General features: G+C 44.1%; 1 protein-coding gene across 2 annotated transcripts; it reads left to right on the top strand.

The window, feature by feature from the left end:
- The first annotated feature begins 44,985 nt into the window (after positions 1–44,985).
- Positions 44,986–50,002, top strand: LOC125543761 (RWD domain-containing protein 1). 2 transcript variants are annotated; one of them, XM_048707233.1, is made up of 11 exons: positions 44,986–45,213; positions 45,351–45,416; positions 45,517–45,584; positions 45,768–45,801; positions 45,911–45,980; positions 46,122–46,179; positions 48,345–48,473; positions 48,927–49,018; positions 49,187–49,271; positions 49,417–49,492; positions 49,573–50,002. In XM_048707233.1, the coding sequence occupies exons 1-11, from the start codon at positions 45,195–45,197 to the stop codon at positions 49,632–49,634; spliced, it is 759 nt and encodes a 252-aa protein (XP_048563190.1). In that variant the 5' UTR covers positions 44,986–45,194; the 3' UTR covers positions 49,635–50,002. The 2 variants fall into 2 exon arrangements, with proteins under 2 accessions (XP_048563190.1, XP_048563191.1); XM_048707234.1 differs by lacking the exon at positions 44,986–45,213 and having other exon boundaries at positions 45,344–45,416.
- Positions 50,003–72,089: the final 22,087 nt, after the last annotated feature.

Below are 72,089 nucleotides of genomic sequence, written 5' to 3'. Positions count from 1 at the left end.
TTTCCCCTAGAACCAACTCAACTGTCCCACGTCTATCCTTAAAAAAATAATACCCCACATACTATTAACTCATCAAATTAAAATGATATTTTATTTCGTAAGTTGAAACTTCTTACAAAATAATAATAATAATTGTTTATTTATAATTTGGCAAGTTAACTCCTAGTGATTGTGTACATAAGCTTGCAAAGATTTTACTGACGTGTAATCATGTGTTTATGTTTTTATAACATTTCTCCGTCTAGCCCAACATGATATTTTCACCCAGCCCAGCAAGTCCGCGGCTTTCAAGAAAAATGCAAATGGGATTTAAATGGGCTGCATAGATGCTAAATCATTGTTTCACCTAGCCCACCAAATGGACTAAAAAACAAATGGACCGACAGCTGGGTCCACGGCCACAGCCCAGTTTTTTGTGATTTGTCAAGTAAGTCGCTTTGTCAGGCCTGTTGGGCTGCAAATCTTTCAAGACGAGGAGAGCTTTCATTCGGCTGGCCGAGAAAATGGCCCGTCAGTAATGAGAAATGGGCTGTACATTTTTAAAACACATCAAACCGACAATTAGTTTCAAATATCTTTTTTTTCATTTTGAGATTCTAAATTACATTAATTTTTATGCGTGAAGAATTTGTTGGATTTTATATTCGTATACATTTATTTTTTAAATCAGTTTGAATGTGAGTCAAAATTTCGGGATTAAAAACAGTTTGGACCGCACCGAAATATGCAAAATTTCGTATAATTTTTTAACCATGGCCACAATATGGGCTGTAATGCTAACAAAAAGAATATGGGCTCCAAAAAAACCTTAATAATTAGCAAATGGGTTGTATGCTGTTTTCCACGGATTTGAGGCTTTCCTAAAAAAAGGTTGACGCACAAACAATGACTGTTGGATGGCCATCCAACGGCCGTCGTGCTTCTTCAATCTCTGCTCTTCCTGCTCCAGCCGCTCAAACAGGCGCCGGCGGGACTGCCTGCTCCCTCCTCCCCGCGGCCGGCTCTGCTGCCACGCAGGCCTCACCGCCCCACCGTACTCCCATCGCTGGCCTAGCCATCCCTCTACTCACCCACACCTGCTGTTATTCTCCGGCGACGGCAGACGAACTAGTAAACCCTCGTACAGTCGTACTCCCCTCCGCGTGGGAAACAACTGCTGAGTCTTCCCTGCCTCTGTGTTGTTCCCCTCCTAGGCCTCGCCATCGTCCACCGCCCTGGTGCTCTCGTCGCAGCCTGGTCAACATGGTCAACGACCGACATGCATCTGAAGTGGACTTTACGTGAAGAGGCCGACAGCTGGGTCCACGGCCGCACGCAAGGAAATGCCTCCTTATTACGCGCAAAATAATGATTCCTGCACCTGACATCAGGGACCCACCGAAAGGGCCTCTGTATTTCGCGAAAAAAACGTTACCGCCGCTGACAGCTCGGACCCACCAGCTATATCTTTGCATGCAAGGAAGTGCCTCCTCATTACGCATAGAAAAATGAATACTCCCCCTGTTAGCTGGGACCCAGTATAGTGGTAGGCTGACTTGTGGGCCTACTAAGTTGACGGGGACGGAGGGCTTTGTCAACGTAGTCAATATGCATGATTCTAGCTCCAGTGACCGTACGATGTCCATCCAACGGCCGTAGTGCTTCTTCAACCTCTGGTCTTCTTGCTCCAGCTGCCCAAACCAGCGACGGTCGTGCCTCGTGCTCCTACCTCCCGTGGCCGGTTGCGATGCGACGGAGGCCTCACCGCCCCCTACCACTCCCACCGCTGGCCAGGCCATCCCTCTACTCACCCACACCCCCTGTTATTCTGCAGCGACGGCAGCCTCACACCGCAGCGAACCAGTGAACCCTCGTACTCCTCTACGCGTGGGCATCCACTGTCGCGTCTTCCCCGGCTTCGCGTTGTCCCCTTCCTAGGCCTCGCCGTCGTCCACCGCCCTGGTGCTCTCGGCACGGCGTGGTCAACGTGGTCAAGGAACGGCTTCCATCGGACGTGGACTGTACATGGAGAGGCTGACAGCTGGGTCCACGGCCGCAGCAAGGAAGTGCCTCCTTATTACGTGCAAAATAATTATTCCTCCACCTGACAGCGGGGACCCACCAGATGGGCCACCATATTTCGCCCCCCTGACTGCTGGGACCCACCAGCTACATCTTCGCACGCAAGGAAGTGCCTGATAGTCGGGACCCACCTGGTCGAAGCGTACTTAGCGTTGTCATTCTGGTCACGAACGTGTACGTACATATATACTAGTCGATGTAGAGGCGCGCACGTGTCGTAGTAGAGGCGCGCACGTAGCATGTACACGTACGTACATCGGCCAGGGTGCAAGAAAGAAAATACGGCCACGTATGTGTACATACGGGCGGGGTCTCGAATGCCTACTCGCGCATATGTACGGCCAGGGCTCGTGTACATGGCTGGGTCGGAACGGAGAAATAGCGTCATTGTCGTGTTCATGGGGAGGCAACGGAATGCATCGTGTTCATGGGGAGGCAACGGAATGCATCATGTTCATCAGGAGGGCTTGGACGGAACAGGCAATGGAAACGAGGCCTGGCGTACCGCAGAACGGAGGAAACGGCCTTGTGTTCGATCGGCCATGTTCAAAACGGGATCCTGATCATCGGGAGGGGTCTGGCATACCGTGAAACGGAGGAAACGGACGTCCTACGGTCGAAACGGGGGTCCTGTTGATCGGGAGGGGTGTGGCGTACCGCAAAACGGACGAAACGGACTTGTGTTGGAGCGCTACAATTGAAACGGGGGTCCTGTTCATCGAGAGGGGTGTGGCGTACCGCAAAACGGGACTCCATGGGATATTGTTCATCTCCACCGTCGACCTCCTCCAGCCTCCACGGGCTCCTGTTCATCCAGCCTCCACGGGCTCCTGTTCATCTAGCCTCCACCGTGCGCTACTCCACCAGCTACTATTCAACCACCCCTCTACCGTCTACTATTCATCCAGCCCTCCACACCACGGGGTCCTGTTCAACCACCCCTCCACGGGCACCCCTCCACCGTCTACTGTTAATCCAGCCCTCCACACCACGGGGTCCTGTTCAACCACCCCTCCACCGTCTACTGTTCATCCAGCCCTCCACACCACGGGGTCCTGTTCATCCACCCCTCCACGGGCACCCCTCCACCGTCTACTGTTTATCCAGCCCTCCACCACACCACGGGGTCCTGTTCATCCAGAGGAAACGCCACCGCTCACTGTTCATCCACCCCCCCCCCTGCAGCGCTCACTGTTCATCCCATCGATCGGCTTCAGTTAGCAGCAGTAGCGAAGGAATCGCTCGATCGGGTTCAGTTAACAGCCATCGATCGATCGCTCGGGTTCAGTAACGCGTAGCCTGCAGTGCAATCGCTCGGGTTCAGTTAGAGCCCAACGCCTCGCTCGGGTTCAGTTAGAGCCAACGCCTCGCACACACGCGTGTACGTGTACGAGAGAAACGCGCATCGCTCGGCCCCCGACCTCCCACCGTAACCGGGAACTCCCCGAAATTTTCCTCGCCCTCGCTTCTACCACGGTTTTTTCCGTCATGGACGGCCCAAAGAATGTCATGCAGCTGCGTCTCCGGCCCGCCCAGGACGAAAAGCCCATTTTCTGTCATGATTTTTTGTCATAGAAGTAGGAACCCACCACATCTATGATGATACCGGGTTTTGTCACAATTATCGTCATAGAAGTGTCATATGTATGACAGGAAAAAAATTCGTTCGGCCCAAAATGTCATGGATGTGTCTTTTTTTGTAGTGTAGACGTCCTCTAATTGTTGTTGCAAGTTTTTACGTCGCTGCTATAGGTTTCTAGCAAGAACGTTTCTTACCTACGCCAAAACCACAACATGATATGCCAATTTCTATTTACCCTTCATAAGGACCCTTTTCATCGAATCCAATCCGACTAAAGTGGGAGAGACAGACACCCGCTAGCCACCTTATGCAACTAGTGCATGTCAGTCGGTGGAACCTGTCTCACGTAAGCATACGTGTAAGGTAGGTCCGGGCCGCTTCATTCCATGATGCCGCCGAATCAAGATAAGACTAGTAACGGCAAGTAAATTGAAAAAATCGACGCCCACAACAACTTGTGTTCTACTCATGCATAGAAACTACGCATAGACCTAGCTCATGATGCCACTGTTGGGGATCGTTGCAGAAATTAACAAATTTCTACGCATCACCAAGATCAATCTATGGAGAGACTAGCAACGAGAGAGAGGGGAGTGTATCTTCATACCCTTGAAGATCGCGATGCGGAAGTGTTACAAGAACGCGGTTGGAGGAGTCGTACACGCAGCGATTCAGATCGCGGTCGATTCCGATCTAATCGCCGAACAACGGCGCCTCCGCGTTCAACACACGTGCAGCCCGGTGACGTCTCCCGCGCCTTGATCCAGCAAGGAGGAGGGAGAGGTTGGGGAAGACAACTCCAGCAGCATCACGACGGCGTGGTGGTGGTAGAGCAGTGTGGTTTGCAGCAGGGCTTCGCCAAGCACTACGAAGGATGAGGATGTGGAGAGGTAGCGCTGCGCCGAGGGAGAGAGAAACTCGTGTCCTTGGCAGCCCCAAAAACCCCACTATGTATAGGAGGAGGGGAGGTGGCTGTGACCCCTCTAGGGTTCCCACCCTAGGGGGTGCGGCAGCCCTAGATGGTATTGGAGGGGGCGGCCAAGAGGGCGAGAGGGGGGCGCACCCTAGGGTGGGCCTTTAGGCCCATCTGCGCCTAGGGTTTCCCCCCTCTCCTCCTAGCTGTGCCTTGGGCCTTGGTGGGAGGCGCACCAGCCCAATCAGGGGCTGGTCCCTTCCCACTCTTGGCCCATGCAAGCCTCTGGGGCTGGTGGCCCCTCCTGGTGGACCCCCGGAACCCTTCTGATGGTCCCGGTACATTACCGGTGACACCCGAAATACTTCCGGTGGCCAAAACCTCACTTCCTATATATTATTATTTACCTCCGGACCATTCTGGAACTCCCCGTGATGTCCGAGATCTTATACGGGACTCCTAACAACATTCGGTAACCACGTACAAACTTTCCCTATAACCCTAGCGTCATCGAACCTTAAGTGTGTAGACCCTACGGGTTCGGGAGGCATGTAGACATGACCGAGACATCTCTCCGATCAATAACCAACAGCGGGATCGCGATACCCATGTTGGCTCCCACATGTTCCACGATGATCTCATCGGATGAACCACGATGTCGGGATTTAATCAATCCCGTATACAATTCCCTTTGTCCATCGGTATGTTACTTGCCCGAGATTCGATCGTCGGTATCCAATACCTCGTTCAATCTCATTACCAGCAAGTCACTTTACTCGTTCCGTAATGCATGATCCTGTGACCAACTCCTTAGTCACATTGATCTCATTATGATGATGCATTACCGAGTGGGCCCAGAGATACCTCTCTGTCATACGCAGTGACAAATCCCAGTATCGATCCGTGCCAACCCAACAGACACTTTTGGAGATACCTGTAGTGCACTTTTATAGTCACCCAGTTACGTTGTGACGTTTGGTACACCCAAAGCATTCCTGTGGTATCCGGGAGTTGCACAATCTCATGGTCTAAGGAAATGATACTTGACATTAGAAAAGCTTTAGCAAACGAACTACACGATCTTGTGCTACGCTTAAGATTGGATCTTATCCATCACATCATTCTCCTAATGATGTGACCGTTATCAACGACATCCAATGTCCATGGTCAGGAAACCATAACCATCTATTGATCAACGAGCTAGTCAACTAGAGGCTCACTAGGGACATGTTGTGATCTATGTATTCACACATGTATTACGGTCTCCGGTTAATACAATTATAGCATGAACAATAGACAATTATCATGAACAAGGAAATATAATAATAACCATTTTATTATTGCCTCTAGGGAATATTTCCAACAAGTTCTTGATCCTATTTTGCAAGTCAATAGTCACCTACTATGTGTTATGATCCGGTAACCCCGAAGTGACAATAATCGGGACCACTCCCTGTGATGACCATAGTTTGAGGAGTTCATGTATTCACTAAGTGTTAATGCTTTGTTCCGGTACTCTATTAAAAGGAGGCTTTAATATCCCTTAGTTTCCAATAGGACCCCGCTGCCACGGGATGGTAGGACAAAAGATGTCATGCAAGTTCTTTTCCATAAGCACGTATGACTATATTCGGAATACATGCCTACATTACATTGATGAACTGGAGCTAGTTCTGTCTCACCCTATGTTATAACTGTTGCATGAGGAATTGCATCCGACATAATTGTCCATCACTGATCCAATGCCTACAAGCTTTTCACATATTGATCTTTGCTTAGTTACTTTTCCGTTGCCACTGTTACAATCACTACAAAAACTACTACTGTTACGTTTACCACCGTTACCGTTACTTCCATATTACTTTGCTACTAAATACTTTGTCACAGATATTAAGTCTTTCAGGTGCGGTTGAATTGACAACTCAACTGTTAATACTTGAGAATATTCTTTGGCTCCCCTTGTGTCGAAACAATAAATATGGGTTGAATACTCTACCCTCGAAAACTGTTGTGATCCCCTATACTTGTGGGTTATCAAGACTATTTTCTGGCGCCGTTGCCGGAGAGCATAGCTTTATTCTTTGAGTCACTTGGGATTTATATCTGCTGATCACTATGAGGAACTTGAAAGATGAAAGAACCAATATTTTCCCTCAACTACGAGGGGAGGTAAGGAACTTCCATCTAGCTCTGCACTTGATTCACCTTCTGTTTTGAGTAAACTTGTGACACCTACTCCTGCTATTTATTCTGATATGTCGCATGTTATTGATGATGCCACTTCTGCTTTGCATGATACTTATGATGAAACTACTTCTATGTTTGATAATACTGTGCCATTAGGTGAATTTCTTGATGAACAACTTGCTAGGGTTAGAGAGAATGAAATTATTGAAACTGATAATATTGATGAAAGTGATGATGAAGATTCTCCCCCTAGATATGAATTGTCTATTGTGCCTGAGGGTTATGTTATGGATGAAGAAACTGCTAGAGCCTTTTTAGCTTGCAATGATAGATATGATCTTAAGAAACTGTTAGCTAAGTTGAAAGAAAAGTCTTTGGATGCTAGAATAAAATATGACCCTGCTTTCACTACTTCACCTATATGTATTGCTGATAAGGATTACGATTTCTCTATTGATCCTGAGATAATTACTTAGGTTGAATCAGATCATTTTTATGGCTATGAATCTGAAGCTGTTGTGGCACATCTTACTAAATTGAATGATATAGCCACCCTATTCACTAATGAGGAAAAAATCGTTACTACTATATCCTTAATTTATTTCCGTTCTCATTAAAGGGTGATGCTAAAACATGGTTTAATTCCCTTGATCCTGGTTGTGTGCGTAGTCCCCAGGATATGATTTATTACTTCTCTGCAAAATATTTCCCCGCTCATAAGAAACAAGCTGCCTTAAGGGAAATATATAATTTTGTGCAAATTGAAGAAGAGAGTCTCCCACAAGCTTGGGGGAGGCTTCTCCGATTACTTAATGCTTTGCCTGATCATCCTCTCAAGAAAAATGAAATACTTGGTATTTTTTATAATGGACTAACCGATACTTCCAGAGACCACCTGGATAGTTGTGTTGGTTGTGTTTTCAGGGGAAAACTGTTGATCAAGCTAAATTGCTATTGAATAATATGTTGAGTAATGATAATGATTGGACACTTCCTGAACCAACTCCTAAGCCAACTCCGAAGAAAAGGGGTATTCTATTTCTCAGTCCTGAAGACATGCAAGAGGCAAAGAAATCTATGAAAGAAAAAGGTATTAAAGCGGAAGATGTTAAGAATTTACCACCTATTGAAGAAATACATGGTCTTGATAACCCGACACAGGTAGTAAAGGTAAATTCTCTCTATAGATTTGATGAAGGTGATATTCCTCGTAATAAGTCTGCTAGCCAATGCTTGGATGAGTTTGATAATTTTATTGTTAAACAAGAAAACTTCAATGCTTATGTTGGTACACAATTGAAATGTAATGCTTATATGATTGAACACTTGAGTGACTATATGTCTAGAGTTAAAGGTGAGCTTAAACTTATTAGTAAACATGCTTCTATGGTTACTACTCAAGTAGAACAAGTGCTTAAAGCTCAGAATGATTTGCTCAATGAATTAAATAATAAGAAAAATGATAGTGTTGTTAGAGTATTGACTAGAGGGGGTAAAATGACTCACGAACCTTTGTATCCTGAGGGCCACCCTAAGAGAAATGAGCAAGATTCTCAGAGAACTAATGTTGATGCACCTAGTTCTTCTAAGAAGAAGAAAAAGAAAAATGATAGGAGTTTGCATGCTTCTAGTGAACCTGTTGTTGACACACTTGAGAATCCCAATAATATTTCTATTTCTGATGCTGAAACACAATCTGGTAATGAACATGAACCTAGTGATAATGTTAATGATGATGTTCATGTTGATGTTCAACCTAGCAATAACAATGATGTAGAGATTGAACCTGTTGTTGATCTTGATAACCCACAATCAAAGAATCAATGTTACGATAAGAGAGACTTCGTTGCTAGGAAGCACGGTAAAGAAAGAGAACCTTGGGTTCAGAAACCCATGCCTTTTCCTCCTAAACCATCCAAGAAAAAGGATGATGAGGATTTTGAGCGCTTTGCTGAAATGATTAGACCTATCTTTTTGCATATGCGTTTAACTGATATGCTTAAAATGAATCCTTATGCTAAGTATATAAAAGATATTGTTACAAATAAAAGAAAGATACCGGAAGCTGAAATTTCCACCATGCTTGCTAATTATACTTTTAAGGGTGGAATACCAAAGAAACTGGGAGATCCGGGAGTACCAACTATACCATGCTCCATTAAAAGAAACTATGTTAAACCTGCTTTATGTGATCTTGGAGCCGGTGTTAGTGTTATGCCTCTCTCTTTATATCGTAGACTTGATTTGAATAAGTTGACACCTACTGAAATATCTTTGCAAATGGCTGATAAATCAATTGCTATACCTGTCGCTATTTGTGAGGATGTGCCTGTTGTGGTTGCAAACATTACTATTTTAATGGACTTTGTTATTCTTGATATTCCCGAGGATGATAGTATGTCTATTATTCTTGGTAGACCCTTTTTGAATACTGCAGGGGCTGTTATTGATTGCAACAAAGGCAATGTCACTTTTCATGTTAATGGTAATGAGCATACGGTACATTTTCCGAGGAAACAACCTCAAGTCCACAGTATAAATTCTATTGGAAAATTTCCAACGATTATTATTGGAGGTTTTGAATTCCCTCTTCCTACTATCAAGAAGAAATGTGATATTCTTATTTTTGGGGATGTGCATATCCCCATTGAGGTAACTTAGTGTCATTCGAAAATTCTCTGGTTTCATGCGATTCGGAAAGAGTTTGTTAACAAGACTTGATCAACCTTGTTAGTGGATTCCTTTTTGATGAGCATGAGATGGATGAAGTTAGAAAGCACAACTCTCTGTACCCTCCTTTTACTTTCTGTTATTTAGATTAAATAAAGCAAAAATAGTATTTTCTGTCTGTTTTCTGAATTATCCTTGCAATAAAAGATACCCCGGAAATAAAAGTTCTCCAAATGTCCTGGAAATTTTAGATGATTTTTTGTAGAATATTTAAGAATTATTGGCAGTGAGAACACACCAGGGGGCCACACCACCTGGCCACGAGGGTCCAGGGCACGCCCATGCCTCATGGACCCCACGTGGGCCCCCTCCACATATTCCATCAACCACACACTTCGTCTTCCTCCAGGAAAAATCATCCCACAGCTCAAACCTAAGTTCTAGCTCATCTTGCTGCCATTTTTTATCTCCTAGCTCAAAGATCCATTCACAAAACTGCTTTGCGGGATTGTTCTTCGGTATGTGACTCCTCCAATGGTCCAATTAGTTTTTGTTCTAGTGCTTTATTTATTCCAAATTTTTGCTGCTTAGGTGACCCTATTCTTGAGCTTACATGTCAAATTTATGTGGTCAAAAGTAGTTCTAATGCATGATATGGCCTCTAGGCACTTGTAGGAGTAGTTGCTATCAATCTTGTTGAGTTTGATTCACTCTTATTTTGAATCACTAAAAATTTCAGAAATTTTTCAGAGGTAGAAAAATGTTTAAGAAAATGTACCAAGGTGGTTCCTCAAGGAAGCAAGGACCGGGGCTCGCGATACGTGTGCCGGATGATGAACCACCGATGGAAGCTCAAGTGCAGCCTTGTGAATGGCCGTCAGAGGAGTTCATGGTCCATGCAGGCATCAAGGATGAATTTGACTCGTATGTGCATAACGCTGATCTTGAGAGCTTTGTGTCAGATAAGTGCCAGCAATACCACTATCTAACTGATTCCTTTGTGAGAAGGTTTAAATTTACATCCTCGCACAATTCTCACACTGTTTTATTTGATCTTTATGATAAATCATACATCATGGACCTAGAAGATTTTAATATTTCTTGTAAACTCCCGCTATGGGGAAATGTTAGTGAACCTCGCAAATCTGAATGTAAAGACTTTCTTGCTAGTATTACCGTGGGGGAATCTAGAGAAATCACACAAGCTACCATAGGGAGCATTCGTTTCCCTTCCATACATTATTTTGCTCTCTTCATTGGTAGATGCATTAACGGTAAAGATGAGGCTTGTCAAATGTGCGTTCCAAATCTTAGTGTCCTCAAGAGTGCGGTATTAGGTGATAAACAATATAACTTGGGGGCTATTGTTACACGTAGGTTGCATCACAACAGTATAATTGGAGATTTGTTTGGTGGAATTTATGCAACTCATGTAGCAAACTATCTTGATATACCCATACATGGAAATGATATAGAATTACCTCCTGCTTACCTAGATTACAATGCCATGGTTCATCGTCAGTTTGTTGAGAGGAACGATCAGTTCCTCCAGTACTGACTAATCTTTGACAGACGATGCACCATCCATGTTGCTCTCCCTGCTCCTACTTTCTTTGACTTTCAAGAAAAAAGGAGATATATTATAACTAGGGAGGAGGCGAACGAGTACAAGAGGAGGACGGAGGCAGCTCGCCTCCAAGCTGCAGCTCGTCAGGCAGTAGCTGTTGCATCACAGTACGGCCCCAGTTACAACTTTGGATGTCCACCAGGCCAGCCGTAGCCCTAGACCAACTTAGGCCAAAAGCCTAAGCTTGGGGAGTACGTATTTCTCACCGACATTACATTCATGTTCACACACTCATGTCAGTTGTCGGTGCTCATACCTTTTCATTGTGCTATCCATGCTAGTTTATTTTCTTTTCCAGCATTCTTCTTGTGTGTTTGAAAAACCTTAAGAAAAATCAAAAAAATTAGTTGTAGCTTTTAGCTAGTTTACTTCCCATGCCTTCAGTATTAGTAACTAAAAGAAAACCCAAAAATATTTCTCGTTCTTCTTTTGCTTGTTGGGAGCTTTCCCATGTAAATAGTTTTATTTCCTTTCTTTTCTTTGGGGTCGAGAGGAGAAGACCATGATAAAAATGTTGAGTGGCTCTCATATGCATTATTGTTGATCTAACTAAGAGCCCATATTACCTTGTCTTCTCCCTTGTATTGAATGTTTGCATATTCCAGCTTAGTCCAATGCACGTGCACTATTATTAATATTATCCACACCGTTCGGTTGTGCAAGTGAAAGGCAATAATGATGATATATGATGGACTGATTGAGATGAGAGAAGCTGGTATGAACTCGACCTATCTTGTTTTTGTAAATATGATTAGTTCATCATTCCTGATTCAGCCTATTATGAATGGAACATGTTTGCAATGACAATTAGAGGTTATAGTTGATCATGCCATGCTTAATTAGCTAGGAGTTTATAATGGTTTACCTTGCGTGCCAACATGCTATTAAAATGGTTGTGATGTGGTATGATAGGGTGGTATCCTCCTTTGAACGATTCGAGTAGCTTGACTTGGCACATGTTCACGCATGCGGTTGAAACAAAATCAACATAGCCTCCACGATATTTATGTTCATGGTGAATTATATCCTACTCATGCTTGCACTCAGTGTTGATTAATTTTAATGCATGTTCATGATTGTTGTCGCTCTCTAGTTGGTCGCTTCCTAGTCTTTTTCTAGCCTTCACTTGTACTAAGCAGGAATACTGCTTGTGCATCCACTTCCATAAACCCCAAAAGTTATTCCATATGAGTCTACCATACCTTCCTATATGCGGTATCTACCTGCCGTTCCAAGTAAATTTGTATGTGCCCTCTAAACCTTCAAATGAAATTCTGCTTTGTATGCTTGAATAGCTCATGTATCAACTAGGGTTGTTTATATCTTCCATGCTAGGTGGGTTAGTCTCACGAGGAGTGGACTCCGCTCCTCATTCACGAGAAAATGGCTGGTAACCGGGATGCCCAGTCCCATGCTTAAATTAAAATAATTGCAAACAAAACTCCCCCGGGATTTTTGTTAGTTGGAGGCACCCGTTGTTTCGGACAAGCCATGGATTGATGTTTGTTGGTGGTGGGGGAGTATAAACTTTACCATTCTGTTTGGGAACCGCCTATAATGTGTGTAGCATGGAAGATATCGAGATCTCTTGGTTGTTATGTTGACAATGAAAGTATACCACTCAAAATATTATTTATCTCTATTTCAAAAATAGAGCTCTCGCACCTCTACAAATCCCTGCTTCCCTCTGCGAAGGGCCTATCTATTTACTTTTATGTTGAGTCACCATCCTCTTATTTATATTTGCAGAAAGGCTTTACTATTCATAATAATGGCATAATCAACTAGCGAGCAATAATCAACTAAAAGTATGACTGTGACTGGATCTCTTTTACCATGAATTACAATGTTTAGTCAGTCCTTGAACTTCAAAGGTGCTCTGCATTTATATTTTGAGAAAGTGTTGTCATCCGAGATTTACTATTATTGCTCGCTAGTTGATTATGCCATTGATATGAGTAAACGTGAGACCTAAATGTTATTGTGAATATGGTTAGTTCATAATCTTTGCTGAAAACTTGAATGCTGGCTTTACATATTTACAACAACAAGATCAAACAGAGTTTGTAAAAGTTTTTCTTTATTACTTTTAGTTTGTTAACTGAATTGCTTGAGGACAAGCAAAGGTTTAAGCTTCGGGGAGTTGATATGTCTCCATCGTATCTACTTTTCCAAACACTTTTGACCTTGTTTTGGACTCTAACTTGCATGATTTGAATGGAACTAACCCGAACTGACGCCATTTTCAGCAGAATTTCCATGATGTTATTTTTGTGCAGAAATAAAAGTTCTCGGAATGACCTGAAACTTCACGAAGAATATTTTTGGAATTTATAAAAAATACTGGCGAAAGAATCAGCACCAGGGGGCCCACACCCTATCCACGAGGGCGGGGGCTCGCCCACCCCCCTAGGGCACGCCCCCTATCTCGTGGGCCCCCTGAGGCTCCACCGACGTCAACTCCAACTCTATATATTCACGTTCGGGGAGAAAAAATCATAGAGAAGGATTCATCTCATTTTATGATACGGAGTCACCGCCAAGCCCTAATCTCTCTCAGGAGGGCTGATCTGGAGTCCGTTCGAGACTTCGGAGAGGGGAATCCGTCGCCATCGTCATCATCAACCTTCCTCCATCACCAATTTCATGATGCTCACCGCCGTGCGTGAGTAATTCCATCATAGGCTTGCTGGACGGTGATGGGTTGGATGAGATTTATCATGTAATCGAGTTAGTTTTGTTAGGGTTTGATCCCTGGTATCCATTATGTTCTGAGATTGATATTGCTATGACTTTGCTATGCTTAATGCTTGTTGTTGGGTTTCGTAGTAATTTCAAAAAAATTCCTACGCACACGCAAGATCATGTGATGCATCGCAACGAGAGGGAAGAGTGTTGTCTACGTACCCACGCAGACCGACTGCGGAAGCGATGACACAACGTAGAGGAAGTAGTCGTACGTCTTCACGATCCAACCGATCAAGCACCGAAACTACGGCACCTCCGAGTTCGAGCACACGTTCAGCTCGATGACGATCCCCGGACTCTGATCCAGCAAAGCATCGAGGAAGAGTTCCGTCAGCACGACGGCATGGTGACGATCTTGATGCACTACAGCAGCAGGGCTTCGCCTAAACTCCGCTACAGTATTATCGAGGACTATGGTGGCAGGGGGCACCGCACACGGCTAAGGAATAGATCACGTGGATCAACTTGTGTGTTCTAGGGTGCCTCTGCCTCAGTATATAAAGGACTAGAGGGGGGAGGCTGGCCGGCCATAGGAGGCGCGCCAGGAGAGTCCTACTCCCTCTGGGAGTAGGATTCCCCCCCCCCAATCCTAGTTGGAATAGGATTCGCGGAGGGGGAAAAGAGAGAGAGGGGGCCGGCCACCTCTCCTAGTCCTAATAGGACTAGGGGAAGGGGGAGGCGCACAGCCCATGTAGGGCTGCCTCTTCTCTTTTCCACTAAGGCCCATCATGGCCCATTTAGCTCCCGGGGGGTTCCGGTAACCTTCCCGGTACTCCGGTAAAATCCCGATTTCACCCGGAACACTTCCGATATCCAAACATAGGCTTCCAATATATCAATCTTTATGTCTCGACCATTTTGAGACTCCTCGTCATGTCCGTGATCATATCCGGGACTCCGAACAACCTTCGGTACATCAAAATGTATAAACTCATAATATAACTGTCATCGTAACCTTAAGCGTGCGGACCCTACGGGTTCGAGAACAATGTAGACATGACCGAGACACGTCTTCGGTCAATAACCAATAGCGGGACCTGGATGCCCATATTGGCTCCTACATATTCTACGAAGATCTTTATCGGTCAGACCGCATAACAACATACGTTGTTCCCTTTGTCATCGGTATGTTACTTGCCCGAGATTCGATCGTTGGTATTCTAATACCTAGTTCAATCTCGTTACCGGCAAGTCTCTTTACTCGTTCTGTAATACATCATCCCGCAACTAACTCATTTAGTTGCAATGCTTGCAAGGCTTAAGTGATGTGCATTACCGAGAGGGCCCAGAGATACCTCTCCGACAATCGGAGTGACAAATCCTAATCTCGAAATACGCCAACCCAACATCTACCTTTGGAGACACCTATAATGCTCCTTTATAATCACCCAGTTACGTTGTGATGTTTGGTAGCACCCAAAGTGTTCCTCTGGCAAACGGGAGTTGCATAATCTCATAGTCATAGGAACATGTATAAGTCATGAAGAAAGCAATAGCAACATACTAAACGATCGGGTGCTAAGCTAATGGAATGGGTCATGTCAATCAGATCATTCTCTTAATGATGTGATCCCGTTAATCAAATAACAACTCATTGTTCATGGTTAGGAAACATAACCATCTTTGATTAACGAGCTAGTCAAGTAGAGGCATACTAGTGACACTTTGTTTGTCTATGTATTCACACATGTATTATGTTTCCGGTTAATACAATTCTAGCATGAATAATAAACATTTATCATGATTATAAGGAAATAAATAATAACTTTATTATTGCCTCTAGGGCATATTTCCTTCACTTGTCACTAGGGCCCGAGTGCCATGATTTTAGATCTGAACCTATTATGTTTCCATGAATATATGTGAGTTCTTGATCCTATTGTGCAAGTCAATAGTCACCTACTATGTGTTATGATCCGGTAACCCCGAAGTGACAATAATCGGGGCCACTCCCGGTGATGACCGTAGTTTGAGGAGTTCATGTATTCACCAAGTGTTAATGCTTTGTTTTGGTACTCTATTAAAAGGAGGCCTTAGTATCCCTTAGTTTCCAATAGGACCCTGCTGCCATGGGAGGGTAGGACAAAAGATGTCATGCAAGTTCTTTTCCATAAGCACGTATGACTATATTCAGAATACATGCCTACATTACATTGATGAACTGGAGCTAGTTCTGTGTCACCCTATGTTATAACTGTTGCATGAGGAATCACATCCGACATAATTATCCATCACTGATCCAATGCCTACGAGCTTTTCACATATTGATCTTTGCTTAGTTACTTTTCTGTTGCCACTGTTACAATCACTACAAAAACTACTACTGTTACTTTTACCACCATTACCGTTACTTCCATATTACTCTGCTACTAAATACTCTGCCACATATATTAAGTCTTTCAGGTGCGGTTGAATTGAAAACTCAACTGTTAATACTTGAGGATATTCTTTGGCTCCCCTTGTGTCGAATCAATAAATATGGGTTGAATACTCTACCCTTGAAAACTGTTGCGATCCCCTATACTTGTGGGTTATCATTCATTATCGCACAAGGTTCATCTCCGTTGCTTCTGGAAACAGTGTGCACTGAGCCTATTGTGTGTTGCGTTATGACTGGCCGGAACCCCAGCCACGTGGATCGTGCGTGTGCACCGTAGGATGCGCCACAATCGAACGGCAATCCACATCCCTCACATCACACCCGTGCAGCTGTAGCTGGATTCGATTTATATGCGCTAAATGCCTAGAAGATGCACATAAACCACTAAATATGGTAAATGAGTCCGGAAAAATGCCAAATTTGAACACGGTTATTTGCAGGGTGTATGTTCGTCATAGAAAAAAATCCAGGGCAAAGAATGAAGAAAATTTGGATTCCCGCTCAATCTTGGTGATTTCCCTCTCGAAAGCATGGAACTTCCTCGGTGATGGTTCGTTTTATGAAGGCGTGCATGACGACATAAGCCAAACCTTCTCAAATTTTTACCAGGGCATTGTGAGGTCATACCATGGCACCATGCGAGGCATCATATTTTTCAAGCATTTATTTCATTTTTTCTATAGTTGAAAACCCAATAAACAAACGTTTATGGTTGATTATTGCCACACATTTCATCGAAATATCTGTCCATTCCTTGTAAAAGGCATGAGAATTTACTAAATGGCACGAGCATGGTTTTCCAAGCCGTTCTTGTTGCACCCTTTTATGCATCGATTGTTTGAACTTGAATTATGTGCATTAATGCCTAGAAAATGCACATAATCCCCTAAATATGGTAAATGAACCCAGAAAAGTGCCAAATTTGAACATGGTGATTTGCAGGTTGTATGTTCATTGTAGAAAAAACTCATGGACAAAGGACAAAGGAAATTTGGATCCCCCTTCAATCTTGGTGATTTGCCCCCTCGAAACCATGAAACTTCCTCGATGATGGTTCGATTTATGAAAGGCGTGCATGACGACATAAGGAAAACATTCTCAAATTTTTACCAGGGCACGTTGAGGCCATACCGTGGCACCACGCTAGGCGTCATGTTTTCCAAGCATGTATTTCATTTTTGTATAGTTGTTAACCCAGTAAATGATGCATGTATGGTTGACTATTGCCACACATTTCCTTGAAATATCTACCCATTCCATGTAAAAGGCATGAGAATGTACTAAATAGCACGAGCATTGTTTTCTAGACCATTCTTGTGCACCTTTTCATGCACCGATTGTTCGAATTTGAATTATGTGCATTAATTACTAGAAAATGCAAATAATCCCCTAAATATGGTAAATGAGCCCCGAAAAATGTCAAATTTGAACACGTTGCATTTGAGGCGGTATGTTGATCGTTGGAAAAAACTAAATGACAAACTAGGAAGGAAATTTGGATTCCCCTTTAAACTTGGTGATTTCCTTCTCGAAAGCATGGAACTTCCTCAGTGATGGTTCGATTTATGAAGGGCGTGCATGACGACATAAATCAAACCTTCTTAGCTTTTAACCAGGGCATGGTGAGGCCATACCATGGCACCATGCTAGGCATCATGTTTTTCAAGCACGTATTTCATTTTTCTATAGTTGATAACCCAGTAAATGACGCGTTTGTGGTTGACTATTGCCACGCATTCCCTTGAAATCTCGGCCCATTCCTTGTAAAAGGCTTGAGAATTTACTAAATACCACGAGTATGGTTTTTCCAGACCGTTCTTGTGCACCTTTTCAAGCACCGATTGTTTGAATTTGAATTATGTGTAGTAATGCCTACAAAATGCACATAATCCCCTAAATATTGTAAATGAACCCAGAAAAGTGCCAAATATGAAGATGGTGATTAGCAGGGTTTATATTCATCGTAGAAAAAAACTCATGGATGAAGGACGAAGGAAATTTGGATTCCCATTCAATCTCGGTGATTTACTATCGCACACGATTCATCTCCGCCGCCTCTATGAACCGTGTGTGTTCACTCACACATTCAAAATGAAAAAGAAAACCCTCACCCACTTTGTCCCCACCCACTCGCCACGGACTCCTCCACAACTCTGCACCTCATCAACTTCTATCGCGGCGGTTGTCGGTGTCAAAACTGGTAGATCTCGGGTAGGGGGTCTCAAACCGTGCGTCTAAGGACCGAAGGTAACAAGAGGCAGGGGACACGGTGTTTACCCAGGTTTGAGTCTTCCTGATGGAGGTAAAACCCTACGTCCTTCTTGATTGACTTCGATGAGTATAGGGGTTGCAAGAGTTGATCTACCACGAGATCGTAATGGCTAAACCCTAGATGTCTAGATTGTAATTATGATTGCCTCTAAGGACTAAACCCTCTGGTTTATATAGACACCGGAGGGGCCTAGGGTTATACAGAGTCGGTTTATAGAGAAAGGAAAGTACATTATCCGAACGCCAAGCTTGCCATCCACGCAAAGGAGAGTCCCATCTGGATACGAGGGAAGGTCTTTGATCTTGCATCTTCACGGCCCAACAGTCCAGCCCATATCACATAGGCCGGCTCTCCGAGGACCCCATAATCCATGACTCCCTCAGTAGCTCCTGAACCAGGCTTCAATGACGACATGTCTGGCGCGCAGATTATCTTCGGCATTGCAAGGCGGGTTCCTTCTCCGAATACTCTAAAGCAGTCTTCCGTACATAGGAACTATATCCGGCTCTGTTCAATAAACACAACCCTAAGCTGTGAGGGCAAAAATACTTAAAACAAAGTAAGTCACATCCACTGGCGACTTTTTCGGTGAGAAGTTATGTTCTAGCCTTGTTATTATTCTGAACCGTTTTACAACCCCAGCTTCGCGCTTCAAGGCACGACCATTGACACGTATTGTCAAAGCAGAGATCGTGTCCCCTTATCACGGGATTCTCATCAATACAGGTTTGGGTAATCCAACCGTGCCATTCGCACGACCTCTTGGGAATAGGCGAGTTTTAAGACTAGTGGGGGACGCTTGATATTCATTGCCTTTATAAGAAGATAAGGATCTGTCTTTTTACCCCACGCCTTCTTCCTCTTCAGCCCATCCGCCCTCGAGCTCCAGTGCCCAAGCTTCAATCCTTTCTACCAGAAGGCACTCCAACCATGTCCGGATCTAGAGCGCAGGGCAAGTGGATGACCTCCTCCATTACGGAGGGAAACATCAAGGAACTTCGGGAAGCAGGGTACTTGGCCGTGGACATAGCTCATCGGCTTCATGCCAAAAAGTAGATCATCCCCACCCCAGAGCCTAATGAGAGGGTAGTGTTCATTCCCCATTTCCTTCGCGGCCTAGGTTTTCCCCATCATCCTTTCATCTGCGGCCTCATGTTTTACTACGGGCTAGATTTCCATGATCTAGCTCCGAACTCCTTCCTCAATATTTCGGCGTTTATCGTCATGTGTGAAGCATTCCTCCGCGTCTCCCCCCACTTTGGCATATGGCTCAAGGTCTTCAATGTGAAGCCGAAAGTGGTCGACGGTGAACATGTAGAGTGCGGCGGCGCCATGGTGAGCAAACTCCCCAACGTCACCTGGCCCAAGGGTACCTTTGTGGAGACCATGAAGGGGTGGCAACAGGGGTGGTTCTATATCACGAAACCCCGTGACGCCACCTGGGCCGCCCCTCCCAAATTTAAGTCTGGGCCTCCACTGCGGCTAACATCCTGGCTCAACAAGGGCCTGGACTAGGCGTCATCTAATGAGGTGACAACGCTGCAGAAGCGTGTCAAGAGTATGTTAGACAAGAATATCCGTCTTGCCAGTGTGATCCAGGTAATGCTCTTTCGTCGGATTCTCCCATGCCAACGCCGGACTCAGCATATGTGGGAGTTCAACCCGGCCGGTCCCCGGACCCTGCAGCGGTTCTTCGGCATGAAGCACGAAGACATGTGGAAGCTGCTCTTCAAGACCCAAAAGATGTGGCCAAAAACGACTGATGACCTCGGCCTCGACTATACTCACTCAGCGTCTCCCATAAGTTTTCCAATGACCTTATTTTGTAAATCCAAGGAGCATACTAAGCTTTCCATTCTTCCCATAGGGCTAGACGAAGAAGGCGGAGCGGATTCACTGTCCGGCTCCGCTTCCTGAAGACCCAGCCATCCCTCTACTAGAGAGGATGCTGGTTCCGGCGCCATATCAAGCGCCAGAAAAGAAGACCAAGAAGAAGGGCAAGGAGGCCAAAAGTGGCCTCTGCCGTAAAGGTGCTTCGGACGTAGTGTCCGAAGACACCGAGACTCACTCCTCCCCCGATGAAGACGAAGGGTAGGAGGAAGAGAGTAATTCTCCCCTTAAGTGGGGAAGAAGAAAAGGGGGGCTTCCGCGGATCTGGAGGCGGAGGCATCCAAGAAAGGGAGAATCTCCCTCACGGATGACTCTGAATCGGATGTCGATGAGTGGCGCCCCAGGCCGAAGCCCCTGGCCGGATCGTAAGCACCCCAAAGGCACTTGTACTTATATATCTATCCGGTTTTCCGCCTTGTGATTTTAATATATTGAATTACTTGCTGCAGTCCGGCTCACGTCCTCCCCCCAGCAATCCTCATCTTCGGGGAATTCGCTGGATCCAAACATGATGGATAGCGGGTCGCCTCCGTCGGCCTCCTCCCCCAAAGCTACAGACAACACCGAAGTGTTGTCCCAAAGGGCCTCTCCAGGACACGGAGATGCATGGGAAGCCGTCAAGGTGGCGTCAGAGGGCAATACCTCTGTAGCCGAAAACATGGGGGAGCGAACCCCCATGGAGACTGACAACATGGGCCATGCTCAATTCGGCCCCCAACCGGACATTATTCCGGAGACCCATATGGCTCCGGAATCAAGTGAGTAGCCTCCTTCTAAACAAAGGGGTGCGCCAATACCACCGACGACCTCTGTCAATCCGGAGGCGCCAGATACTCTGGTGAAAGCGCTTCAGAGTGCCACCATTGTGGAAGAACAGTGTTCCCTTATGGGTACGGTGATTGAAAAAGTTTGGTCCGCTAAAAGTGGATTGAACGAGGCCTACACTAGCCTTCTGAGAGGCTTTGAGGTATGTAATATAATGCCTTTTAGCTATATAAGAAGAATGACCGTGTATAGATAGTAGCCCCTAAGACTCTGTTCGGTGTTCGCAAAGAAAGGCCGAACAGAGGATCTAATAACTCGTGTCGGGGATTAACATACATATCTATTCGAATCAAACAGGTTGCAATGCAAGCGTCCACTTCCCATGTTGCCGAAGCGTCTGAACTGAGGTGAAAGTTAGAGGAAAAGCAAGGTATGTTATACCGAAAATGAGTCTGAAATAATATCAGCAATAATTTGTCATCTGAATGAGTGTGATAACTTTTCTCATAGCTGACGGATATGAGGTCGGGACCCTCAAGAACGCGCTCGCCGAGGCCAAGAAAGAGGCGGAGGAGGAACGAGCCACCCGCCTAAAACACGAGTTAAGGGTGGAGGAAGTCCAGAAAGAGCTCAAGGGTGCTATAAGCAAATGTGACTCCTTAGAGCGCAAGATTACGGATCAAAAATCCAAACTTGCAAAGGCCCTCCAAAGTGCATAGGAGGCCTAGGCCGAAGCCCAAAACGCCTACCGGGAGATCCAAGAGGCGAAGCAGATTGCGGTGAGTAAGGCCTTTAACATGCAGAGAAAATTTGTGGAAAGGAAATATATCTTACTGACTCGGATTTGGAGTTCTCCAGGAGCGTTTGCGGACCTGCCCCGGAGTGTTGCCGATGCCGCACAGTTCTTCCGAGCCGAAGAGGGGAGCTCGACGGAAAAGTTGTTCTGGTCGCAGTACCTTGTGCCTAAGCATCCCGTGCCCCTCAGCGATCAGCTGAAGCAGTTGATCAAACTACATAGGGTGGCCGGATTGGCCATGAGGGATTTGATAATCCGTCTGTGGCTGCCGAACCCATACCCAGCAGCTACTTCGGGCTCGTGAAGCGGCTGGTCAGTGCCTGCCCCCGGCTTGATGTCGTGAAGGGGTCAGTCTATATCGAAGGTGCGCGGATGGCCTTCGCTCGTGTCAAAGTGCAAGTGGGCGAAGATGGACGTCGTCAAGCTCGCAACCGAGGGACCGCCCGCAGGCAAATAGCACCGCACGCCGGAGCGGTATTTCGATGATGTCCTGGAAGGATCCCGCATTGTAGAGGGGTAGTGTTCGAAGGACATCATTTTTGAATGAATGTATCTATGTTGTCCAATCATGTATTATGAAACAAGGCTTATGTATGATATGTTGCTTGTTTTACTTGAAAATATTTCCTCATGTGCGGCCGTTTACGATATCTGAGAGTTGGCAGTCGTCGACTTCAGCCCCCACGTAGGTAGTACGGGGGTGTTCGGGATAGCACCTAAACACACTTGACCCAACGACTTGGTCCATGAAGGAGGTGTTAGTGCGGCAAACCAGGCAATCGGACTATATGGCTTTATCGCTCTCACTTAGCCATAGGAGTTTTATAATGGGAGTGTAGGCGCAGCCCCTAGTGTTGTTCGATTATCCGAACTTGGGTGTTGTGGATGCCCGGCCGGGTGAAGGCCGACCTGTCGCGTAATGCGGAAAAATTGCAAGAGATTTATACTTAGTCACCGAATAGCTGACCACCTCTCGCCGCATCATGACAGTCAGTTTTTGGCTTTCTCTACTGAGGTGTTTAACCAGATGAACCCGAAATACAATCGCAGTAGTTCTCCCTTTACTACCTTAGCCGAACAAGCGGGACGTAAGGTAGTAACCACAGGAGCCGGGCAACCCAACTATTTACCAAAGACATGATTCGGAGTCGATGCATATAATGCTATATTCGGGACGCCAAATTATACTATAAAAGTGTTTATTCTTTGTTTTAAGAAATGTACGTGGCTTGAATGGAGCCCGTGGAGATTTAAGTCGTACCAAGGTGTACATGACAATCGGACAAAAAGGAGGGAATACAGATTAGGAAATAAGCCAGTACCAAATAGATTGGGCGAGAAAACTATTTCCATTATAGTCTGATTGATACGTCAAAACGTGTTTGTACAGATAGTGTTGTAAGCATCGAGGCCATTTTACATGTTGCGCACAAGGGAAAGCTGTGTACAATTCTTAAAAAAGGAAGAGGTGATCTTTAAAGATCCTTTAGATACTCTGCCGCATATCTGCACCGCTTTTCGCCTTGGTGTATGATCCTTTGAGAGGATCAATGATCGGGTTCTTATAAGGGGCCTGGAGAAGGGGCCCTTGTTACCATCGGAAGGTGGTGTGGGTTGTAAGGAACCCGAAAAAAATGAAAATAAGAAAAGAAAGGATATGAGGGTCCAGGTAGGGTCGAGCCGTATTGTGGACTTTATCTTTAATGTGCCTCCATCTTTGCCCAAGGTATCTTTAGTGTGTAATTATGTACGCACGGTACATATGCCGCATTCCGGTTGGGGCTGAGATGGAGGCCGAATTGCTAATAGAGCTCTTGACGAGATGAACTGTCATTCTGCAGGGTAGCCCAAACTCGTTTGATAGTGTCCGGGGGCGTGACTGCTGATTTAGTATTTGGCTTGAGAAGGCCACCCTGTACTTCCGATGCGAGGGTCGCGGTGTGCTCCTCAGTACGGAGGGAGCGCTCCATGTTTCGATTGACTGTTATAACACCGCGTGGTCCTGGCATCTTGAGTTTTAGATAGGCATAGTGCGGGACCGCATTGAAGTGAGCGAACGCGGTTCGTCCGAGTAGTGCATGATAGCCACTGTGAAAAGGGACGATGTTGAAGATCAAGTCTTCGCTACGGAAGTTGTCCGGTGAGCCGAAGACGACTTCCAATGTGATTGAGCCCATGCAATGGGCCTCTACACCAGATATGACCCCTTTAAAGGTAGTTTTGGTGGGTTTGATTCTTGATGAGTCAATACCCATTTTGCGGACAATATCCTAATAGAGCAGGTAAAGACTGCTGCCGCCGTCCATGAGGACTCTCGTGAGCTGGAAACCGTCGATGATTGGGTCGAGGACCAATGCGGCCGAACCTCCATGACGGATACTGGTCGGGTGGTCTCTGCGATCAAAAGTGATCGGACATGCAGACCATGGGTTGAATTTTGGAGCAACTGGCTCTATTGCATAGACGTCCCTTAACGCACACTTGCGCTCCCTCTTGGGGATGTGGGTAACGTATATCATGTTTACCCTTTTGACCTCGGGGGGAAATTTCTTCTGTCCCCCTATGTTCTGTGGGCGAGGTTCTTCATCGTCGTCCTCGCTGGGCGACCCTTTCCCCTTATGTTCGGTGTTTAACTTACCGGCCTATTTAAAGACCCAACAGCTTATGTTGGTATGGTTGGCAGGCTTGCCGAGGGTGCCATGAATTTGGCAAGGTCGATCGAGTATTCGATCCAAGTTGGATGAACCGTCCTTATTTCTCTTAAATGGCTTCTTCCTCTGACCGGATTTGGAGCCACTGAATCCGGTGTTGACCGTCGTGTCTTCGGTATTGTCATTGTTGCTTCGACGCTTGTTTTTGTTGCGTTGGGGTCTGCCGGTGCCGTTGCTGGCTTTGGAAGTGCCAGGGTCATTGGTATTGTTGCTTCTATGGGCTAGCCAGCTATCTTCGCCCGCGCAAAAGCGGGTCATGAGTGTTGTAAGGGCTGCCATGGACTTTGGCTTCTCTTGGCCGAGGTGTCGGGCGAGCCATTCATCGCGGATGCTGTGTTTAAAGTCTGCTAAGGCTTCTGCGTCCGGACAGTCGACAATTTGGTTCTTTTTAATTAGGAACCTGGTCCAGAATTTTCTGGCGGACTCTCCGGGTTGCTGGACTATGTGACTGAGGTCATCTGCGTCCGGAGGCCGGATATAAGTGCCTTGGAAGTTGTCTCTAAAGGCGTCCTCCAAGTCTTCCCAGCTTCTAATAGAGTTTTCTGGGAGGCTGTTTAACCAGTGCCGAGCTGGTCCCTTAAGTTTTAGGGGGAGGTATTTGATGGCATGTAGATCATCACCGCAAGCCATGTGAATGTGGAGAAGAAAATCTTCAATCCATACTATGGGATCTGTTGCGCCATCGTATGATTCGATGTTCACGGGTTTAAACCCTTCTGGGAACTGGTGCTCCATTACCTCATCGGTGAAGCATAGGGGGTGTGCGGCGCCTCTGTATCGGGCGACGTCTTGACGCAGTTCGGATGAAGTTCGAATGCGGTTTTTGGCCCGGGTGAGGTTGTGCTTGTCGCGCCAGACCTAATGGCCATCTTCTCGCACTGGGGCACGCCCCCTTGATCCGTAGATTGATCTGGTCTGACAGGCTCTATCGTCCAGGTCTTGTCGTAGGTCGTAAGTGTATCCTGTGGCCGCTGTCTCTCTGCCTCTATGGCGAGGTGGTGGAGGCTGGTGTTCGGCTTGAGTTGCCGCTCTATCCCGACCACTTGGTGGTCGGTCAGGTTTGTTAGCGGCGTTATGCGCTGGCGGTATAGGCTCCAGGGCCACATCATCGAATTGGGGTAGCAGCTTGCGCTTCGGGTAACTCTTAGTTGGGCGTACGAGGCCGTATTCCTCGGCTGCCAGGACATTAGTCCATCTGTCATTGAGTAAATTATGATCAGCTTGAAGCTGTTGCTGCTTCTTTTTCAAGCTTCTTGCAGTGGCTATTAGCCAGCGCTTAAAGCGCTCTTGTTCGAGGGGTTCCTCCGTGAAAGTGCGTTATATCGACTAGAGGGGGGGTGAATAGGCGATTTTTATGAAAGTCTTCAAAACGTGAGAGTTATGAAGACAAAAAGTGAAGATTATGCCTATTACTATGCAGCGGAAGTTAGATTACACTAGGCCAGCCATGGTCATGTATTCAATAGAGTGAAAGCGCAATGACAAACAGCTTCAGTGTAATAAGGATCAGGTAGGAAGAAGTTATGAAGCCAAACAGATCATACATTCATGTTGTGAAGACAAAAGATAAAGCAAGCACGCAATGGCTTCACAATGAATAACTGTAAGTAAAAAGGAAGTGTAGATGAAACCAGTGACACGTCGAAGACAATGATTTGTTGGACCAGTTCCAGTTGCTGTGACAACTTTACGTCTGGTTGGAGCGACTAGGTATTTAAACCGAAGGACACGCAGTCCCGGACACCCAGTCAAGGACACTTAGTCCAAGACACCCAGTCCTCACCGTTTTCTCCTTGAGCTAAGGTCACACAGACCTTGCCCAATCACTCTGGTAAGTCTTCAAGGTAGACTCCCAAACCTTCACAGACTTCGTTCACCGGCAATCCATAATTTCTCTTGGATGCTCAGAACGCGACGCCTAACCGTCTGGAGGATGCACAGTCCTCAAGTGTAATAAGTCTTCAGATCACACAGACACGAAGACTTAAGTGATGCCCAATTTACTCTGGCTCTGGGTGGTTAGGGCTTTTCTCCTCACTAGGAATTTTTCTCTCAAAGGCTTCGAGGTGGGTTGCTCTCAAACGACAAAAGCCGTGCACTGAAATCTGAGCAGCCAACCGTTTATGGTTGTGGGGGGTGGACTATTTATAGCCACTTGGCAACCCGACCTGATCTGTCTGAAATGACCCTGGGTCACTAAGGAACTGACACGTGTACCAACGGTCGAATTTTGAACTCACACGGCAACTTTACTTGGGCTACAAGTAAAGCTGACTTGTCTGACTCTGGACAAGATTTTCTCTCAAAGTCTTCGCTCGAAGACATAGGATTTGAATTAGGCATCACTTCAGTCATTCTGACTGGTTCTCTTGGACCCCACTTAACAGTACGGTGATTCCTATGACACAACATAAATGAAATAAAACTACGAAGGATCTAAGTCTTCGAGTTCCATAAGCTTCATAGGGAGTCTTCTCATGTCATTGTCTTCAATATGAATATCTTCATAAACCACCATTGTCTTCAATGTCTTCGTACATTTTTAGGGGTCATCTCTGGTAATAAAACCGAATCAATGAGGGACTTCTACCTGTGTTTTCCTGCAATTCTCACAAACACGTTAGTCCCTCAACTAGGTTTGTCGTCAATACTCCAAAACCAACTAGGGGTGGCACTAGATGCACTTACACTCCGGCACGATGAAATCTTCGTCGCCGAGGCTCACACCCTCTTCGGAGGTCAGTAGGTAGTTACTATCCTTCGAGCCCTCGTTCCCGACAGGATCATCAGGGTTAACTTGCCCATCCTCCCAATCGTCCTGATCAGATATTGGCTCGATAGGGGATTCTTGGTATTCAGCGTTCTCTGGAGTATTATTGTCTTTGGTGCCGGTGTTGCTGTCTTTTTCGCGATGCAATTTTGAGCGGCGTCGCTAACGTCGACGTTTTGGAGGTGCCTCGGCAGGCTTGTCCTCAATGGATCCTTCCTACCATCTTCGTCATCTTCTTTGGGTGTGTCCACCATATACACGTCATATGTGGAAGTGGTCGTCCAGTGTTCGGTGAATGGCGGGTTCTGTCCTTGCTCATCTCTGGCATCGTCGTTAGTACCGTCGATGTCTTCGGAGGCGTAATCGAGCACGTCGGTTAAATCTTCGACATTGGCTATGAAGTGGGTGGTGGGTGGGAGGTAAATTTCCCTGCTTTCAGCCCCTAGTCTGTGCCGGGCATAATTCAGAAGCGATTCCTCTGTGATGGCGAGGGATCGCATTAAGTTCAAAGCCTCGTTTAAGAGTGAGGTTTGGACGGGGAAGCGATAATCCGTGGAGTCGGGCGGGACGGAAGTTCCCTGGCCGAGCTCTTGTACCGTGGACTTCGAGGGTTCGGAGATAGTGTCCGGAGGAGAGTCCGGCTTCATGATGATAGAGGAAGCCTGGCGTAACTCCAGGCCTCCCGGTGACGCGCTCCCCTCCGTTTCTCCAGTGACAAGCTCTATAGCTGCAGAGAGTCCGGTGGGCTCTAAACTTCTTTCCTCGGACCTGGTGATGTGCTCCGGATCTAAGGCCAGAGCGGCGGTTGGGGCCGTGAACCCTTGGAAGATCAAATCTCCTTGAATATCAGCGACATAGTTCAGATTTCCAAAACTGATCTATTGACCGGGGGCGTAGCTATCGATCTGCTCCAGGTGGCCAATCGAGTTGGCACGCAGTGTGAAGCTGCCGAATACGAAAACTTGGCCGGGGAGAAAAGTCTCCCTCAAGGCGGTATTGTTGTATATGATCGATGGAGCCATCGAGCCTTCTAGCGACAGCACAGAGGAACTCTCAATGAAAGCACCAATGTCGGTGTCAAAACCGGCAGATCTCATGTAGGGGGTCCCGAACTGTGCATCTAAGGATCGAAGGTAATAGGAGGCAGGGGACACGGTGTTTACCCAGGTTCGGGCCCTCTTGATGGAGGTAAAACCCTATGTCCTGCTTGATTGACTTTGATGAGTATAGGGGTTACGAGAGTTGATCTACCATGAGATCGTAATGGCTAAACCCTAGATGTCTAGCATGTATGATTATGATTGCCTCTAAGGACTAAACCCTCCGGTTTATATAGACACCAGAGGGGCCTAGGGTTCTACAGAGTCGGTTTACACATAAAGGAAAGTACATTATCCGAAATCCAAGCTTGCCATCCACGCAAAGGAGAGTCCCATCTAGATACGGGGGAAGGTCTTTAATCTTGCATCTTCACGGCCCATCAGTCCTACCCATGTCACATAGGCCAGTTCTCCGAGGACCCCAAATGTAACGCCCCGAGACCGGCGCTCCAGATGCCTTCCATGGATTCCGAGTTTCATCTTGTGATTTGTTTTGTTTGTTGCATTCATCGTTGCATCATTTGCATTGCACCATGATCATCATGCCTTGTTTTGCATATTTAAGTTTTGTTGTGTGTTCTTGTGTGAACCCCTCTTATTCATATCTCCACCTCATTATTTTCACCATGCACATATCAGCAACCATTCTTCAAGTTCACCCAAGTTTCTATCCCATCCAAACTTCTCCTTTCTTCTTTATTTCATTTTTTTTCTTGTGGCATTTTTCCTATTTGGAAAAATGTTCAACCTATCCCTATAAATCCTAAATGATGCCTACACCCTCTCACCAAGTTTCATCCCATTTTGGAGTTGTTTTGGTTGGGTTCGAAAATGGCTCAAGTTTGAATTCAATTCAAACTTGAATTATTTTTCTACCTTTAAAAATTGCCAAACCAATTTATTAAAATTGTGCATAATTTCAGGACACCAGATATATATATCCATGTATATTCCTTTTCCTTTCTAAAACCCCTGGCCTTTTTCTCTTAAAATCTTTTTTTGTTCATTTGAATAAACAAAATTTTTAAGAAAACGGAATGGTTTACCTGGAGCCCAGCCGCGGCCTAGTAATAGCAGCCCAGCGCCAGCTCCCAGCCACCTTCGCTCGCCCTCCCGCGGTAATCCACGATGGACACCCACACTGGGCCCGCCTGCCAGTCTCTTGTCGCCCTCCTTTTTCTTCCACCTCATGCCTCCCTCTCTCTCGCAGTAAAACTCCACGACCAGAGGCACATGGCCACAAGGGCAGCCACGGCCTTGCGCCTCCCCTCCTATAAGGACCGCAGCCTCGCGCCCTAGGGTTCCCTCTCCCCCCTATCGCTGCCGCCACCCCTTTCCTTCCCTCTGTTTCTCCTTCTTCCTCAAGAAACAGAGGACCAGAGAACCATCGAGCCCGCTCCACCCTCATTTGCGAGGCCTCCTCATCGTCTTCTTTGTCTTCCCGCAAGGCCAGGAGCCAGAAGGTCCCAAGGGCGCCACGATCTTCTTCCTCGGCGTTGTGTTCTTCCTCCTCCTCGCCGCGGAACGCCAAGTTCCTCGTCGTCTTCTTCGTCTTCCAGCAAGGCCAGGAGCCAGAAGGGCCCAAGGGCGCCACGATCTTCTTCCCCGACGTCGTCTTCTTCCTCTTCATCGTCGTGGAACGTCAAGTTCCTCGTCATCATCTACCTCCTCTGCTTCATCTTCACGGAGCCGAGCACCGCCTCGATCAGCGCAGCCCCACGCCGGCTCCTTTGCTACCCCAACGAGTCCACCGACTCCAGCAGCACCCCCATGGTGAGCCGCTGCTCCTTCCCATCTCCTTCACTGTCATACCCCATTGTCGTCGTTGCCGTTTTCCACGTGCACCCATGGGACCTCATCGCCGGTGAGGTTCCCGTTCATGTTTCGATTCACCCGTAGACCTTTAGGATCGCCTTGTAGCGCAGCATCTTTTGATGCCCTCCTCTGTGAGTTTTGGTCGCCGGATTTCCTCCGACGAGCTCGCCCGCTGTTCTGCATGCCCACCTTGTTCTTCTCTGCTTCTTGCTTGCGCACATGCCCGCCGGCTTCGTCGCACTTGACGGCCCTTGTTGCACCTTCGATGCACACCTCCATGCACATGCATCCGTGCACGCCCACGCCCAGCAGCCGCCGCATAGTCGCATGTCGTGCCTCGGCTGGGAAGAACTTCTGCTCGAGGCTTATGCTCCGGCCCCTCTCGCAGCTCTCGGCAAGTACGTGTGCACCGTCTTATGTTTCCGCATGCCCGCTGCGGGTTCATAACCCCAACGGCCGTCGCTTTTGCTTGCCCTCGCCGTCGGTTGTCGCCGTTGCAGCCATGGCCAAGCTCGACCTGTTGTTGAATGGCTCAAAAGAGCCTGGGAGCTCTTTATATGCAACTTTCATCCATGTTAAGAATGTTTAATTTGTTGTTTGCATTAATTTTGCTCTAATGCCATGTTAAAATGGTTTATTTCATAACTAAATAACCATAGCTCCAAGTTAAATAAACTTTATATGCAAATGGGGTAGAAAAATGCATAGCTTAACTTGGTGCACTTTGTTTTACAGTTTAACAACATTAAAATATGTTTTAGGGCAGAAGAGTACCAAATTCAAAATATGCATATGGGGTTTTTCCAGAATTATTATTTGTTGTTTCCGGCCTCATTTAAATTGCCTAGATAGGTAGTTTGCTCATGCTTCATCTCTTGCCATGTTTAACAACATTTCATATTATTGGGTACATAAACAAGAGCGAACTAAATAAATGTTGTGAAGTTTCGTCAATATGCAACTCGTTGCATATTGGGCTCCACTTAACTTGTAGTATTGCTTGTTGCACATTGCCATGCCATGCCATGCTATTTAAACCGGACATGCATCATACTTATTTGCGCATCATGCCATGTTTATGTGATGGTTGTTTACTATCTGTGCTTGCTTCTTTCCGGGTTGCTTCTCTCGTTAGCTTCGGTTTCGTTCTGGAGTTGTGAGGATTCGTTCGACTATGTTGGGTCGTCTACTTCTTGGACTTGTTCTTCTTCCTTGCGGGATCTCAGGCAAGATGACCATACCCTCGAAATCATTTCTATCTTTGCTTGCTAGTTGTTCGTTCTATCGCTATGCCGCGCTACCTACCACTTGTTATGTCATACCTCCCATATGTTATCGCTTTTGCTCAGCCCCTCTTATAGGGTTGCTAGTTGCAGGTGAAGTTGAAGTTTGTTCCATGTTGGAACATGGATATGTTGGGATATCACAATATCTCTTATTTAATTAATGCATCTATATGCTTGGTAAAGGGTGGAAGGTTCGGCCTTATGCCTGGTGTTTTGTTCCACTCTTGCCGCCTTAGTTTCCGTCATACTCGTGTTATGTTCCTTGATTTTGCGTTCCTTATGCGGTTGGGTGTTATGGGAACCCCTTGACAGTTTGCCTTGAATAAAACTCCTCCAGCAAAGCCCAACCTTGGTTTTACATTTGCCTAACAACCTATTACCCTTCCCTTGGGTCGGCCAACCCGAGGGTCATCTTTATTTTAACCCCCCCCCCCCCGAGCCAGTGCTTCTCTAAGTGTTGGTCCAAACCGAGCTGCCTGTGGGGCCACCTCGGGGAAACTTGAGGGCTGGTTTTACTCATAGCTAGTCTCATTCGGTGTGCCCTGAGAACGAGATACGTGCGACTCCTATCGGGATTGTCAGCACATCGGGCGGCTTTGTTGGTCTTGTTTTACCATTATCAAAATGTCTTGTAACCGGGATTCCGAGACTGATCGGGTCTTTCCGGGAGAAGGAATATCCTTCGTTGACCGTGAGAGCTTGTGATGGGCTAAGTTGGGACACCCCTGCAGGGTATAAACTTTCGAGAGCCGTGCCCGCGGTTATGTGGTAGGTGGGAATTTGTTAATGTCCGGTTGTAGAGAACTTGACACTTGACTTAATTAAAATACATCAACCGCGTGTGTAACCATGATGGTCTCTTCTCGATGGAGTCCGGGAAGTGAACAGGTCTTGTGTTATGCTTGAACGTAAGTAGTTTCAGGATCACTTATTGATCACTTCTAGCTTCTCGACCGTTGCGTTGCTTCTCTTCTCGCTCTTATTTGCGTATGTTAGCCACCATATTTTCTCAATGCTTGCTGCAGCTCCACCTCATTACCATATCCTACCCATAAGCTTAAATAGTCTTGATCTCGCGGGTGTGAGATTGTTGAGTCCTCGTGACTCACGGATACTTCCAAACAGTTGTAGGTGCCGATGATACCAGTGCAGGTGACGCAACTGAACCCAAGTGGGAGCTCGATGAAGATCTTGGTCGTTGTTATGTGTCTTTTTCGGTTGATCAGTAGTGCTGCCCAGTTGGGACGATCGGGGATCTAGCACTTGGGGTTGTCTTCTTTTATTTTGGTTCCGTAGTCAGACCTTGATTGTACTATGGATGATGTATGTTTACTTGTTATTTGTGTGATGTGGCGATTGTAAGACAACTCTTTATCCCTTTCTTATTTAGTACATGGGATTGTGTGAAGATTACCCCTCTTGCGACAAAACTACCATGCGGCTATGCCTCTAAGTCGTGCCCTGACACGTGGGAGATATAGCCGCATTGTGGGTGCTACAAGTTGGTAATCAGAGCCATCCCCGACTTAGGAGCCCCCTGCTTGATCGAATCACTGACGTTGTTGAGTCTAGAACAAAATGTTTTGAGTCCTAGGATTATGTATATCGGAGAGTAGGATTCTTTTTACTCCTTAGTCCCTTCGTCGCTCTGGTGAGGCCTCCCGACGTAGAAGTTTTGACTCTCCTCTCCTCAAATTTCATGAATATTTTTTTAGGATCACGCGGGTATCTTGGAATCGTTCCGATAGTCTTGTGACGAGAACATTGTTCTTGGTGTCTCCTGACATTTAGGGGTTGTGGCAGTGTCCCGGGGAGTTGAGCTCCGAGGTGTTGTTGTCACAATTTTATCGTTGCAGTTTTGGAATACCTGAGTTCGCCGACATCGAAAATCTCTTTTATGCAGTTGTTGGTGAGATAACCTCGACGCCACCCAGTACTGGGGCGGGAGTTCAGGAGTATTGCCATAACTCGTTTAACGGATGCTTTTCGAAGGTTGAGGTACACGATTTCCGGTTTCTTGGTTATGTGTTGACGGATGGATACAACTGGATGTAGGGATTGTTAGTTTGGGTGAGATATTATGCTTCCCCTGTATCCCCAACACTTGATTGCATAACCAGAAAGTTTCGGGAGTTTATAAGTGGGAATTCAAGTATCTCGTAGGATATCTTTCCAACAGACACATAATACGATATGGGATCTATCATATGTTTTTTTCCGTCTTATTCCGCGAGCCAATCCTTTGTTTTGTTTTGGTTTGTGGTATTCGAGTTGCTTCGAAGTCAAGTGTTAATTCCATACCTTTCCTAAGTGGTGTTCTCATGTTTCTATGTGGATACTATGCCTTCTTGATCGTCGAGATTGTCATGTTAATTCTTTTCCATCCGACGTGCTTCTCTTCAAGTGGATCCGATCATTTCAACATCCGCAAGATCAACTCAAAGTCTTCTCAACCGTGTTTGTTCCATCCGTCCCCAAGTTGCCTTTGTTTTTCCCCCCCCCCCCCCCTTTTTTTTTTCAAGGACTCATATTTCTTAATCAAGTATCCGTTTATTGATGGGAAGTCTCTCTATTCTTCTCCGTCAATGCTCTTATCCGGTGATCCTCCGGAAGATACTAACGAGCTTCAAGTTTATTATTCTTCATTCTTTTTCTTCCCCGGTGGATTCAATGCAAGCCTTTGGTGTTCATAAATCCTTCTCCTCCTTTCAAATATTTTCTCATGCCGGTGCACCTCTTAATCTCTCACCCCTCTCTATTCATATCCGAAGTGCTGAAGATATCTCAGAAGATTTGCGTCTCCATTATCAATCTGTTCAAGCTATTTCGAGGTTGTTATCTCATTAAAGCCATTTAATTCAACCAGTGCAAACTCTCTTCAAAATCATTTCAATGGTGCTTTTCTTGAGTGGGCCCTAACCCATAGGTCTTTTCCCAGGATCTTACCCGACTTTTCTATTTTTTTGAAGCTATTCTCAAATTCTCCTCCAAGTTTGACGTAAGAATGAGTTATTCTCAGTCATATGTATTTCTCCAAGATCTTTCAAATTCTTCTCATCGTTGGTTCAACCTTTCTAATTTTCATCCTGGAGTATCTCAACAATTCATGGTGGTGTTTCTCATCGTCACTCTCAACATTTGAAGACCGAAGAAGTGTTTCCTCTAAATCTTGGTCCGCTCTCTCGAAGATTCATGGTTCTAGCGTTATGCCATCCTCTCATAATTGTTTTCGATTGTGAGAATTATTTTCACCCATCCAGAACAATTCAGGAGTCTTTTCAGTTCGATTCTTCGGAGCCCATCATCTTAGAATTATTCATTCCAGCTTTTAGCTCTCGTTCTCCAAATCTTACCGGTGCATCGCTCAAATATCCTCTAATCAATTCATGATCTCTTCTTTCTCTTGTATCTAAATTCTCTCATGTATCTTCGTTCATTTTCTAATTCTTCCCGATGTTTCGCTATTTCCAAATCCCACCGGTGGTTCCATCAAGACCTTATTCAAGTCTGCGCTATATCTCTCATCAATCCTTTTCAACGGGAATAAGTAGTATGCCAAATCCGTTGCTTGTCATCAATTTAATTGATGAAGGATAAGCATAATGTAATTCTTATTCTTGTTTCATCCAAGCGAGTAATTCCTTATTCCGGAGGTTCATCAAAATTCTTGATCTCATTTGTTCATCTTTCTTTTCGGAGTTCCAAGTTTTCTCGGTTATATCATCGCGAAGCTCCATCTAAATCATCGCAAGGTTTCACCTTGTGTTATTCAACTTCTCTTTCTTTTCATCATCCTTTTATTACCAGAGTTCTTCATGGAGGCTCTACATGGTGGTTCATCAAGATTCCTTTCATTCTTCAATTGTTCTTCAAGATTTCTCTCAGAGTTAAGATCCGCCAAGCTATACTCTAAATAAACATGGTGCTCAACACATGCTTTGTTTTGAGGAGTTCAAGCCTTCTTCATCTTGCATTCCAAAGTGCAATTCTATCTATCTTATCTTTTGGGATGGTGTTATGTCATTCTTGACAATTTCCTTCATGTTTCTCGTTTCACATGTTGTCAAGAATGAGGTATTTTAAAGCCATTAATCACTTCATTGGAGTTATCTTGTGTCAGATTTCACCTAAAGCCTTCCCTAAGGAATGTTACTATTGTGGTGCTTAACAGTGATCCAAGTTGTCTCTTTATCATCTTGGTGGAAGAAGTTTTCATCCCTTCGTTTCTCTCAAGCAAGCAATTGTTTTCGTTAGTGGCAGAATTTCACCTCTAGTTTTGAGATGTTTTCATAAGCCCACGAGGAGCATATCTTGTGCCTTGTTGAGTTTTTTCAACAACTCCGTTCAATCCTTCTTTATAAGGATGCTCTCTCAAATTCAATTGTGGTAGAAGATGTTGTTTTCTTCTCCGTCCCTTTGTCCCAACAATGTAGCTTCTATTCTACCTTTCAGAGGCATTGTGGTGTTGCTCTTTTCACTCATCATCTTGGATTGTGAAGATCATGTTCTTTCTTTTGCTTATCCATTCAACCGGAGTGTCATGCCCTCTTTTCAAGTTCTTCCCATTCTGTCAAGTTTTGCCTCCCTTCTCAACCGGAGTGCTGTCTGAAATCTTTCTTACACCTTGTGCCATTCTTTCAATAGTTCCGTAGGCAGTGTGTTGTTGATTTCATCAAGTATCCTCTCGTCTTGTCAAGTTTATGTTCAATTCCTTCCATTTACAGTCGGAGTGCTGTCCAATTTATATCATTCTTATTCCTTGTCTATCTTGTTTTAACTGGAGTGTTGTGTCTATCATTCCTCTTCTAACCGGAGTCTCATCCAAGTGCTTTCATTTTGCCAAGTTCATATTATATGCCTTCCATTTTCAACCCGAGTGGTTTTAAATTCTTTCTTGCCCCTTGAGCTCTTGTTTCACGTGTCTTTCAACCTACAAGGTTCTAGTAATGTTCCTTGTTCCTCTTTTCTAACGGAGTGTTTTCAACTTTGTTCATCTTCATTGTATTCTTTCTTTCAATTTGTTCAACCTCTCAAGGTTCATGGTTTCACTCGTTTGTCCAAGAAGCAACTTAGTTTTACCTCTTCCTCTTCCGTTTTCTCTCCGGTGCCATCCTAGATCCCGGGACGAGATCTCTTGTAAGTGGAGGAGTGTTGTGACGCCCCGAGACCGGCGCTCCAGATGCCTTCCATGGATTCCAAGTTTCGTCCTGTGATTTGTTTTGTTTGTTGCATTCATCGTTGCATCATTTGCATTGCATCATGATCATCATGCCTTGTTTTGCATATTTAAGTTTTTTTGTGTGTTCTTGTGTGAACCCCTCTTATTCATATCTCCACCTCATTATTTTCACCATGCACATATCAGCAGCCATTCTTCAAGTTCACCCAAGTTTCTATCCCATCCAAACTTCTCCTTTCTTCTTTATTTCATTTATTTTTTTCTTGTGGCATTTTTCCTGTTCGGAAAAATGTTCAACATGTCCCTATAAATCCTAAATGATGCCTACACCCTCTCTGCCAAGTTTCATCCCATTTTGGAGTTGTTTTGGTTGGGTTCGAAAATGGCTCAAGTTTGAATTCAATTCAAACTTGAATTATTTTTCTACCTTTAAAAATTGCCAAACCAATTTATTAAAATTGTGCATAATTTCAGGACACCAGATATATATCGATGTATATTCCTTTTACTTTGTAAAACCCCTGGCCTTTTGTCTTAAAATTTGTTTGTTTTGTTCATTTGAATAAACAGAAGTTTTAAGAGAACGGAATGGTTTACCTGGAGCCCAGACGTGGCCAGTAATAGCAACGTAGCAGCAGCCCAGCGCCAGCTCCCAGCCTCCTTCGCTCGCCCTCCCACGGTAATCCACGATGGACACCCATGCCGGGCCCGCCTGCCAGTCTCTCGTCGCCCTCCTTTTTCTTCCACCTCACGCCTCCCTCTCTCTCGCAGTAAAACATCATGATCAGAGGCACATGTCCACGAGGGCAGCCACGGCCTCGCGCCTCCCCTCCTATAAGGACTGCAGCCTCGCGCCCTAGGGTTCCCTCTCCCCCTCTCGCCGCCGCCACCCCTTTCCTTCCCTCGGTTTCTCCTTCTTCCTCAAGAAACAGAGGACCAGAGAATCATCGAGCGCGCTCCACCCTCGTTTGCGAGGCCTCCTCATCGTCTTCTTCGTCTTCCAGCAAGGCCAGGAGCCAGAAGGGCCCAAGGGCGCCACGATCTTCTTCCCCGGCGTCGTCTTGTTCCTCCTAATCACCGCGGAATGCCCAGTTCGTCGTCATCTTCTTCATCTTCCAACAAGGCCAGGAGACAGAAGGGCCCAAGGGCGCCACGATCTTCTTCCCCGGCGTCATCTTTTTCCTCTTCATCACCGCGGAACGCCAAGTTCCTCGTCGTCTACCTCCTCTGCTTCATCTTCTTCACGGAGCCGAGCACCGCCTCGATCAGTGCAGCCCCATGCCGGCTCCTCTACTACCCCGACGAGTCCGCCGACTCCAGCAGCACCCCCATGGTGAGCCGCTGCTCCTTCCCATCTCCTTCCCTGTCATACCCCGTCGTCGTTACCATTTTCCATGCGCACCCGCGGGACCTCATCGCCCGCGAGGTTCCCGTTCATGTTTTGATTCATCCGTAGCCCTTTAGGATCGCCTTGTAGCGCAACATCTTCTGATGCCCTCCTCTGCGAGTTTTGGTCGCCGGAGTTCCTCCGACGAGCTTGCCTGCTATTCTGCGTGCCCGCCTTGTTCTTCTCTGCTTCTTGCTTGCGCACATGCCCGCTGCCTTCGTCACACTTGCCGGCCCTTGCTGCACCTTCGATGCACACCTCCATGCACACGCATCCGCGCACGCTCACGCCCAGCAGCCACCACATAGTCGCATGTCTTGCCTCAGCCGGGAAGAACTTCTACTTGAGGCTTATGCTCCGGCCCCTCTCGCAGCTCTCGGCAAGTACGCGTGCACCGTCTTATGTTTCTGCACGCCCGCCGCGGGTTCATAACCCCAACGGCCGTCGCTTTTGTTTGCCCTCGCCGTCAGTTGTCGCTGTTGTAGCCATGGCCAAGCTCGACTTGTTGTTGAATGGCTCAAAAGAGCCTGGGAGCTCTTTATATCATGGATACTGAGCTAGCCCAGTGGTTATTCGCTAGTGCAAACATCCGGGAGGTCCTGGGATGGAGCCACCAATTCTTCTGCCTTGTTTCCTTTTATTTTTGCTCCCACACACTCAGCCGCTGGACCTCAAATCCTCTTGGGCCTCATTCACTCTCGGGGCCGTTGCACTGTATTGCTTCTGGCCCGCGTATGTGTTTTTTTTTCTGCTCTGTGATTTTAGCATTTTCCAATGCATACATATTTACAGGAAATGCCATCGTTTTGATTTGTCAATAACTAAATATGCATGCATCCAAATTAAACAAACTATATATGTAAAATGCTTAGAATTTCATCTAGTTTCATAATATGCAACTTTCATCCATGTTAAGAATGTTTAATTTGTTGTTTGCATTAATTTTGCTCTAATGCCATGTTAAAATGGTTTATTTCATAACTAAATAATTGTAGCTTCAAATTAAATAAACTTTATATGCAAATGGGGTAGAAAAATGCATAGCGTAACTTGGTGCGCTTTGTTTTACTGTTTAACAACATTAAAATATGTTTTAGGGCAGAACAGTACCGAATTCAAAATATGCATATGGGGTTTTTCCGGAATTATTGTTTGTTGTTTCCGACCTCATTTAAATTGCCTAGATAGGTAGTTTGCTCATGCTTCATCTCTTGCCATGTTTAACAACATTTAATATTATTGGGTACATAAACAAGAGCGAACTAAATAAATGTTGTGAAGTTTCGCCAATATGCAACTCGTTGCATATTGGGCACCACTTAACTTGTAGTATTGCTTGTTGCACTTTGCCATGCCATGCTATTTAAACCGGACATGCATCATACTTGTTTGCGCATCATGCCATGTTTATGTGATGGTTGTTTACTATCTGTGCTTCCTTCTTTCCGAGCTGCTTCTCTCGTTAGCTTCGGTTTTGTTCCAGAGTTATGAGGATTCGTTCGACTAAATTGGGTCGTCTACTTCTTGGACTCGTTCTTCTTCCTTGCGGGATCTCAGGCAAGACGACCATACCCTCGAAATCACTTCTATCTTTGCTTGCTAGTTGTTCGTTCTATCGCTATGCCGCGCTACCTACCACTTGTTATATCATGCCTCCCATATTGCCATGTCAAGCCTCTAACCCACCTTCCTAGCATACCATTGTTTGGTTATGTTACCGCTTTTGCTCAGCCCCTCTTATAGCATTGCTAGTTGCAGGTGAAGTTCAACTTTGTTCCATGTTGGAACATGGATATGTTGGGATATCACAATATCTCTTATTTAATTAATTCATCTATATACTTGGTAAAGAGTGGAAGGCTCGGCCTTATGCCTGGTGTTTTGTTCCACTCTTGCCACCTCAGTTTCCCTCATACCGATGTTATGTTCCTTGATTTTGCGTTCTTTACGCGGTTGGGTGTTATGGCAACCCCTTGACAGTTCGCCTTGAATAAAACTCCTCCAGCAAGGCCCAACATTGGTTTTACATTTGCCTAACAACCTATTACCCTTCCCTTTGGTTGGCCAACCTGAGGGTCATCTTTATTTTAACCCCCCCGGCCAGTGCTTCTCTAAGTGTTGGTCTGAATCGAGCTGCCTGCGGGGCCACCTCGGGGAAACTTGAGGGTTGGTTTTACTCGTAGCTATTCTCATCCGGTGTGCCCTGAGAACGAGATACGTGCGACTCCTATCAGGATTGTAAGCACATCAGGCGGCTTTGCTGGTCTTGTTTTACCATTGTCTAAATGTCTTGTAACCGGGATTCCGAGACTGATCGGGTCTTTCCGGGAGAAGGAATATCCTTCATTGACCGTGAGAGCTTGTGATGGGCTAAGTTGGGACACCCCTGCAGGGTATAAACTTTTGAGAGCCGTGCCCGCAGTTATGTGGCAGATGAGAATTTGTTAATATCCAGTTGTAGAGAACTTGACACTTGACTTAATTAAAATACATCAACCGCGTGTGTAACCGTGATGGTCTCTTATTGGCGGAGTCCGGAAAGTGAACACGGTCTTGTGTTATGCTTGAACGTAAGTAGTTTCAGGATCACTTCTTGATCACTTCTAACTTCTCGACCGTTGCGTTGCTTCTCTTCTCGCTCTTATTTGCGTATGTTAGCCACCATATTTGCTTAGTGCTTGCTGCAGCTCCACCTCATTACCCTATCCTACCCATAACATTAAATAGTCTTGATCTCGCGGGTGTGAGATTGCTGAGTCCTCGTGACTCACGGATACTTCCAAACAGTTGCAGGTGCCGATGATACCAGTGTAGGTGACGCAACCGAACTCAAGTGGGAGCTCGATGAAGATCTTGGTCGTTGTTATGTGTCTTTTCCGGTTGATCAGTAGTGGTGCCTAGTTGGGACGATCAGGGATCTAACACTTGGGGTTATCTTCTTTTATTTTGGTTTCGTAGTCGGACCTTGATTGTACTCTGGATGATGTATGTTTACTTGTTATTTGTGTGAAGTGGCTATTGTAAGCCAACTCTTTATCCCTTTCTTATTTAGTACATGGGATTGTGTGAAGATTATCCCTCTTGCGACAAAACTACCATGTGGCTATGCCTCTAAATCGTGCCCCGGCACATGGGAGATATAGCCGCATTGTGGGTGTTACAAGTTGGTAATCAGAGCCATCCCCGACTTAGGAGCCCCCTGCTTGATCGAATCGCTGACGTTGTTGAGTCTAGAACAAAATGTTTTGAGTCTTAGGATTATATATATCGGAGAGTAGGATTCTTTTTACTCCTCAGTCCCTTCGTCGCTCTGGTGAGGCCTCCCGACGTAGAAGTTTTGACTCTCATCTCCTCAAATTTCACGAAAAAATTAGGATCACGCGGGTATCTTGGAATCGTTCCGATAGTATTGTGACGAGAACATTGTTCTTGGTGCCTTCTGACATTTAGGGGTTGTGGCAGTGTCCCGGGGAGTTGAGCTCCGAGGTGTTGTCGTCACAATTTTATCGTTGCAGTTCTGAAATACCTGAGTTTGCCGACACCGAAAATCTCTTTTTATGCAGTTGTTGGTGACATAACCTCGACGCTACCCAGTACTGGGGCGGGAGTTCAAGAGTATTGCCATAACTCGTATAACAGATGCTTTTCGAAGGTTGAGGTACACGATTTCCGAAGGTTTCTTGGTTATGTGTTGACGGATGGATACAACTGGATGTAGGGATTGTTAGTTTGGGTGAGATATTATGCTTCCCCTATATCCCCAACACCTGATTGCATAATCAGAAAGTTTCGGGAGTTTATAAGTGGGAATTTGTTCTGATTAATTAATCACCATGTAAGCAACCAATTGTGATTTCATTTTCTGACTCTGTTCCTAGGCAATAACAAATTTTATTTACCAATTTATGCGCACTATATATTCTTCTGCCATGTTATGAATAAATAATACCTTTCCACCTTTTAAGTAGGATATGTTGGATGCATAGTGAATGATCTGTATGTTACTAAGCGTATCAAATTTCACTGGAAGTACTTGAAGCATGTCATAAACTTTGTTGATAATCTGATAGAGATAGCACAACATATGAACGCTGGATTTTGGATGAGATTAATTATACCTATGGTGCACACATTGAACAAGACCAAATGTGTGCACAAAACGCTGGTAAAAAGTCTTATTTTAATGTTGATGCTCATAAACTATATATATTTTCAATGATATGTTACAATTGGTTTTTATTCTACATTTCAACAGAAATTGCCCGCTGTAGCAGTTCCTGGATCGATTTCCCGGCGTGGTCGAATCACACTTGTGCCTGCTAATAACGCCAAAGTGATTGCAAGGTACTGCATTCCCCACAGAAATTGAACCATTCAAATTAACAAGTTCTCGCTTGTCGTCGCAATGCATCCATATTAAAAAAATTAGAGACGCTGTTCTACTCATGCTCTACCAAGGCACGGGAGGGCTCTTCCTTTTCATTGACGAGATGTCGAATCGCCGTGATCAAGCTGCTTCCAGCGGATAGTTGTGGTTGTTGGCCCTCAGCCTCTTAAAATGTGCTAGCTGTTACTATATATGTTAAGTATGTAGATATGGACTATATGATTGTTGGCTCTTAGCCTCTTAAAATGTGATAGTTGTTACTATGTTACGTATGTAGATATGGACTATGGTTGTCAAAATCGTGTTACAAAAATTCTCCTTTTGTCGAATAGTGTAACCACTATATATATGTTACTCAAATGTTGTTACCTAAGTTCTTAAATTTTCATGGAAAGTATTAGTATCATACACATTTCATTGAGTTTAAGCGTGTGCCCCATGTCCAGAAGGCATTTGCATATTAACTGTCCATATTGCAAATTCACTCATATGTTAACATAAGGAAACATATGTGTAACTTACTGATCATCGCACACGAGTACTCCTATGCTATACTCCTAGCCACCGCAAGCAACTAGTTTGCATTTTTCAAAGTTTTTTGTACACACAGAATCGCACACGAACTAACTGTATTAACCGTCTGTGTTGTAATTTCTCATCGCGAACAGTTCATCCGAGTCGGCTGTTTGCCATGTATCACACACATCTTGTTTACACGACTCGTTTGTGTTCTTTTGGCTCATCGCAAATAGTTCATCCATGTGAACTGTATATCGCATATCACACACATCTTATTAAGTTGAACCGTTTCTGTTGTGTTCCCTAATCGAAAACAGTTTGTCTGAGTGAACCGTATGCCGTTTATCGCACACACATTGATATGGCTACTCGTTTCTATTGTCCTGCCTCATCGCAAACAGTTCGAATAGATTAACCGTGTGCCCTACATCGCATACGCGACTAAAATCTGAACCATGTTTGATGGCTCCGCCATCGTAAACGTTTTGCACCTTTTCGACAGTTTTTTTACAGCACCATTTATGATTAATGCATCACACACAGTTTCGTCAAAGGGTCTCTGATCGTAGTGTCGCGTTAGTAGCATCCTACAGTAGTGCGGGTTGGGCATTCATGACCTTGAGGTGAAGAATAGGGCCCTCCTCGGTAAATGGTTGTTTAAGTTATTGACGAAAGATGGTGTATGGCAAACCTACTAAGGAGAAAATATGTGGGCTCAAAGGTGGTTCCCAAGTATAGTGGAAGTCTGGGGACTCCTATTTTTGGGCGGGACTAATGGCAACGAAGAAATATTTCTTCCACTATGGTTCCTTCTCGATTAAGGATGGCTCCGAAATTATATTCTGGGAGGATAAGTAGCTAGGTAATGCAACACTCCGGGAACAATATCCAACTCTATACAACTGTGCATCATAAGGATGATACTAGGTTTTGGAATCATTTCGGTCAAATGTGACGTTCAGAAGAGATTTAATTGGACCTAGACTCCAATCATGGAACATACTACTCCAGCGATTAGCCACGGTATAGTTGTCACAAGGATCCGATGTATTTTGTTGGAACCTACATGGGAATGGGAAATCCTTAGTGGATTCTATGTATAGAGCTTTGATCCACTCTGACGTGTCAGTTGATCATAACAAGAAGATTGAAAGATGAAGATACCTCTTAAGAATAAAATCTTTGCATGGTATCTTCACCGCGGAGTTATTCTTACAAAAGACAACCTTATTAAGAGGAATTAGCATGAAAGTACACAATGTGTCTTTTGTCCTCATTATGAGACAATAAAACATTTATTCTTCCAATATAAATTGACTCATTCTATATGGCCAGTCATCCAAATAGCTTAGGGCTTGTATCTTCTTTAAAGTGTTGCTAATATATTTGACAACTAGCTACATGGGATTGATCACAAATTTAAAATTCTTCCCACCGCGGGAGCGCTTGTCGTGATTTGGTCGTTTTGGCTATGTAGGAATGATAAAGTTTTTAACGATAAAAATACTTCTCTTATGCATGTTATCTACATATGTACTGGGATTTTTCGTTTATGATCCTTTCTACAATGAATGAAAAATCGAGACCTATTTACGGAAGTGTATACACGATTGGAGGCTACGGCGAGGATACTTTTACCCACGTGGGTGGTAGCATGATCTTAGAATTTGGCTACCTTCAGTTTAGGCATTATACAGATCATTCATTTTTCCTTGTATATCGCCTTCTGCTTTTATTTTGGCTTGGTGTAAGGACTTTGTTGGCTGTGTGCATCTTAATTGCACAGAGGTCGGGTGTAATGCTTAAACCTTTAATAAAGCGCCCTTTCTCGGAAGAAAAAAAGAAACAACCCTAGCGTGAGGATTTTTTTTCTCTAGCCTTCGGAATTTTTATGAGAAAATCCTTGCGTGGAACGCCTCTCAATCTCAACCTCATGGGCTTAAAGGTCCATTATCTGGTCGAGCCCATCCACAGCGGAACGAGCCCCTGCCAAGCCCGTCTCTCTCCCCTTGGCACACACTTCTCCACCGGCGACGCCCGCAGCCGCACCCCTCGCCTTTCCGCCGCCGCCCCGCCGCCTCCAATTTCTCTCCGGTAGGAGAACACTGGATCCCCCACGAGTAAAGCACCAGAGTAAGAAGCAATAGAGATGCCACCCGTCATGGCAGGTAGGACGAACACAAACCCTGCTTCCTCCTCACGCCGACTTGGCTGTGCCCTTCCTCTTCCCCTCCCGCTTCCGCTGTGGTACTCACTGCACTTGTGCGTGCGCCTGCGCTTCCGTGTATGGCAATTGGCATGGAAGACTACGAGCAGGAACAGGAGATGGAGTTGGAGGCCCTGCAGGCCATCCTCATGGACGACATCAAGGGTTCTTCTTTTCCTAATTTACTTGCTTCTTTGATTTCTGTAGCTCGGCCTTGCTATTCCTCGCCAAACCTAACCACCATGGTTTACGGGATTTGATGCAGAGATCGACCCCAGCGAAAGCGGGATCGACACCAACTCCCGCTGCTTCGAGATCCTGCTATCCCCTCAGGTACTTGCAGGGAATGCTTCCGTTGTGTACACCATTTGTAGCACGCGATTGAGTTCTCCCTAGGCAACAACGATGAACATCGTGTGCTTAACCTACTTGAAATTGCGGCGCTAGTTATGTTTACAAATTTATTTCGATTGGTTTGATGCAATTAGTGATTTCTCCCTGCTTTATATTGACTAGGATGATGATTTCGACGAGGCAGCTCATGTACCAGGTAAATTGATTTTGTACACAATTCTATTGTTTTTAGGAAAACAAATAAGCTTGCATACATTCCGGAATGCTGGGCTCATGTCATTGTGTTATCTGGGACTTATTTGCAGTTCAAATGGCTCTGGTTTTTGCACACACTGAGAAGTACCCAGATGAGCCTCCACTTGTGAATATCAAAAGGTTGTGTTATTTTACTTAGAACTTGATGATCCAGCATGGCTTGAAGCAAGCATTTTGTCTATGGATACTCTTGCTTTTGGTGCAAGCCGTGTGCTTATTGTTTTCTAAAGCTTATATTTGAATTGCAAACAACATCTGCAGTGTACGGGGTATTAAACCAGACGACCTCACATCCTTGAAAGAAAAGCTTGACCAAGAGGTATGTAAGACTTGGTTTTGGCTCCAATCCCGTGTTCAGTTCACATAGCTAAAATCGTCGAAGTGTGCAACTGAAGCTGAACTTATTTCAAGTTAAATAATTGGAACGAACCAAATAACCATGGACAGTTATTTTATTATTATTATTCACGGGGTGGGGGTATCTGTTTTTTTTTCTTTTGAAAAGCTAGCAGGAGCTCTGCCATTCAATTAAGAGTGCCAATTAAATACAGGAGCTGAGATTTTAATGGAAAACACCTGGAGTAACCATGAGTCCATGACACCTTGTGTGGACTATTCCCCACCAATGTTTTTATGGCGTAATGCGTTTTATGGCGACCGACCCCCTTCATAACATTATAACGCTTATGGCGTATGGCGTGGCGACATCATAGACACAACCTTATGGCGAATGATAACAAATTAAATCACAACTTCATAGACATAACCTAACTATATAATATGTATGACAACAAACTAAAGCACCAAATGAGCTGTACATGACTACATCTACATGCATACCTCGTGGTTGCCCAAGTAGTACATGCAGTCAGGCAGTACATGTACATCACAGGTACATAGAAACATACCTCTACACTCAAAACTGAACACTACATATAGCAACAGCGCAACAAGCAGTCGACAGTACATGTACATCACATATTCAGAAATTAGAACAGAGAGGACAGATACAGAAGAAACAGAGCACTGGCATGGGGAGGAAGAGCAAGGAGAAGAAGAGGGGGAGGGGGGAGCCGGGGAGATACACTGATGGTCACCTGATGAACGTAGGAGAGGAGCAGTGGTGCTGGATTGGAGCAGAGGCGCTGCCCTACAGCTGGATCTGGAGGGGAAAGGGGCTGGCAGAGGGAGGGGAAGGGGGGGGGGGGGGGGGGGGAGGGGGGAGGGGGGGGGGGGGGGTGGAGGGAAAATGGCTCGCAGGGCTGGAGGGGAGGTGGTGCGGAGGCGGAGTTTGCTGTCGTTGGCCGTTCGCCGGAGAGGACGAGGTCGAGACTCGAGGTATGCAACGATTTCAACCTGCCATGTCCGCTCTCGCTCTCGCTCTGCCTCTGGAGTCTGGAAAGCTTTTTCCTTCCCGCCGCTGGCTGATTGTTCAAGCGCGCGCGCCAATTTCTCCCGCCGCTGGCTGCTGTTCCCGCACGCACGAGCTCACCTAGTCCATGGCGTCCAATTTCTGGTTTGGCGACCAAAAACACATCATATGAATGACCTACGGATGCCACACGTGTATGGCGGACACCAACGGCCAAACATATCGCAAGCCTGGACGCTTCAGGCTACGACCGCGCCACACTGTTATATCGTCGATATAGCGACGATATAAGGACGCGATAAGAACACTGTTCCCCACATCATAACCACTGTGGTTGGCAAACTTGCACCAACGTTGCTTACTCTTGTCTAGCTAACCACAAGAACAACACCCATAGGGTGCTTAGCGACCCACAATAACCCGAGCTGACAACAGCACCCACAGCCCATAGAGACTCCAAACAACAAAACAGCCAAGGAAACCCCCACCGCAGAAAACTGGTTCGTTCTCCCTCTTGAGCCACAATGCATGTCATTTTATAAAAATGCTAGTCAAATAATTTTATGTTTGTGAGTATAGAGAAAAATACCAACATCTAGAACACCACATTGGTATTACTAGATGTATCATTAAATATAATTTCTGAATTACTTACTTACTTACGAAGCCTTTTATCCCAAACAAGTTGGGGTAGGCTAGATATGAAACCCTTTCACGAGGACTTCCCAGGAGGTCACCCATCCTAGTACTACTCTCGCCCAAATGGGTTTCATACCCAAAAGACTGGCTAGTTTTTACGTTGGCTCGCCAAGCCTATCACAACCCTTAAATATAATTTCTGAATATTATACTTAATTAATGAGAAAGCATGTATTCATAGAAGTTCAATCACCAAAGTTTCATTTTGAAGACCTTGTCAATATTCACAACAACCCATGTTTTGACCCAGATGTAGTATTCTAGGATTCGCCAAAAGGTCATTGAAATTCAATATAGTGTGCTCAAATACCAACACAACTCATTAGAAGTGTATTATTGGTTGTGAGGTATATACATCCCCCTCATTCACCTGATATGTCTTCTCATTTATGTGCAACCTTCCAATCATTTAGGCAACTGAGAATCTTGGTATGGCTATGATTTATACTCTTCTCGACTCGGCTAAAGAATGGTTAACTGAAAAATATGGTCAAAATGCTGGAGATGAGGAACCTGACGAAACTGAAGAACCAGCAGAGGAGGTATTCTTAGCTTTAGTTTCTTCTAATTTTGTATGTTCTTTGCAATGTACTCCCTCCGTTCCGAATTACTTGTCTTGGATTTGTCTAGATACGGATGTATCTAGACTCATTTTAGTGCTAGATACCTCCGTATCTAGACAAATCTAAGACAAGTAATTTGGAACGGAGGGAGTATCTGTATAACCTGGGTTCAGCCATTGCTGTCAAACTGGCATGTGCAAGCGTTGCATATATCACCATACAGAATTCCACTGGCAGCAATTGGCTGCATGTTTTGAAGTGTTTCTTCTGCTTGTCCCACTGAGCCACTTACATGGTTACTCCAGCAAATGTGACTATTACATGTGTTATACTATTGAATTATCGACTGTAGAAACTTACTGTTCCATTCACCGTAGCATATACAATTTCAATGCATATACTTAATGCATGAAAGATTTACGTGCGTATTAGGTCATTATACCCCATGGTGAAGCTGTTACTGTAGAGAGCTTTATGGCCTGGAGGGAACGTTTTGAAGCTGAATTGGCGCTGCAGCGTGCTAAGTAAGCATCCAGTTATTTATTCTATTTTTGTTATATAGTATAACTGACTTTGCCCTTGATTATGTCATGGAAAATGAATCTTCCTCACACGTGACATGTTTTTCATAGCATTTGTTGCTTAATTGAAGTGCCCAAATGGATAGTCTTCTGAGTTTCCATTATGTGCAGGCTAATGCCAGAGTCAGCTCTTACTGCCCCAAAGGAAAAGAAACTCTCTGGAAGACAGTATTTTGAAAGTGGAAGGCATATAACGGTAGAGTTCATCATCCTATATAAGATGTTTTCCCTTGACTCTGTGCAGCATACTTGCGGACATGCCTAACTACTGCCACCTGTTTCTATTTCTGTATTTATCGATGTTTTTTGTAACTCTCTCATTACATAAGTTGTCTTTTCAGAAAGGAGCAGGTACAGTTGCTGAAGAAGATGAGGAAGAGGAGGAGGAGGATATCGAATTCGATGACGATTTTGAAGGTAAATATGCTACTAGCACTTTTTGTGGATATTAGATAGTGACATGTACCTTAAAACGTGCCGTCCTAATGTGGGTGCAGATGATGAGGAGGACATGCTCGAGCATTTTTTAGCAGAACAGACGGGGAAATCGTCAGCTTAGGCTTGGACACTGTAAAAGGGAACATCATGCTGCGCAAAATCTATTTTAGGGGAAGCCCGATGTGTTGACATATATCATAGAGCTCACTATCTTTGTGTGTTTTCCCCATCATTCAGTTGCCTCGTGGCGACTGACGACGTAGCTGCATAAATATCTAAAAGCCGAGGTAGCAGTGGGTCTCTCTCACTGATCAAATTTGAGGCGTTGAGCATGGAACTGCATCTGTGTAATGTACTTCGTCGTGTAATTTATCGTGTTTTTCGTCCGGTGAACATGTATGCTTTGCAGAGAATGTTATAACTTCCGTTCTGTACGTGAATATTGTCAACGTGATACTTCAATCCAAGTTTACACCGGTAATTCTTTCAGATACATGCTTGAGATAAATAGTTTCTTGACGTGAACGCTATTGGTGTTATGCATTACACGATATGACTTGAGTCGGGGTTTGATGCAAATCAGCTTATCCTTACATTATGTCTTCATTCTACACTAGATTATGTAACAACACCATATACGTTCCGCTTACTATGAGGAATTGTTCGTATATGATACAAACTAGCAAAAGGCCTGTCCGTTGTAATGGGAGAAAAAAAATCTTCAATGACCATGATTGCATTTTGCTGCATCATTGAGATACACTATCACTCTCAATTTCATGAAATCATGAACAATGTTTTAAACTCATGAACACATTTGAAATCATGAATATTTTTTAAATTCATGAAAACTTTTACAAATTTTCAAACATTTTCTAAAATCAATAACATTTTTGAATTCATGAACATTTTATACATTTGCAAACATTTTTAAAAACTTATGAACATTTTTTAAACAATTTTCTTGAATCGGCGAACATTTCTAGAATGGATGAACATTGCTATGAAAAATGGTGGAATAATTTTTAAAATTCACGAACATTTTTTTGATTTAACGGACATTTTTTAAAATGCATGATCATTTTTGAATCAACGAACAATTTATGAATGAATAAACTATTTTGTAAGTCACGACCAGTTTTCGAATTTTTAGGATATTTTTTCATTCATGAACATTTTTTGAATTGGCGAAATTTTGTTCAAGTTCATTAACATTTTTTAATACACAAACTTTTGGAAAAATCCTGAACCTTTTTTCAAAATTTTGAATTTTTTTTTATAAAATCACGAACATTTTTTATAAAATCACAAACATTTTTAATCCACAAACATCTCATTTTAAAATTCTTTTTTTTTATTTTCAGAACTTTTTTGGAGTCCGAAATTATTTAAAGTAGAAAAAACAGAAGAAAAAAACAGGCCGCCCGGACATGGCCGACCTAAACGGACGCTCTGCATCCTCTCCCAGCATACAGAGTGCAGTATAGGAGGTCCCTACTGCATGAGCCGACCCAGGCAGGGGTTTCCCGTGTGTGAAATGTTTTTTATCACTTGCAGGTGGCATCGGTGGGCAATATTTTGCAACTTTGAGGGTAATTTCCATGACGTACCGCAAGAAGCAATAACCCTTTTATTATTAGGTATAGATTAAGAATTATCCATGAGCAAATAAATCTCGCCTCTTCTCCAAAAAAATTTAGGGTTCCCCTTCCTTCCGCCGGTGCCGCCACCAGTCTGCCTCTCTCCAGTGATGGCGACGTGGTGGAACCCGGCCCTTGCCAGCGGGAGGGTTTCGTTTTTAGACATTTCTTTGAATTTTGTTAGGGTTTGTGTTTTGCTCAGCAAGGTGAGACGATGGCGGCTCCTTGAAGATGGAATAAGTTTCTCCCTGCCTAGCCCCTGTCCCGGTGGTGCGTCTAGCATCATCGGTGGATGTGTGGAGGTGTCTTCGACGAATATGTCTTTGATGGATTTGTTCGGATCGGGTTGTAGTTCGTCTACATATGTGTATGTCTTCAGGTTGGATCCTTCTGATCTATGCTACTCTTTATCATTAACGGTTGTTGTTCTGGTGCGCTGGTCTTACGAGCCTTAGCATGACAACTTCCCGACTATCTACTACAACAATTTTTTCCCGACTCCACCGAGGTAGGGACGATGACAGTGGCGCGCTTTCGGCCCACTTCAGGGTATGTAGTCATCGCTAGGTGATCTACGGATCTAGATGCAGTTTTTAATATTTCTGTTGTTCGTATTGCCATGATTGAAGATGAATAGAACGAAAGTTTCTCCGGAAAAAACCCGATACAGATTTCATGCCATATAAGGAAACAACAACACAACCTTTATAGCAAACCTCGAAACCAATTCATGACTTTGACATGTGGATAGTTACCTTCATCCATCCATGTCCACGACTTGATAGAGGCGAGGGTGTCCCAATCTTTCGATGAGATGATAACTATCGATTTGGTGAAGACGACTTTGACGATCCGACTACAAACGTGCACGACGTTGCGCCTTAGCAATCGCTAAACCAATCTCCCGAGGTTACTGACGATGCTGGAAGCATGATCAGCCTGACCACGAAGGTCTATTCCTGCACGCAATCGAAGAACAAGCAAGAATATGATAATGCAATCTGAATATTGCGAATATAGATGAAGTATTGATAAAGGTGGGGATCCGAAAGCGGTCTTGGTCTGGTCGCTGGACACAAACGAAGTACACGAAGTTGCAATGGCTAACTTTTAATTAAACAAATCCCAAGGAAAAAGCTACTAGATGGATCTACTTATATAGGAGCAAGGGGTGGCGGCCAAGGAGGTGGAAGGACGTCCCAAGGAATCCTAAAACTAACCCTAGGTCGTACAAGGCTCATGGGCCCAAGTGGAGGTGGTGCAACACCTTTGGACTTGTTGTTTGACTCAGATTCTGCTGCAGCATCAGATTGTTTCGTCGATATCTCAATGCTCCGGACTAATTTGAAGGTGATTCCAAATGGGTTGGAAAGAGCACGAAATCTACTTTCCATGAAAAAAAGAATCACCCAATTCGGAGTCCGTATGAAAAAGTTGTTGACGTTTTGAGTCAGGTATGTCTATGCAGTCCGAATCTGAATCCAGAATGTGAGAGGCTTGGACTCTATCTTCTCTTGGCCCAAAAGTGACGTGAGAGGACTTTTTGAACAGAACCTAAAGTTCTCCTTTTCCCTTATCTTCATATGTGGATTGTACAAATGTCCCATACACCTGCAATTAGACAAAACACAAGAGTCTGAAGTATTTTTGTTCTGGATAACATAAATAGATTATTGAATAGTTTGCACTAGAAATCACCTAACAAATATGCATGTATGCAATATTTTTGGTCGTATCCAAGGTAGTCATGTCCTCATCATTCAGGGTGGACACGGTCCGGGCCGGTCCGGACCCTGACCGAGCCGTCGTTTGGACAGGCCGGCGGCGGACCGGACCGGACCGGACCGAGCAACTCCTCGGTCCTCTTTTCCTGGACCGGACCGGCAGTGGTAAAGCTCGTGCCGGACCGAGTGGACCGCTCGTGGCAGACGGCGACGGCGAGCGGCAGCGCACGGCGACGGGAGTCTATAGGGTATGGGAAGGAGAGGAAGGAGAGGGGAAGCAGCCGCGGGCCTCATCGCCACGCTCGACATGGCCTTCTCTGAGCTCGTTGAGAAGAAGCGCAGGGACGCCTCGAGTAGCAGCGGCGGCGTCACCGTCAGTGCATTCAGGCTGGTGCCCTAGTTCTTCCTTCCTACCATGTGTAGCTGGAGTTTTTTCATCTGGGAGGCCCCTGAGCGGATGAATCCCATGGAAGCTATGTTACTCACGAGGTAGTGTTATGTAATTAATGGTGTTGCCTCGTTGCTTCCTGTTTTTTTGACACGTTAATTCTGATTTCTGTCACGTTAACTCTGTTGAGCCGAAAGGAGTCTGCACTGCAGGGTTGTTGCATGTGCCATGTTGATCCTCTTTACAATTTGCATGTTGCAAATAAACAGGGCCTATCACGGCTATGCCCACGTACAAAAATTTGGTCTGCCTCTGATCGATCTTCAGTTAGATGGCAGATCGTGGGGAGGTGTAGCGTAACGACGGGTCATGATCTCCGAGATGTGTGGATCGGACAGAATAAAAAGGAAAGAAAACAAAAGAACGCTGATTACGCATATCGCAGAATCGTGTGCTGGGTTGTTTTTGAGTTGCGTTGTTTCGGTTAACCGAGTTGGACCGAGCTAAAACCGAACCGGACCGACACTTTTACGGGCCGATATTTCGTAACCGGACCGACCATATTCTTGAGCGGGCCAAGACCGTACGGTCCGGTCCATAGCGGGCCGCGAGCCGGGCCGAAAGCCCGCTCGCCACGTCTAGGCTGACTCATCATCCTCCCCTTCTTGAAAACAAAGCCGTCCTCGGTGTTGCTTAATCTGAAATGTGGCTAACAAAAGAGACAAGGTGTACATGTTGTATATATATATATGTCATCCATTTTTACTTCCTTTGATTTTTGCACATATGACACATGTATACATGAGTAACTTTCATAGTTCATAAAATCTAAAGCCAAAAAATTATCACAAGAAGTAGAAGGCATGAAAATATTGCAACTCAGTTTGCACATATAAGTGAAGCTCTTATTCATTTCAAAAGATTGACAATGTTCATCATTAAACCATCCCAACATTGATGAATAAACCTTACTTGCATCAAATTTACATGCTACAACATGCTTAAATAAGCAAACATGCAATAAGTCATTGGACATAGAATCATCACCAAGATTAGAGGTCATATCAAAATGATTAAACATTGATTCTTTTGCATCAACGGTTAATTCAATGGGTGCACTCAAAATTGTTGGTATTTTAGTTATTTGATCACATGACGCATTCATGACAGTAACAAGATTCTCTAAAATAGGTGGTGTGCTCAAATCAACAAGTAACTCAACACATGATGCATTCAAGTTAACTAGGCATGCATCATTCTCATGTGAAGTTATATCATCAGTACCTATATTGTTACCTTGTCGCAAAGACGTAGCTGATGTAGGTACGGACGTTGACAATGTACCATACTCTTGAGATGATGTCGCGCTCACAATACGAGGTGGAGCTGCTCTATTAGGTGCAACGGTGGAGGAACCAACCGGCGGTGGTGAGCATGAACTGGAATAGTAGTTGTTGTAGTCACCCAATGCATCCTCCTGTATCTGTCTCTCAAAGGTACAAGCACGAACATACATACCAGTAATTCAACGAGGAATATACTGAAATCTTGCCTGAATATCATGGTTCAAACCACCAAAAAATCTATTCATTGTATCATCCTCAGATTCTTCTATGTCACAATGATGCATATAAGATTTGAACTCTTGGTAGTAAGCATGAACATTGTTGTTGCCTTGTTTAAATTGTTCAAATTTGCGGAGCAATTCACGACGATAGTAAGGAGGGAAAAAGTGTTGTCTCATTACATATTTCAAATCTTTCCAAGTTGTGGGTTGGTTATCAATGTTTTTCTTACAATGCACACTCCACCAAAAAAAAGCAAAACCAATAAATGCTCTAGTGGCAGCTCGCACTCGCTCAAGTTCAGAAAAGTCATGGTGACTAAAAACTTGTTCTACTTCAAGCTCCCAAGCAAGATAAATAGCAGGATTAAATCTACCCTCAAATGGCGGTAAAAAGATAACCTGACCATGTGCTTGTATGTGTTGTCCCAACTCTCGTGATGGTGAAGATGTGTCTGTCGTCCAAGAACTTCTATCTCTGGAACCTGTCATGATTAGTAGAAACAAGAAACAAAATTCGAGAATAATGTTCCTATGAACTACTAGGATGTGGTTGTAAAGTGCTCACAGTAAGGCAAATATCAATATCTTACAAGTTCTTACCATGCGACAGGTGGTGACAGGCAACCAGCGGTGTCAAATAACTCCAAAGATTGTGTAAAGCGATTGCCAGGGGAACGTATGTATACACGGTGTAGAAATATGTGGAGCTGGGTTGGCTATATATGGTAGCAAAATATTAGCAATAATCAATTCAGAGATGCAATGTTGAATAAATGTTCAACGACGGTACTATGCTAGTCCTGGGCTAGACCGAATTAGAGACGCGAGCCTAGAACACTAATGAGGTCACGTCATAGCACAACTAGCATCAATGAAGGATACTAAGTAGCTCTGGACAGCAAGATATAAGTGAAGATCACAACGGCAGTAAAGATAATGATGTGAAACAACAGCCAAGCAGGATATATCAACAACTTTGTCTCCAACTTTCCTATGAAAAAGTTTGTGCCTTTTTTGCTATTTTTTTTAAAAAAATGGTATTGACACAAGCTTTCAAACACAAAAAAATCACTCAATTCCGAGTTGATATGAGGAGTCAAAAAATTCTAAAATCGGTCTGAAAAGGTGGAATAAGTTGTGTTCGTGAACTTCGGAGGGCAAAAAGACCTATTTAGAAGCCGATTTTGAGCTGCCAAATATTGAACTAGCTTATTCAACTATTTAGATGAGGCTCGTCGCTAACTTTTATTTGAGTACTCGCGGAGCCTAAACGGACTTCGTATGAGGAAGTTATGCCTGTTTTACTGAACAGTGCACAAAACAGATTCCAATCCGAATTCAACTACGAGATTGAGTCTAGATATATCCAAATTTTGTTTTTTTCTTCTCTATTTTTTTCCTCACACTTTTTTTCTTTCTTTCCTTTTTTTCTCTGACTTTTTTTAACTTTTTTCTCTCTTTTTTTCTCTGACTTTTTTTTAACTTTTTCCTCTCTTTTTTTCTCAGCCTTTTTTTTCTCTCTCCCTCTTTCCAAGACAAATTAGATAAGATGCAGATTGGATCTAGCGAAGATGTCAACGACCTCAACTATGATTGTGAAAATGAACAATGGGTAGCACGTGGTGGAAATTGATGGATGGGTGGTGGACAGCGGATGGGATAACGATGCAGTGGTGGCGTGACTAATGTGAACAGAACTCGAAACTCTAAACGAACTAGACACTAAGACCAGCAACTCATCACGACGATGCAACCGATAATTCAATTATGCAAGCAATGAAAAGAAAATTGCAAAGGCTCAGACTGGCTTGGATAAAGGATGAATAGATCTAACTTTTTTTAGGCATTTCTTGGACAATAGGTAAGAAAATAAATCTAATCTAGGAAAAGCTGGAAATTCTCACCGAGCAACCTGAAAACTGATACCACTTGATAGAGGCGAGGGTGTCCCGATCTTTCGATGAGATGATAACTATCAATTTGGTGGAGACGACTTTGAGGATCCGACTACAAACGTGCACGACGTTGTGCCTTAGCAATCGCTACACCAATCTCCTGAGGTTACTGACGATGCTGGAAGCACGATCAGCCTGACCACGAAGGTCTATTCCTGCACGTAATCGAAGAACAAGCAAGAATATGATAATGTAATCTGAATATTGCGAAAATAGATGAAGTATTGATAAAGGTCGGGATCCAAAAGCGGTCTTGGTCCGGTCGTTGGACACAAACGAAGTACACGAAGTTGCAATGGCTAACTTTTAACTAAACAAATCCCAAGGAAAAAGCCACTAGATGGATCTACTTGTAACGCGCCGAGACCTACGCGCCAGGTGTCTTCCAGTTATTCGCTGTTGTTGCCTTGTCTTTTGCTTGCGTGTCGCATCTTGCCATGTTATCATCCGCATTGCATCAGCATGTTTTCAAAACTTGCATCCGTCCCGGTCTCCCCGTTCTCTCCGTTGTCCGTTCTGAGCCCAACTACACTTGCACGCGCCCGCGGCACGTCCGAAATAGTATTTTATAAGTGGCCGGAAAAATGTTCTCGGAATTGGTTGAAAGTTGGCATGCGGTGTTGTTATGTTGTCGGTAGGTCGCCTGCCAAGTTTCATCGCTTTCGGAGTCCGTTTGACGCCCCAACGGATAACTATAGCGACAATATAGTCGGTCAAATCGTCGGACGTTTTCGGTCTCCGAAAACTGTTGCCGGGTTTTCCCTCTCTTTCCTCTCTAGACCGTCTACACAGTCCACTACCTACCGCCAGGTCCAACCTAACCTCTCTCGTCAGCCCGCGGCCCTCCTCGCGCGCGCGTCCGAAAGTTGTCCCGAACCCGACTCGGACTGTCGCTACCGTTGTGTCCGGATCATCCCCGAACATCTACAAAACGTCTCCGTTTTCTTAATTGGGCTCCCTAACCTATTTATCCGGGACCGTACGATATAGATCGCAGGGACCAAATGCCCCTATCCAAAAATCCACTTGTTATATATATATATATCAGATCAAACCCTAAAACCTAGGAGTTTGTCACATCGCCGCTGCCACCTGACCAAATCCCCCCTCGGGATCTCCCCTGCCCGATCCACTGAACCAACCAACCGCCCTCCTCGTTTTCCCCCGATCCAATCCAATCCATCCCCTCCCAATCCAAAAAATCCAACCCACCAACTAGCGCAACCCCTCCTCCTCGCTCGATCCCTCGTGCCCGAGGAACCAGCATGCCCCGAGCCACCTCGCCGGAGTAGTAGCAGCAACCCGCGACCGCGCTGCCTCCACCTCGTCCTCAACCCCGCGGCCACCGGATCCCCCTGCGTGCCTCCACCTCGAACCACCTCACCACCCTGTTCCCGAGCGCCTCGGTCTTCCCCTCGAGCCAGAGCTCGCCGCCGTCGGTGACAGCAGCAGCACCGGAGGCTCCCGCGCCTCCGCTTATTCTCCCCGAGGATCAGCAGAGCTCACCCGCCTCCTCCACATCGTCGTCGCCCCTCCTTCCTCCCCTTCTTCTTCTCCCTCTGATCTAACCTCTCTCTCTTTTCCCCGTGTTCCCCTGCAGGAGCACGAGCTCCCTCCTCGTCCCCGTGCCCGCAGCAGCAGAGCAGGATCCGGCCCCGACGCCCCTCCCCGTCCTCCTTGTTCGGTACCTCGTCGGACTGGCAGGTCTTCGCCGTCGACCGCGCCCAACGTCGCCATCCTCCTGAATTCGTCACCGCCGCCAAGTGCCTCGCCGGAGAACGATGCCCCGCTCCTGGAACCGCTCGTCTCCAGCGCTGCTGCCGCTCTGAACCTCTCGTCCCGCTGATGTTTCTGTCCTTTAGAGTTCAGAGACGAGAGCAGCAGCACCTTGCCCCACGCCCCATGTTGACCGCATCGCCAACGCCTTGGCCACTTCCCCGCATAGCCCAGCAAAGCGAATGGCGCGCCAGGCCTCTCCTTCAATTGGGCCAGGCCCACTGGGTGAGGCCACACCCAGTGCCCCAACTTTTTTTCTTCTTCTTTATCATATTGGGCCTGCCAGTTTCGGCCCATAGTATGCTTTTCCTGCGCTGCGTTTTTAGCATTTATCCTCAGTGTTGCAGTTTTACAGTTTAGTCCCTCTAGTTCATGCATTTAATAACTCACAAACCGTGCATCAGATTTAAACAAACTTTATATCAAAGTTGCTTAGAATTTTGTGTAGATTAATAATTTCCAACTTCCATCCATGTTTAAAATGTTTAAACTACTGTTTGCATGTATTTGCTTAATTGCCATGTTAAAATGCTTTAATTCATAACTAATTAACCGTAGCTCGGATTTAAATAATCTTTATGTGTAAATGGGGTAGAAAAATGCCAAGTTTAATATGGTGGCATTACTTTGCATGCTTAACAACTCTAAAATATGGTCTAGGACAGAACAGTACCAAATCTAATATATGCTCATGAGGATTTCTCCAGACTTGTTGTTTGTTGTTCCGGCCTCATTTAAACTTGCCTAGATAGGTAGTTTTCATTTGCTTCACCTCTTGCCATGTTAATCAACATTTAATATTGTTGGGTACATAAACAAGATCGAACTAAATAACTTGAATGTGGTGTTCCGTCAATATGAAACTCGTTGCATATTGAGCTCCACTTAACTTGTAGTGTTGCTTGTGCACTTTGCCATGCCATGCTTCATTAAACCGGACATGCATCATACTTGGTTGTGCATCATGCCATGTTTATGTGATGGTTGTTTTACTATATTGTTTGCTTCTTTCCGGTGTTGCTTCTTCAGGTTAGTTCTGATAACGTCGCGTTTGTGAGGATCCGTTCGACTACGTCCATTTGTCTTCTTCATGGACTCATTCTTCTTCCTTGTGGAATCTCAGGCAAGATGACCATACCCTTGAAATCACTTATATCTTTGTTTGCTAGTTGCTCACTCTATTGCTATGCTGCGATACCTGCCACTTGCTATATCATACCTCCCATATTGCCATGTAAAGCCTCTAACCCACCTTTTCCTAGAAAACCGTTGTTTGGCTATGTTACCACTTTTGCTTAGCCCCTCTTATAGCGTTGCTAGTTGCAGGTGAAGTTGAAGTTTGTTCCTTGCTGGAACATGGATATGTTTGGGATATCACAATATATCTTGTTTACTTTAATGCATCTATATACTTGGTAAAGGGTGGAAGGCTCGGCCTTATGCCTGGTGTTTTGTTCCACTCTTGCCGCCCTAGTTTCCGTCATACCGGTGTTATGTTCCATGATTTTGTGTTCCTTACGCGGTTGGGGGAATGGGACCCCTTAACAGTTCGCTTTGAATAAAACTCCTCCAGCAAGGCCCAACCTTGGTTTTACCATTTGCCACCTAAGCCTTTTTCCCTCGGGTTTCTGAAGCCCGAGGGTCATCTTTATTTTAAACCCCCGGGCCAGTGCTCCTCTGAGTGTTGGTCCAACCTGTCAGCAGCCGGTGGCCACCAGGGTCAACTCTGGGTTGGCCTACCGGAATCTTGGACAATCCAGTGTGCCCTGAGAACGGGATATGTGCAGCTCCTATCGGTATTTGTCGGCACATTCGGGTGGCTTTGCTGGTCTTGTTTTACCATTGTCGAAATGTCTTGTACCCGGGATTCCGAGTCTGATCGGGTCTTCCTAGGAGAAGGAATATCCTTCATTGACCGTGAGAGCTTGTGATGGGCTAAGTTGGGACACCCCTGCAGGGTTTGAACTTTTGAAAGTCGTGCCCGCGGTTATGGGCAGATGGGAATTTTTTAATGTACGGTTGTAGAGAACTTGACACTTAATTTAATTAAAATGCATCAACCGCGTGTGTAGCCGTGATGGTCACTTTGGTGGAGTCCGGGAAGTGAACAAGGTTTTGGAGTTATGTTTGTGCGTACATAGTTTCAGGATCACTTCTTGATCGCTTCTAGTTCACGACCGTTGCATTGTGATATGTCTCCAACGTATCTATAATTTTTGATTGCTCCATGCTATATTATCTACTGTTTTGGACTATACTGGGCTTTATTTTCCACTTTTATATTATTTTTGAGACTAACCTATTAACCAGAGGCCCAGCCCAGAATTGCTGTTTTTTTGCCTATTTCAGTGTTTCGGAGAAACAGAATATCAAACGGAGTCCAAACGGAATAAAATCTTCATGAACGTGATTTTCTCACCGAACGTGATCCAGGAGACTTGGACCCTACTGCAAGGGATCAAAGAGGAGGTCACGAGGGTGGGGGGCGCGCCCCCTGTCTTGTGGGCCCCTCGGTGCTCCATCGATGTACTCCTTCCTCCTATATATACCTACGTACCCCCAAACGATCAGAACAGGAGCCAAAAACCTAATTCCACCACTGCAACTTTCTGCATCCACGAGATCCCATCTTGGGGCCTGTTCCGGAGCTCCGCCGAAAGAGGGCCGTCATCACGGAGGGCTTCTGCATCATCCTAGACCCTCCGATGAAGTGTGAGTAGTTTACCTCAGACCTTCGGGTCCATAGTTAGTAGCTAGATGGCTTCTTCTCTCTCTTTGAATCTCAATACAAAGTTCTCCCCCTCTCTTGTGGAGATCTATTTGATGTAATCTTGTTTTTGCGGTGTGTTTGTTGAGATCGATGAATTGTGGGTTTATGATCAAGTCTATCTATGAATAATATTTGAATCTTCTCTGAATTCTTTTATGCATGATTGGTTATCTTTGCAAGTCTCTTCGAATTATCCGTTTGGTTTGGCCAACTAGATCGGTAGTTCTTGCCATGGGAAAAGTGCTTAGCTTTGGGTTCGATCTTGCGGTGTCCTTTCCCAGTGACAGAAGGGGCAGCAAGGCACGTATTGCATCGTTGCCATCGAGGATAACAAGATGGGGTTTATTTCATATTGCATGAATTTATCTCTCTACATCATGTCATCTTGCTTAAGGCGTTACTCTGTTTTTAACTTAATACTCTAGATGCATGCTGGATAGCGGTCGATGAGTGGAGTAATAGTAGTAGATGCAGAATCGTTTCGGTCTACTTGTCACGGATGTGATGCCTATATACATGATCATGCCTAGATATTCTCATAATTATGCTCAATTCTGTCAATTGCTCAACAGTAATTTGTTCACCCACCGTAGAATACTTATGCTCTTGAGAGAAGCCACTAGTGAAACCTATGGCCCCCGGGTTTATTCTCATCATATCAATCTCCATCACTTTAATCTTGCTTTGCTTTTTTACTTTGCTTTTACTTTTTACTTTGCATCTTTATATCAAAAATACCAAAAATATTATATCTATCAGATCTCACTCTCGTAAGTGACCGTGAAGGGATTGACAACCCCTAATCGCGTTGGTTGCGAGTAGCTATCGTTTTGTGCAGGTACGAGGGACTTGAGCGTGGCCTCCTACTGGATTGATACCTTGGTTCTCAAAAACTGAGGGAAATACTTATGCTACTCTGCTGCATCATCCCTTCCTCTTCGGGGAAAACCAACGCAAGCTCAAGACGTAGCAAGAAGGATTTCTGGCACCGTTGCCGGGGAGTCTGTGCAAAAAGTCAACATACCAAGTACCCATCACAATCCCTATCTCTCGCATTACATTATTTGCCATTTGCCTCTCGTTTTCCTCTCCCCCACTTCACCCTTGCCGTTTTATTCGCCCTCTCTTTCTCTATCCTCCCTCTCTGTTTGCCTCTTTTGCCCGTTTTCTCTTGTTTGCTCGTGTGTTAGATTGCTTGTTTGTCGCGATGGCTCAAGATAATACTAAATTGTGTGACTTCACCAATACCAATAATAATGATTTCCTTGGCACTCCGATTGCTCCTCTTACCGATGCTGAATCTTGTGAAATTAATACTGCTTTGTTGAATCTTGTTATGAAAGATCAATTCGCCGGCCTTCCTAGTGAAGATGCCGCTACTCATCTGAATAACTTCGTTGATTTATGTGATATGCAAAAGAAAAAAGATGTCGATAATGATGTTGTTAAATTGAAGCTATTTCCTTTTTCGCTTAGAATCGTGCTAAAGCTTGGTTTTCGTCTTTGCCTAAAAATAGTATTGATTCATGGAACAAGTGCAAAGATGCTTTTATCTCTAAGTATTTTCCTCCTGCTAAGATCATCTCTCTTAGAAACGATATTATGAACTTTAAACAACTTGATCATGAACATGTTGCACAAGCTTGGGAGAGAATGAAATTAATGATACGTAATTGCCCTACTCATGGTTTGAATTTATGGATGATTATACAGAATTTTTATGCCGGATTGAATTTTGCTTCTAGAAATCTTTTAGATTTGGCCGCGGGAGGCACTTTTATGGAAATCACTTTAGGAGATGCTACTAAACTCCTAGATAATATTATGGTTAATTATTCTCAATGGCACACTGAAAGATCATCTAATAAAAAAGTGCATGCGATAGAAGAAATTAATGTGTTGAGTGGAAAGATGGATGAACTTATGAAATTATTTGCTACTAAGAGTGCTTCTTCTGATCCTAATGATATGCCTTTGTCCACTTTGATTGACAATAACAATGAATCTATGGATGTGAATTTTGTTGGTAGGAATAATTTTGGTAACAATGCTTATAGAGGGAATTTTAATCCTAGGCCATATCCTAGTAATCCTTCTAATAATTATGGGAATTACCACAACAACTCTTATGGAAATTATAATAAGATGCCCTCTGATTTTGAATCTAATATTAAAGAATTTATTTCTTCACAAAATAATTTTAATGCTATGATTGAAGAAAACTTGCTTAAGATTGATGATTTGGCTAGGAACGTTGATAGAATTGCTCTTGATGTTGATGCTTTGAAACTTAGATCTATTCCACCTAAGCATGATATTAATGAGTCTCTTGAAGCCATGAGAATTTCAATTGATGAGTGTAAAGAAAGAACCGCTAGGATGCGTGCTTCCAAAGATGCCTTTATTAAAGTGTGTTCTTCCAATTCCTATGAAAATCAAGATGAAGATCTAAAAGTTATTGATGTGTCTCCTATTAAATCTTTGTTTTGCAATACGAATCTTGATGAAAATGAATATGATCTTCCTTTACCTAGAAGGCGTTCTAAAAATTCGGAGTATTTAGATCTTAATGATGAAATTGATGAAAGTGGGATTGAAAGAAATAAAAACCTAGATGATGCTAAACCCACTATATTGGATTTCAAGGAATTTAATTATGAAAGTTGCTCTTTAATTGATTGTATTTCCTTGTTGCAATCCGTGCTAAATTCTCCACATGCTTATAGTCGAAATAAAGCCTTCACCGAACATATTGTTGATGCCTTGATGCAATCTTATGAAGAAAAACTTGAGTTGAAAGTTTCTATCCCTAGAAAACTCTATGATGAGTGGGAACCAACTATTAAAATTAAAATTTAAAATCATGAGTTTTATGCTTTCTGTGATTTGGGTGCTAGTGTCTCTACTATTCCCAAGACTTTGTGTGATTTACTAGATTTCTGCGATTTTGATGATTGCTCTCTAAACTTGCATCTTGCGGATTTCACTATTAAGAAACCTATGGGAAGAATTAATGATGTTCTTATTGTTGCAAATAGGAATTATGTGCCCGTAGATTTCATTGTTCTTGATATAGATTGCAATCCTTCTTGCCCTATTATTTTTGGTAGACCTTTCCTTAGAATGGTTGGTGCGATTATTGATATGAAGTAAGGAAATATTAGATTTCAATTTCCATTAAAAAAGGGCATGGAACACTTTCCGATAAAGAAAATAAAATTACCATATGAAACTATCATGAGAGCCACTTATGGATTGCCTACCAAAGATGGCAATACCTAGATCTATTCTTGCTTGTTATGCCTAGCTAGGGGCGTTAAACGATAGCGCTTGTTGGGAGGCAACCCAATTTTATTTTTATTCCTTACTTTTTGCTCCTGTTTAGTAATAAATAAATTATCTAGCCTCTGTTATGGTTGTGTTTTTTGTGTTTAATTAGTGTTTGTGCCAAGTAGAACCGTTGGGAAGACTTGGGGAAAGTCTTGTTGAACTTGCTGTAAAAAAACAGAAACTTTACCGCTCACGAGAACTGCTGTCATTTTTATTTTAAGAGTGATATTTAGTTAATTCTTTTTTCATATGATTAATAGATAAATTCCTCACGTCCAGAAATTTATTTTAGAATTTTTGGGGTTCCATATCTTGCGCTAGCTACAGATTACTACAGACTGTTCTGTTTTTGACAGATTCTGTTTTTCGTATGTTGTTTGCTTATTTTGATAAATCTATGGTTAGTAAAATAGTTTATAATCCATAGAGAAGTTGGAATACAGTAGGTTTAACACCAATATATATAAAGAATGATTTCATTACAGTACCTTGAAGTGGTCTTTTGTTTTCTTTCGCTAACGGAGCTCACGAGTTTTCTTCTTTAAGTTTTGTGTTGTGAAGTTTTCAAGTTTTGGGTGAATTCTTGTGATAGATTATGGAACAAGGAGTGGCAAGAGCCTAATATTGGGGATGCCCATGGCACCCCAAAGATAATCCAAAGACACCAAAAAGTCAAAGCTTGGGGATGCCCCGGAAGGCATCCCCTCTTTGTCCACTTCCATCGGTAATTTACTTGGAGCTATATTTTTATTCACCAACATGATATGTGTTTTGCTTGGAGCGTCTTGTATTATTTGTATCTTTGTTTGTTAGTATGCCACAATCATCCTTGCTGTACACACCTTTTGGGAGAGCCATATATGAATTAAAATTTGATAGAATACTCTATGTGCTTCACTTATATCTTTTGAGCTAAGTAGTTTTGCTCTATGTGCTTCACTTATATCTTTTGAGCATTATAATTTTGCTCTATGTACTTCACTTAGATATTTTAGAGCACGATGGTGGATTTGTTTTAAAGAAACTATTGATCTCTCATGCTTCACTTAAATTATTTTGAGAGTCTCTTAATAGCATGGTAATTTGCTTAATAATAATATGCTTGGTATTCAAGATTTGTGAAACTTTCTTTTGAGTGTGTTGAATACTAAGAAAAGATTGAAGCATGATAATTGTTTTGAGATATGGAGGTGATAATATTAAAGTCATGCTAGTTGAGTAGTTGTGAATTTAAAGAATACTTGTGTTAAAGCTTGTGATTCCCGTAGCATGCACGTATGGTGAACCGTTATGTGATGAAGTCGGAGCATGATTTATTTATTGATTGTATTCCTTATGAGTGGCGGCCGGGGACGAGCGATGGTCTTTTCCTACCAATCTATCCCCCTAGGAGCATGCGCGTAGTACTTTGCTTTGATAACTTCTAGATTTTTGCAATAAGTATATGAGTTCTTTATGACTAATATTGAGTCCATGGATCATACGCACTCTCACCCTTCCACCCTTGCTAGCCTCTCTAATACCGCGCAACTTTCACCGGTATCATACACCTACCATATACCTTCCTCAAAACAGCCACCATACCTACCTATTATGGTATTTCCATAGCCATTCCGAGATATATTGCCATGCAACTTTCCACCATCTAGTTCATCATGACACATTCATCATTGTCATATTGCTTAGCATGATCATGTAGTTGACATAGTATTTGTGGCAAAGCCACCGTTCATAATTTTCATACTTGTCACTCTTGATTCATTGCATATCCCGGTACACCGTCGGAGGCATTCATATAGAGTCATACTTTGTTTTAGTATCGAGTTGTAATCATTGAGTTGTAAATAAATAGAAGTGTGATGATCATCATTCAATAGAGCATTGTCCCCCCCCCAAAAAAGGCCAAATAAAAAAGGCCAAATAATAATAATAAATAAATAAAAAGGGGCAATGCTACTATCCTTTTTCCACACTTGTGCTTCAAAGTAGCACCATGATATAGCGAGTCTCATATATTGTGCTTCAAAGTAGCACCATGTTCTTCATATAGAGAGTCTCATATGTTGTCACTTTCATATACTAGTGGGAATTTTACATTATAGAACTTGGCTTGTATATTCCAATGATGGGCTTCCTCAAATTGCCCTAGGTCTTCGTGAGCAAGCAAGTTGGAAGCACACCCACTAGTTTCTTTTGTTGAGCTTTCATACATTTATAGCTCTAGTGCATCCGTTGCATGGCAATCCCTACTCACTCACATTGATATCTATTGATGGGCATCTCCATAGCCCGTTGATACGCCTAGTTGATGTGAGACTATCTTCTCCTTTTTGTCTTCTCCACAACCACCATTCTATTCCACCTATAGTGCTATATCCATGGCTCACGCTCATGTATTGCGTGAAGATTAAAAAGGTTTGAAAAAGTTAGAGTATGAAACAATTGCTTGGCTTGTCATCGGGGTTGTGCATGATTTAAATACTTTGTGTGGGGAAGATGGAGCATAGCCAGACTATATGATTTTGTAGGGATAACTTTATTTGGCCATGTTATTTTGAGAAGACATAATTGCTTTGTTAGTATGCTTGAAGTATTATTATTTTTATGTCAATATAAACTTTTGTCTTGAATCTTTCTAATCTGAATATTCATACCACAATTAAGAAGATTTGCATTGAAATTATGCCAAGTAGCACTCCGCATCAAAAATTCTCTTTTTATCATTTACCTACTCGAGGAAGAGCAGGAATTAAGCTTGGGGATGCCTGATACGTCTCCAACGTATCTATAATTTTTGATTGCTCCATGCTATATTATCTACTGTTTTGGACTATATTGGGCTTTATTTTCCACTTTTATATTATTTTTGAGACTAACCTATTAACCGGAGGCCCAGCCCAGAATTGTTGTTTTTTTGCCTATTTCAGTGTTTCGGAGAAACAGAATATCAAACGGAGTCCAAATGGAATAAAATCTTCGGGAACGTGATTTTCTCACCGAACGTGATCCAGGAGACTTGGACCCTACTGCAAGGGATCAAAGAGGAGGTCACGAGGGTGGGGGCGCGCCCCCCTAGGGCACGCCCCCTGCCTTGTGGGCCCCTTGGTGCTCCATCGACATACTCCTTCCTCCTATATATACCTATGTACCCCCAAACGATCAGAACAGGAGCCAAAAACCTAATTCCACCGCCGCAACTTTCTGCATCCACGAGATCCCATCTTGGGGCCTGTTCCGGAGCTCCGCCGGAAGAGGGCCGTCATCACGGAGGGGTTCTACATCATCCTAGCCCCTCCGATGAAGTGTGAGTAGTTTACCTCAGACCTTCGGGGCCATAGTTAGTAGCTAGATGGCTTCTTCTCTCTTTGAATCTCAACACAAAGTTCTCCCCCTCTCTTCTGGAGATCTATTCGATGTAATCTTGTTTTTGCGGTGTGTTTGTTGAGATCGATGAATTGTGGGTTTATGATCAAGTCTATCTATGAATAATATTTGAATCTTCTCTGGATTCTTTTATGCATGATTGGTTATATTTGCAAGTCTCTTCAAATTATCCGTTTGGTTTGGCCAACTAGATTGGTAGTTCTTGCCATGGGAGAAGTTCTTAGCTTTGGGTTCGATCTTGCGGTGTCCTTTCCCAGTGACAGAAGGGGCAGCAAGGCACGTATTGCATCATTGCCATCGAGGATAACAAGAATTTCATATTGCATGAATTTATCTCTCTACATCATGTCATCTTGCTTAAGGCGTTACTCTGTTTTTAACTTAATACTCTAGATGCATGCTGGATAGCGGTCGATGAGTGGAGTAATAGTAGTAGATGCAGAATCATTTCGGTTTACTTGTCACGGACGTGATGCCTATATACATGATCATGCCTAGATATTCTCATAATTATGCTCAATTCTGTCAATTGCTCAATAGTAATTTGTTCACCCACCGTAGAATACTTATGCACTTGAGAGAAGCCACTAGTGAAACCTATGGCCCCCGGGTCTATTCTCATCATATCAATCTCCATCACTTTAATCTTGCTTTGCTTTTTTACTTTGCATCTTTATATCAAAAATACCAAAAATATTATATCTATCAGATCTCACTCTCGTAAGTGACCGTGAAGGGATTGACAACCCCTAATCGCGTTGGTTGCGAGTAGCTATCGTTTTGTGCAGGTACGAGGGACTTGAGCGTGGCCTCCTACTGGATTGATATCTTGGTTCTCAAAACCTGAGGGAAATACTTACGCTACTCTGCTGCATCATCCCTTCCTCTTCGGGGAAAACCAACGCAAGCTCAAGACGTAGCACATTGCTTCTATTCTCGCTCTTACTTGCGTATGTTAGCCACCATATATGCTTAGTGCTTGCTGCCGCTCCACCTCACTACCCTTTTTCCTACCCATAAGCTTATATAGTCTTGATCTCGCGGGTGTGAGATTGCTGTGTCCTCGTGGCTCACAGATACGTCGAAACAGTTGCAGGTGCCGATGATACCAGTGCAGGTGACGCAACTGAGCTCAGATGGGAGCTCGATGAAGGCCGTGTTCGTTGTCTTGTTTCGTTTCCAGTTGATCAGTAGTGGAGCCCAGTCGGGGCAATCGGGGATCTAGCATTTGGGGTTGTCTTCTTTTACTTTGGTTCCGTAGTCGGACCTTGATTGTATTCTGGATGATGTATGTATAACTTGTATTTGTGTGAAGTGGCGACTGTAGGCCAACTCTTTATCCCTTTATTATTCATTACATGGGACTGTGTGAAGATTACCCCTCTTGCGACAAACCTACCATGTGGCTATGCCTCTAAGTCGTGCCCCGACACGTGGGAGATATAGCCGCATCGTGGGTGTTACAAGTTGGTATCAAAGCCATCCCCGACTTAGGAGCCCCCCTGCTTGATCGAATCGCTGACGTTGTTGAGTCTAGAAGAAAATGTTTTGAGTCTTAGGATTATATATATCGGAGAGTAGGATTGTTTTTACTCCTCAGTCCCTTCGTCGCTCTGGTGAGGCCTCCTGACGTAGAGTTTTGAGTCTTCTCTCCTAAAATTTCACGAATTTTTTTAGGATCACACGGGTATCTTGTAATCGTTCCGATAGTCTTGTGACGAGAACATTGTTCTTGGTGCCTCCTGACATTTAGGGGTTGTGGCAGTGTCCCGGGGAGTTGAGCTCCAAGGTGTTGTCGTCACAATTTTATCGTTGTAGTTCTGGAATACCTGAGTTCGCCGACATCAAAAATCTCTTTTATGCAGTTGTTGGTGAGATAACCTCGACGCCACCCAGTACTGGGGCGGGAGTTCGAGAGTATTGCCATAACTCGTACAACGGATGCTTTTCGAAGGTTGAGGTAAATGATTTCCGAAGGTTTCTTGGTTATGTGTTGAAGGATGGATACAGCTGGATGTAGGAATTGTTAGTTTGGGTGAGATATTATGCTTCCCCTGTATCCCCAACACATGATTGCATAACTAGAAAGTTTCGGGAGTTTATAAGTGGGAATTCAAGTATATCATAGGAATTCTTCCCAACAGACACATGATATGATATGGGATCTATCATATGTTTGTTTCCGGCTTATTTTGCAAGCCAAATCCTTTGTTTTGTTTTTCAGTTATGGCATTCGAGTTGCTTCGAAGTCAAGTGTTGATTCTATGCCTTTTTCCTCACCGATGCTCTCATATTTCTATGGGAGTGCTAATCCTTTTCGATCATCGAGATGGTCATGCCAATCATTTTCAACCGCGTATTTCTCTTCAAGTGGATCCGATCATTTTCAACATCCGCAAGTTCAACTCAAAGTCTTCTCAATGTTATTTGTTTCATCCGTCCCAAGTTGCCTTTGTTTTCCCCCCCCCCCCCCCCTTTTTTTTTCGAGGACTAAGATTTCTTAATCAAGTATCCTTTTATTGATGTGAAGTCTCTCCATTCTTTTCTGTCAATGTTCTTATCCGGTGATTCTCATGAAGATACTAACAGAGCCTTAACTTCATCTTTATTCGTTCTCTTTCCTCTTTGGTGGATTCAATTCAACCTTTGTTGATCATATCCTTTTTCCTCGTTCCAAATGTTTTCCCATGCCGGTGCACCTCCTAATCATCCACTTCTCGCTATTCAATTGTCCCGGAGTGCTGAAGATATCTCAGAAGATTCAAGTTTCCATTATCTATTCGCTCAAGTTCTTTTGAGGATGTTATCTCATTCAAGCCATTTAATTCAACCGGCGCAAATCTCTCTTAAATCATTCAATGGTATTTCTCTTGAGTGGGCCCTAACCCACAGGTCTTTTCCCAGGATCTTACCTGACTCTTCTATTTTTCGGGAGTTACTATCAAATTCTTCTCCAAGTTTGATGTAAGTATGAATTGTCATTAGTCATATGTCTTTCTCTAAGATCTTTCAAATTTTTTTCATCATTGGTTCAACCATTCTAATTTCCATTCCGGAGTGCATCAATAATTCATGGTGGTGTTTCTTTTCGTCATTCTCAACATTTGAAGACCGGAGAAGAGTTTTTCCTCCAAATCTTGGTATGTTCTCTTGAAGATGCGTAGTTCAAGCTTGATGCCATCCTCTCATAATTGTTTTGATTGTGAGAACTCTTTTCACCTATCCGGAGCAATTCAAGAGTCTTTTCAGTTTTGTTTCATCCGAAGCCATCATCCCAGAATTATTCTTTCCAGTTTTCAGCTCTCGTTCTCCAAATCTTACCGGTGCATCATTCAAGTATTCTCTGATCAGCTCGTGATCACTTTGTTCTCTTGTATCAAATCCCCTCAAGTATTTTTATTCGTTTTCTAATTCTTCCCGGTGAATTGTGTCTTTGGTACTTTCTTTTTCAATTCTTACGGTGGTTCGTTCAAGATTTCTTTTCCTTGGTTATCACATCAATTTATTCGTTGTTTCAATCCTACCGGTGGTTCATCGAAGACCTTCTCAAGTTTGTGCTATATCTATCTTAATCCTTTTTATGAGAATAATTAGTATGCCAAATCCTTTGCTTGTCATCAATCTAAATTGATGAAGGATACGCATAACATAATTCTTATTCTTGCTCCATCCGAGTGATCGATTCATTCTTCCGGAGTTTGTTCACGATGAGTAAATTCTTGGTTCAAGTGCTTCATAATTTTCCCGGAGTTCCAAGATCTCTCACCTATATCACCACAAACATTTATCTAATCATTGCAAGGCTTCAATCTTATTCTTTTCATCCTTCACTTCTTTGTGATCATTCCTTTGATTACCGGAGTTCTTCATGGAGGTTCTACATGGTGGTTCATCAAGGATTTAATTCCTTCTCGAAGTGTTCATCGAGATTCTTTTCATAGGAGCTCAAGTATTCTTCATCTTGCATTCCGAAGTGCAATTCGTTCTACCTTATCTTTTGAGGTGGTGTTAAGTCATTTTTGACAATTGCTTCGTGTTTCAT

This window comes from Triticum urartu, chromosome 3, assembly GCF_003073215.2.
Source record: "Triticum urartu cultivar G1812 chromosome 3, Tu2.1, whole genome shotgun sequence".
NCBI classification, from domain to species: Eukaryota; Viridiplantae; Streptophyta; class Magnoliopsida; order Poales; family Poaceae; genus Triticum; species Triticum urartu.
The sequence above is the reverse complement of the archived record's forward strand: the minus strand, read 5'-3'. Positions and strand labels throughout refer to the sequence as shown.

Coding starts and splice junctions, on each gene's coding strand:
- LOC125543761 (XM_048707233.1), top strand. Junction 48,474..48,926: donor CTGAAGAACCAGCAGAGGAG/GTATTCTTAGCT, acceptor CGTGCGTATTAG/GTCATTATACCCCATGGTGA. Junction 49,272..49,416: donor AAAGTGGAAGGCATATAACG/GTAGAGTTCATC, acceptor TTGTCTTTTCAG/AAAGGAGCAGGTACAGTTGC.